At 39.1% G+C, this 60,948-nt stretch overlaps 3 protein-coding genes across 6 annotated transcripts; 2 read left to right on the forward strand and 1 right to left on the reverse strand.

Moving 5' to 3' along the window:
• Window positions 1-4,074: 4,074 nt before the first annotated feature.
• LOC122654087 lies at window positions 4,075-24,736 on the reverse strand. 3 transcript variants are annotated; one of them, XM_043848063.1, is made up of 7 exons: window positions 24,724-24,736; window positions 20,935-20,940; window positions 16,165-17,738; window positions 11,575-11,775; window positions 9,335-10,193; window positions 6,337-9,145; window positions 4,075-4,501 (listed from the first exon to the last, which is right to left on the reverse strand). In XM_043848063.1, the coding sequence occupies exons 3-7, from the start codon at window positions 17,528-17,530 to the stop codon at window positions 4,472-4,474; spliced, it is 5,265 nt and encodes a 1,754-aa protein (XP_043703998.1). In that variant the 5' UTR covers window positions 17,531-17,738; window positions 20,935-20,940; window positions 24,724-24,736; the 3' UTR covers window positions 4,075-4,471. The 3 variants fall into 3 exon arrangements, with proteins under 3 accessions (XP_043703998.1, XP_043703999.1, XP_043703997.1); XM_043848064.1 differs by lacking the exons at window positions 20,935-20,940; window positions 24,724-24,736 and adding an exon at window positions 18,393-18,627 and having other exon boundaries at window positions 11,725-11,775; window positions 16,165-17,776; XM_043848062.1 differs by lacking the exons at window positions 20,935-20,940; window positions 24,724-24,736 and adding an exon at window positions 18,393-18,626 and having other exon boundaries at window positions 16,165-17,776.
• A 1,228-nt stretch (window positions 24,737-25,964) lies between these two features.
• LOC122656380 lies at window positions 25,965-42,311 on the forward strand. 2 transcript variants are annotated; one of them, XR_006332092.1, is made up of 4 exons: window positions 25,965-26,208; window positions 38,297-38,554; window positions 39,497-39,506; window positions 41,443-41,618. XR_006332092.1 is itself a non-coding variant. In XM_043850871.1 (3 exons), exons 1-3 carry the CDS (start codon window positions 26,035-26,037, stop codon window positions 42,159-42,161), a joined length of 468 nt encoding a protein of 155 aa, XP_043706806.1. In that variant the 5' UTR covers window positions 25,965-26,034; the 3' UTR covers window positions 42,162-42,311. The 2 variants fall into 2 exon arrangements, 1 of the variants encoding a protein (XP_043706806.1); XM_043850871.1 differs by lacking the exons at window positions 39,497-39,506; window positions 41,443-41,618 and adding an exon at window positions 42,025-42,311 and having other exon boundaries at window positions 38,297-38,453.
• Window positions 42,312-51,429: 9,118 nt separating this feature from the next.
• On the forward strand, window positions 51,430-59,696 carry LOC122656379 (putative methylesterase 11, chloroplastic). Its single transcript, XM_043850870.1, has 5 exons — window positions 51,430-51,837; window positions 52,735-52,971; window positions 55,525-55,668; window positions 58,414-58,545; window positions 59,167-59,696. The coding sequence occupies exons 1-5, from the start codon at window positions 51,490-51,492 to the stop codon at window positions 59,452-59,454; spliced, it is 1,149 nt and encodes a 382-aa protein (XP_043706805.1). The 5' UTR covers window positions 51,430-51,489; the 3' UTR covers window positions 59,455-59,696.
• The last annotated feature ends 1,252 nt before the right edge of the window (window positions 59,697-60,948 follow it).

Below are 60,948 nucleotides of genomic sequence, written 5' to 3' on the forward strand. Positions count from 1 at the left end.
TAATTAGTGGTGGTGACGACAATGAGCTACTCAAAGGAATGGGTAATGAGGTAGACAATGAGGGAAACACTCCTTTACATGTTGCTGTCAAGTTTAACAATATGGCTGGAGTGGACGTTCTCTTAAGATCTGAAATTGTTGACGAATTGGCTATCAACCCATTCGACTTCATTGAAATGGATCAAAAGAACTGATTTGGATCCTCTGCGGCCTGTGTGAGCGGTCATCAACTCCCAAGTTGCCATCTCAGCGCACAGATGTTTATCCAATGATTGGGCATCAAACTCCTCAAAAATACCACTCAAAATTCAAATTTGAAGGGAGTGGCATATGTGCTGAGGTGACTAACCTGCAGAGTAGCTTATATAGCTATATTTATGATATGATATGATATGATTAAGGGTATCTGACATTAATTAATGGGAATCTCTTTCTTTTTTGGTTAATGTTCCCGGCGTTCAAATAATTAAGGCAATTTTCTGGCGAAGAAATCGAAAGCAGAAGAAGAAGAAGAAAGAAAGAAAGAAAGGATCTGATGATGATGATGATCGATTAGAATAAGACGGCGACAAGGAAAGAAATGAAACCCAGATACTGGTAGCAACACTGGTAGCCACGGTCACATTTGCAGCTGGTTTCACAATGCCAGGGGGTTACAGCAACGATGGAAGTGGGAAAGCAATTTTAACTACAAAACCAGCTTTCCAAGCTTTTATGGTATTAAACAGTTTATCCATGGCGTCGGCCGTTGGTGCTGTTTTTTCACACTTCTGGGCCACTCTCTACCCACACTTTAACAAATATTTTGATAATATTTTTCCTGAATTGAGTGCTCGACTCGTCATGTTCGCTTGCCTAGAAATGGTTGGAGCTTTCATGGCAGGGACGTTCGTGCTGTTACGAACTTCACCCATTCTGGCTGTCTCTGTTAATTGCATCTGCGCCATCTTCTTCCTTTGTGTCCTCATCTGTTTAGTCTTCCCACATCTCACCCTTATTTTCCGGATTCTTATGCGTCGGATGATTTTTTGCATTGATTGGGCGCTCAGGTACGACACCAGCTCAATTAATTTTTGAAACCTCTACCCCCTTGTTTTGAGGAAGAGAGAGATAGACAAATGGAAGTACTGGCGTAAACCAGAATCTCGAACAGAAAATTACTTCTCTAAAATAATAGTTATTCATTAAAAAACAAAGCAAGAGGGTTGGGTATGCCGTCAGCTTTTGGTAAACTAGTGGCATAAACTAATCAAGGGGTGGACATAAGAGGGCAAGGGAGTCTTCTCTGAAAGGGGAGGAGAGAGGATGATACATGTTGGGCACCCTGACGGCAGCATGCCCAGACTTTTCCCAAAACAAATATTCCAATTTTTACTTATTAGAAATAAAAATTAAAAAGTGATGATTTATTTTATCCTATTAAAGAGCCTAATCACAAAATATAGACCCAGGGTTTTATGCAAGTATGTTAAGAATAGAAGAAATGAAAAAAAAAAATTCATGATATTTAGGGATAAATTGATTATAAAATATAGACCTAGGGTTTTATACAAGTATGTTAAGAATAGTATGTTACGAATAGATGTTGTCTTTTCACATGTGTATTTGAAAAATATATGCATAATAATAAGTTACTTTCAAAATTATTGTTTAAAATCACTTTTATCTTTGACATAAAGAACTTTCTGGAATAAGACAAAATGCACTCAAAAGAAGGTATCAAATTCTAAATACACCTATACCTAACTCTACCTATAGAGGTGTCATCCCATTGAATTAATTGTAATAGTCATCTGCCCCAAATTGCAATTGACTCCTTAGTAGATAAAGGAATTATATAGGAGGTACAAGCTTGACAATTATTTATATAAACACAAGATTAGAGAATTATACAAACACATTCACCCTTAAGCTTACAAGTGTCATCATCTATATTTGAACACAATTTTTTTTTTATATAAATTATTATAAGTAATCCTTGACAGCCAAATCTATTGGTTGAGTTGAGTTAAATATTTGTGAGAAAAACTTTCTTGAAAATTCACTACTTCAGTTATATAGATAGTTTGTTAATTGGATATCAAAATTTATTTTTCAATGCTTAACATGCAACCAGAATAGGCTCCTCTGCCGCGCACATCCAACGGTTGGGTTGTCACGATGCACGTCGGGGTGTGTGTTGCCATGCGCATCTTGTCAGCCCAGCTGTTGAATGTGACCTGCACTACACTGTGCCGTGCGCTGCTGCAGAGGAGCCCAATCCCCAAACTAGTTCGTATGTATCATTAAGTGAAAATTTAGGCATCTTGATCAAACAAGGCAAAACCAAACTTTTCTTTGGGAATTGTTTAGTATTTATCATCATATTAATCTTAAATCTCATATTGTTTTGGGTTAATTTGGCTTTGCAAGGTACGTAGGTTGGGTGCCATACAATCATATTAGCTCACCTGGGTTGCTCATGAATTAAAGGAATCTATATTGGCCTGACTTGGAGAGAAATCAGGCAGCTTTGGGTGGAATAAGGTGCCTTAATTATAAGAAATAACAGTTTCTGCTATTAATAAAATTCTTATTGGTGATTGTGTGTTTTTTCTCTGACAATGTTATTATAATTAAAGATCGATATGTATCAGCAGTGGCTGTCATGAATATAGGCAAGTTTTTGTTTTCTTTTTCTGTCCATTTGATTGCAAGCAAAGGAAAGGGCATCACTTCTGAAAAGAAAAAGAAAAATTTTGTCATCGTGATTAATATAACTTATCTAAAACTCTAATTATATTTGGTAAATAGTTTTACTTTTCAATTAAAATAAATTAATTACAAATTGAAATGAAATTTAATAACAATTCGGATATGTTTTAGAATTAGTTTTTTTTTTTTTTGGTAGAAATATGTTTTAGAATTAGTTACTTCATAACGATTTGGTTATACATGTTTTTTCTCACCACTTCTTCCCATAATTAAAATCTTAATTTTTTCTCATTTTTTGTTGATTGAAATAGAACCTTAGGAAATAAATTTCATTTGCTAAATAATGTTTGTTTGCTTGCAGGATAAACAAAGAGAAGTCAAGTGAAACCAAATCGTTATAAAAGTGTCATTTTTTATTTTTTTGGTGATTATTAGGGAAAAGGGGTGGAATTTTTACTTTTCCCATAAACAATAATTTGGATAGGTTAGGGTGGAATTTTCAAGTGCCACATCAGCATACAAACAAGATTTGAATGGGATTTTGAAGTGCCACATCACCATACAAACAAGATTTGAATGGGATTTTGAAGTGCCACATGGTACTTTCCTACCACACTTAAGTCCCCATCAAACAAATGGCCTCTAAGGGTGTCAATCAATTCATTTCTGGTTCTGCTTAATGCTTTGAAAATGCAGCAAGTTCAAACAAAAACCAAGCCAAAAGTTTTTGTAGGATCTTTAAACCAAAATCAAACCAAATTGATTTGGTTTAATTCAATTTTATTCGGTTTATATCCAAAATTTATACTGTTAATATTTTGGTATTTAAAAAAGATATTGAGGGGTAGGAAGGAGGAAGCAGGAGAGGAGCTGAGAGGGGTCAGAGAAATATTAGAACAGAGAGCGTGAGGCAGTGGAGTTGCACTGTTGCAGGGGCATACACACAAAAGAAATGACCATGCTGTTTGGTCACGTCCCCTACCACTTGGAGAACCCTCTCCCATTTGAAATAAAGGGAAAAAGAGGCTACCTGATTGCATGGAGTATGCGTCCAGACACAAGAATGTGCAAAATTACTGCCCCACTACAATGCCCCTGCACGCGCTCATTGGCCAAATGCAGATCACGATCTCTTGCCCTAGAAAATATTACAAAGAGAAACGGGTGAAATGACATCAGGGAGAAATGAAGCTGGAACACACACATCATCAATCGAACTGAGAAAATGTCGCAACTGGGAAAACGAATAATGTCCGACTGCCAAACCCATCCCTCCCTCTCCAAACAAACAAACCCAACACAACACAACCCCCCCCCCCCCCCGGCCCAAATAAAAAAACCCCAATCCCCCCCCCCCCCACGTGGTTCCATCATCCTTCAAGAAATATTATGTTAAAGCTGAAAACTGTGGGGAAATCAAATTTACCCAGAAATAATAGTTAAGAGAATTTACACAAAAATTTAAATTATGATGAAATGAAGATGCCACTAGAAAAGAGAAGCTCACAATCCAAAGTGAACCACATAAACATCTAGAGCTCCTTCAGAGCTATCTTTCCCAAATGTTCATTTCCCTAAAGTGGCCAAATTTTCTTCAATGTATTTGACCATTAATTCTATAATCCACCTGATAAAATGACCTCCAGCTCTCGCCGAAATCCTCTGCAGCCAAGGGGCATCTCTTTATATAGTAAAATAAACTAGAAGCCCGCAGATCTGCTGATCAAATTCCCACTATTGCACAAAGGACCAGCAGGAGAGAATACCTTCATAACTATCATAATTTGACATACTTATCAACATAGCCCTGCAAAAGCCAGTTACAAAAACATTGTTGCTCAAAGAAGGCACTAAATAATCAACATGTACAAGGCATAAAAGGCTTAAATCTGGCTTTACAAAGTCTTTTTCAAAGTAAATTTCCTTTGAGTTTTGGAATTCTGGAACATTCTATACACAAAGCATTTACTAAAAATTGCTTAAAGAAAAAGAAAATTTAAGCATATTCCCTTCCAACCTCATTATTATTAAACATATCATTTGAAAGAAGATCAGGCCACACTCAAGAGTAATTCTTCTACTCGATAAAAGGATTCTTATACCAGCGAACTGGTCTCCAAGACACCAAGGCTAGTGTAGGAAATGGCTGCACCTAGCACCTGCTGAATGACTAGCAACCCTGTATCTTTGAGAATTTGATCCAAATACTGTATACCAATTAAGTCATTATTGTCATTAAGAAAAAAAGGAAGGGGGGGGGGGGGGAAGAGAACCAGAGTGGAGAGATTTTTATCAGCTAACTGGAGGGAGACATTGTTTAAGCACATTACAACCTGATCTTGTGCATGTTGAAGGCCATAATCCATATAATAGCAAGAGTACAGAGACATATGAAGACAATTAGATTTTCTACGTCCCACAATTATTTATCACCAGTCCACTTAATAATCTCCAAGGACTTCTCATGCATTACACTGTGGCAAGGTTTTTCCTGTAGATGTTTATTTAACCAATGCTACAAATTGGGCAGCTGGAAGAACAAATCGTACCAGTTCAGTGGTTGGAAAGGCCAGTTAACTAAATGCAACCAGATTACTATTCCCCATCCCCCACCCCCAAATAAAAAAAAATTAATTCAACAAGGTTGGATCTTGAGCTTTGCATATTCGGTTATATTGAAATGTGGTAGTTCTTCTTCCTTTCATGTTTGTTAAATGTAATAATCTATAACAGTCAACCTGAATCCTATTTCCATAAACCTTCAAAACCTAAATGCTAACTCCAACCCATATCTCCAAAACTCCATACAATACTAGATATCATCCCTCACCTAGCAGTCACCAAAGAATCAGCTTACAGGCCCCTAAGAGAAATAGGCATCACAGAAATCGATACCCTGACAATGACTATCTCGATTTTCAGTGAAAACACACTCCAAACCTACAACCTTAAACCTCAAACTAATTCCAGAGGAATCTTAAAATCAGTAATGAATAACCATAAACGCAGCATAAACTATAGCTTATTGGACTATTCAGTTAAACCCACACAACTGGTCAAGTAACCAAAAGCATACACACTGCCATGCATTCTCTTCTCATGAAGAGTACTACAAAACATATTTATGACGGTGAAGTCATAAGATAATAAAAAGCAAGCACAAATACTACTCAAAGCAACAAACAAGCAATGCCGAAATGGAAGCCCGCTAAGGCAAGCATTAAGGTATGGGTGAATGGTGGCCAAGAGGCCTACCATTAACTGTTTAAAAAAAATGAAATAAAGATGTGGTGCTTGACTGGTAGAGTCACTGTGCGTGCAAGTCAATGTCCAGTGAGAAGTAGGATAGGCTATGTATAAAACCATGATCTATTTTACACTGCCTATACTATACCATGAACACTTGCCTACAGAGTTCTAACATAAACCATAAAGAATATGCCACCAAAGTGCACGTCACCAGGAAGGCATGCTAGGATGATAACTACCATTTTACAGAACTCCATGAAAGCATGTATGCAGTAATGCATGCAACTGAATCAACCCCTTGCATGTGTATTTGTAGTAACAATCCACATTTTGTTGCAAGTCCTAGTTCATAATTTAGTCAGTAAATGAACAGATGAGAAAAAGGTAACTTACCATCACAAGTTTAGTAAGCTTTCGCTGGGAGGACTCAACATATTGATTTATTTTCGCCTGCGACTTAGGTATTTGGTGGCTCTTCATAGCTCCAGATACTTTATCAACAGTTTTCTTGACAATGGTCTTGAAAGCTTCCTTGCTCATGTTACCCTGTCGCCATGATGGCTTCAAAACCTCCTTTACAAAATCTGCAATAGCACTCTTGAAGAGCTTCATAGACCTGGAATCCTTGCTCTTCTTGCTCTTCCCGCTTTTCCCTGGACTCCGAACCTGGTCAATTTCAACATCTCCTGTGGCCACATTTTGACTACCTGGACTCCAGTTCTTCCCATCTCCTGGCTGAGGGCTCCCACTCTCCACTGCATCCACTTCTGCTGTCTCACCAAATTCATCATTTTCTGCAGACTTAGTTACAGCAGCATCTGCAGCTTCTTTCTGCTTATTGTTTTCTGCTATATCCAAAGGCTTATGTGATCCAGTAAGTCTCGATAATAAGTCTGAGCCACCGGCCACAATGGCAGCAACAGGCCTGCTAACATCACTGTCGAGATCTCGTTCTTGAACACGGTCAAACTTCATCAATGTGTTTGAAGAAGGCTCAATACTGTCAAATAATGGATCATACTGGTCAACAGCCATTGACTCCCTCACATACTGAGACAAGGTGCCAGGAAAACTTTCCACAGGAGCATCCCTTGGGTGTGCATGATCAGCAGCCAGCAGAGAATTACCAGACTTAGGTAAAATCTGCCCTCTAGGCCTGCCAGAATCCAGTGGTGAAGCTGTCTGCCTTGACCCAAGCCCGAGAACACCCTGCCCATCCACTCGAACATGGCTCGGACCAAAAGAAGTTTCATAGTTGCTGCTGTAGTTTGTGTCTAATTCACGCCTGAAAAAACTAGAACTGAACTTGGAACCTCCAGGTGGCTGTTCAAATGTAGATGCAAATGGATTATAGTGGGTTGTGTTTAAAATTTTTGATCCTCCAAGATCAGATAATAAAGCTAGCTTATTGCTTTCCAATAAGCTTGATGTGTATCTTGATGAGTCAACCTTCACGGGTGCACCAAAGTGAGAAGAAAAAACATCAGCGCCAGAAGGTTGCAGACCATAGGGTGGCTGTCTAGTAGATATGGCACCAAAATCTTCTTTAGAGAAAGACTGCACTTGCTTTGAAGGTGAATCTCTAGGAAAAGATACAGGCTGAGAAGGCATATTGTCTGAAGTTGCAAATCCCTGAAGTTGGAATTGGGATGTAAACCTTTGGTTAGGGGGTGCTTCGAAGTTCTGGACATCATCTCGGACAGGAAGAGGGAAACGTTGCTCATTTCGAAGCTGCGTCTGAGGATGCAAATAATAATCTTGATGCAATGAAGGCTGAAACAGACTGCGTCCAGGCAACGCAGAATGTGTAAAATGCTCTTCTCTTACAAAATTGGGGCCTCCAAAGTGCTGATCCTTAATTTTGTTCGCTGGCGGAGGCTCCAATCTGAAATCTTCCAACTGCAGAGGAGGATGAGGCTGCTCCATTGGAGGGAAAGGTCGAGTATGAAAATCAACCTGAGAGTGAGCGTGCTCTTCAGGTTGGAAGGGACGCGTTATGGCATGAGGAATGTCATTTCTTGAATGCATGGTATTCTGTGGAAACTGAGCAGGAAGAGAACCATAAGAAGAAGAAGCCTGAAAGGAGGTCCAAGAGGGGTTTTGGCCCAAAAAAAGAGAATGGTGGTCCTGTAATGGAACTGGGGGGGGAGGAAACCTTTCCAAAGGGGTAGAATGAGAACTAAAGTTGTAATCTTTTGGTGGCTGGGAGACATGTGAGGCATTTATACCTCGAGGAAAGGGAGGAGGAGGAGGAGGCGGAGGTAAGTAAGAAGGCTGAATACGATAGTCTACAGATGGATAGCTGGGTGGGTGGAACTCCTCGGAAGTTAGAGATTGAGGTGCAAGACTCTGAGATGAAGGTTCGCTCATAGAAGGTAGGGTCGGATATGGGTCACAGACAGGAGGCTGCCCAGGCAGAGTGGTGGATGTTTGAAGAGGTAAAGGACAGGACACAGAAGAGCTATCCATTTGCTGAGAATGGTGACCAGCATTTTCAAGCATCGGAAGAGCAAGGGTTGCTGAAGCATTGGGCATGGGGAGCTGCACCACTGAATATTCTTCTGATAAAGGTTGACCATGAGAGGCTTCACCTGGCAAATTCTGCTCTTCAATATCGGTTGGTGATTGCTTTGGAGATCTATCTAATGGTAAAGCTGAGATGTTCTCCGTCGGCTGCTGAAGATTCTCAAAATCTGGAGGCTGAATAATAGGTTCCCCATTCACTTTTTCCTGCACTTGAATAATTGCTTCCTGAGAACTCTCTATTTGACCCACCTCACCAGGAAGAGAAACTGTTGATTGACCTGCTTCATTTGAATTAAGGAGTTGCACGTCACCTCTTGGACATAATGGGTCCATTGTTCCATCCAATGTCTCCTCCTTTGGAGCCTCAGTGATACTCAAAGGCATATCTTGGCTCTTGGCTTCCTCAAAATCATACATTTTTGTTGTTACCTTCTTAATCTCCCCACTGACGGCAGGCTTTCTAGAATCAGTTTTATAGTGCCTCGATCCATCATGCATAGAGGAATCATCATGCAGAAACCAACAAGATGCTCCACGGTTGCACCTGCCCCGAAGGAAATTAACGCAATCCGGCATACGGCCCCTCTCTCGTTTAGTTTTATCAATGCCAAACTCACCCTTGCGCCTGAAAGCAGCAGGAGACCTGCTTCTGCTTCTTCGTTTCTTTGGAGACCAGCTGAAACACAACAACTTAAATCTTTAAGCTCCTCAAGTTGCCACGTATGCTTCTGGAAAAAGAATAATAACTACACATTGATGCCACAAGAAAAGTACACTACCTAAAAACAGAGTTCTCTGAATCTCCAATAATGAATAGTGGACCAAAAATATGTACTCCAATCCATAAAGAGGATACAGTTTATACCTGCGAGATCGGCTCCGTCTCTCCTTCCTCCTCCATGGACTGCGACTTCTCTTCCTCCTCCAATCTTGAGGAGATCGGCTCCGGCTCCTGCCTCTCTTACCACGCCTCGCAGAATAGCGTGGCCCATCAGAGTCACTGTCACTAGCACCTTCTCTCACCATTCTCCCAAACTCATCCACTTTCAGAGGGGTATGATCTTGTTTCGCATCTTCCTTCCGTAACTTATTCTGGTGATCAATAGATACAATATCACTGTGCAAACTACCCTTTTGCTCAGAAACCTCAAGTGAAGCAGCTGGGTCATTAGATGTTTGATTCCCATCATTATTAGTTCCAAGTTCATCAGCTTTGGTTCTCAAGTCTAATGCATCAGAAGTTAGGACAGTTACCTCTCCCACTTTATGAGACTCCAGGGAAATATCTGGCATGTTTATAGGATCTATCACACTCGAATCATTGAATAATGTAACTTCCTTTTCAGTCATCCTGGAGTCTACATTTACATCCAAACCAGTCCCTGTATCCTTGCAAAAACTTGTAGCACCATCAGCAGTGCATGCCGAAACCTTTACAGGACTGACATTTTCAAGAGAAGTCCCATCATCCTCTAAACTGTCATCAGAAGCATAATCTTGTATAAGTCTGAATGGACTTCCACCTTGAATAAATGGGCTGGAAACCTCCTTATGGCTGATACCCCCAGCATCTGATGAAGCCTTTAATGGACTTAAACTGTCAAGAACTGGACTTGTCACCTTCTTTACACTGAGATTCACGTTGCATTCAACAGCTCCATCAAAGTGTATGCCAGCACTATGATCTTTAGTTGATGGCATTCCAAATGTGGAATTATCCTGTTCTGGAAAGAATTCTATCCTGTTAGAATATGAAAAAGTAGTACAAAGCTTAAAAGTCCACCACACTACATGCAATTAATTGCACAGAGGTATAGATAGACAACCAAACTGAAAGAGGCACAAACATGGAAAAATGGCACTACAAAATAGTGCAAAGAAATATCTTGATCAGGTAATGATGATTGAGGTGGATAAAAAAGTACTTCAAGTGCAAACCCCACCCACCCCAAAAAGAATAAAAGTGGCCCCTTTCTCTTTAAAAATAATACAATGCACAGTTTTTCACTCAACCCACTCAAGGAAGGTAGGTTCCTATAGGGTCGACCACCAAATTGTGCAACGTGAAAGTGATTTGACAAGTCTGAGCATATGACACATAGGAATATGAGGTCTGGAAATGCCACAAATTATGAGCAAAATTAAATAATTTATCCATCCATACTTTGAAAGTTTGACTATTTAATAAATATTCAAAGTTTTATTCCACCACTCTGTGTACTCCATTTGAGCTAAAATGTGGCACGTGGATAGAGGCCCTGCACTCTACTTGTCCATAAATTTGAAGCTAACTTTAAATATCAAGGATCTAATTAGAAAGTCCAGGATTAATTATGAGAAGGAAGAATCCAGCACAAATTCTTGCAAGCTAATGAACTTCTACCATCTTAAAAGTATAGCCCACAAACAAAGGGAAATAGCAAAGACATGAGTTCAAACTAACGTTTGAAGCACAGATTGGACAGAATGAAAATTTGAGCAAATAGAATAAAGGAACAAATCTTTCCTAATGATAAGGTCAAAGACTCAGACACACAGTTTTATATGGGACATTCTTGTTGGGATATACCTGACATTGTGAATATTCATGTTGAGAAACTATCTCAAAATGACTTCATCAGTAGAGAGGACAAAACTTGAAGTCTTAATTCCTAAGATATTTGTAGCCAATCAAGCCAAGGACTTCAATATTCAAATCTATCAGTTTGATGAGCAGCATCTACAGCATCATAATCACAAGGGTTGTTCAAGAGAATAAGGAGGTGCTGAGCCTGGTTCGACATTTTGGTCGAAATGACCGAAATTCTGCGAACTATTTCGGTTTCGGCCGAAATCAAAACGAAATGCCTCAAAATTCCAGTGTCGAAATGGATCAAAATTTGCGAAATGAAATCAAAATGGAGTCAAATTCCAAAATTTCAAACCTTGGTGCTAAGTACTCTCTCATACTCAAAGGAGCATTTGTCACAAAGAAATCTATTTTGCATATATAACCACTTGATACTTGATAGAGATATATTATAATAATTAATAAATAATACAGGAAAAATGAATAAAATCAAGGGAATCCAAACCAAGAAAACAAGAGAACAATTAAACTTGAACCTTCTTCTTGCTTGGCCACTACTGAGGATAAACATGTCGATCCTCCAGGCAATGTATCACTAGGATGTTCCGTCAGACTCTGCTGTACATGTAATTTCTCTTTGACAACAAGCAACTCATTACGAAAAGAAACAGGTTCCCCACTTATACCTTCCACAGAGAAACCAACCTCTTGATCTTTGGAAGACTGGTTGGCATCATCTGTAAGCCCAAAAACAAAGAAAAAGGTTTCGGTATTCCCAACAGAGCAACTCACAGATCCGCAAAGTTGATAGCATTAATACACAAAAGAGATACAACTAGAGTCATTCAGAAGTACTCAATTTCACAATTGCTTTGTGTGGATCACTACGAGAGGTCTTGTCAGGCCACAGTAGATAACAGTACATAGACCAATTTAATGAAAACTAAAGATCTTATAATGCCATAGCATCTCCTGATTCAACGATTATTCTTGTTTGGAAAGAGCATACACAACTCAAGGAAGGTCTTGTATACATGGGGCCACATGGGCAATATTCTTTTGATCTTCAATCATTATCTGGTCATTTCAATTACTTTCTCTTCCGGGATACTTATGGAAGGCCAGGCCTTGTTTGTCTACAATGATTTGTGTCATTTGAAAGCTTATCCAATTTACCTTCCAAACGAGAAAAGATGTTGCTTTCCATAGCTGTCTGGGGAATTTAACATCAATCTACTAACAGAAGTAAGTCCATGACAGAATTTCTGTTTTCCAATTTTTAATTTGAGTAAAGGAGTTTGGTTTAGAATTAATTTTAAGTACAGGGTCTGTGGTCAGTTGTCATGTTTGAAGACAGATTTTTGGCTGTTGGAAAAAAGATTTGGTGGGCTTCTGTGGGATACATCCACTTCTTGGTTGTGGACAAGTTCCATTGCTGTTCATGCTCTTATATCAATTCCTTGTTGCCCCTGTTACAAATCATGCAGTGTTTCTACTTCTCAAAGGTTTTGGCCAATCCTTCCTGGCCCTTGATAAATTCAAGTTTTCAATTTTTATGGTTAAAAGTCCTTTGGTTTCTCTTATTTCCTAGTTCCCAATCCTGTCAACCTACCATATTTCTCTACTAAGGCCTAGCAAATGATATCCTTCTTCAAAGTTATGTCAAAATTCAAATGTCTCAAAACTACTGTTTAGAATCACACAACTTGGAAAGGAAGAATATGATCGGCATGTCAACAAGCATAATCAAGTATATAATTAAATTAATATAGTCACAATCCAATCAAATTATAAATGAGCTAAGATCTAACCACATTTCCAATGTAAAATCCAATTGCTAAATTTAAGCTTTAGCTACCCTATCTGTCTTCCTGAACATGCCTCCCAGGAAGCACCCTCCTCAATCCTCACCTTGGACCAAGCTTCCATGATATGAGATAAAGGGCTTGAACAAGAAGATGAATGCAAATATAATGAATAAAAGATTCTCATAAAGTTTCAGCTATTATTTGTGGTTCAATTCCATGCTCTTCTCTTGATTTTATATTTCACTAGACCCCTTCTCAAAGACTGGTAAGACACCAATTCTTCGTCAAGTTTATCCTTTTTCTCTCATTGTATATCCTGAATTCACTAATTTCTTGTTTTGTTGAATTTCTAGTCTAGGATTCAGAAAATTTAGCTTCTATATTCTAGCTACTGAGATTAAAATTTCCAAATGTCTTTTGCTTTAATTGATATCTATTATTTTATTTAATTCTAGCCTCTAAATCACCCATAAATCCATTCCCTATATGCCACTTGATCAGGCATTATGACATTGTAATTCCTAATCTTAACATACCCTCAACTCTAAATTTCAACTTTCTTGATCCAAAAATTTTGCTGTATATTTGTTGAAACCAATCATCGTACTTTCTTTCCAGTATTGACCTTATTAAGTTCTTTTTTTAAATTTCAAAAATCCTAAAAAGTATTGAAAATAAAAATTCCAATGGCTTTTGGTACTATGACCTTCCTAATTTAGGGATCATTTTCCCCTTAAAATCTCTTTTTAACCATATTAGCAGGATTTTCTAGGGTTTTAACTGAAATTTCGGATTGGAAATGTGTTACCCCTAATTACTCCATCACCAACCTTAAATGAAAAATCCCAACTCCTCCTACCATAGTTGTCAAGGCGGCAAGGCAACCCAAGACGATGAAGGGGTGCCTAAGTGCTTAGGCGACCAAGGCGCCCCAGTGTTATTTTTTATTTCCCCTCTTTTCTAACATTATTTAGTATGCTACAATGTATACCTTATATCATCAAAAATCAACATTAAGCCACATCAAGTCATCAAATATCAACATATAACTAGAAGACAGAAGAACTCGAGAAGCAAGCTATTGGAAGTAATGTAAGACTAGAGTAATAGTCCCAAAATAACCCACAAAACCAAAATTAGAAACAAACTCAGAATTAGCAGGTTATGGTTATAAGCCAAACCAGCCATCGGAACACCACCAAAGTTGGATCGAAGGATGGGTCTGTGCCAGGGCAGGTTGTGCACCCCGAATAATTCTCCAATCAGGCAGACAGTTGCAGAGATCTGAGCATAAAACAGAGCCGCAGGTGTGTAGCAGACATCCTCTTGGTTGTGTGCAGCAGCAGCAACTCTTGAATGGGATTCTTCCAGTACTTGAAGCAGTCCAGCAGTAGCAGCAACAATAGAGAGGATCGAATGGAACAAGAAAGAAGAAGGTAGAAGAAGATTAAAGGGGGGGGTAAAGAGATTCGGCTCTCTCAGCCCTAGAGGTTTTGGCTCTCACCAGCCAGGCCTCTCAACCCTTCATCCACACAATAGGACAATAAAACTTTGCACAAAAGGCATATTCTCATTCATCATAATCGTTGGTTCGGGGGGCCTCTAATGGCATTACATATTTATGGGCAGCTATGCTTGCCTTACAAGTAAGAGAAAATTAGAAACTTGCAAGAAAAGGAAACAGACTAAAAATAGAAAGTAGAAACTTCTAAATAAAAGTTAAGCCTACTTTCAAAATCTGGAATTAGAAACTAAAGATCTAAGGTTGCTTAATAGACAACCACAAAATATCTAAGAGAATAATTCTAAAATAGAAACTAAACTAACCTCCTAATTCCCCACGCATAGACAAAATTGAGTCTTCTAATAAAGTCTTCACATGATCTGGTCTTGGGCCCCACAAGATCTTCTAGTAGCATTCACACCAAGCCAAAATAAGGGGTTGTGATACTGTTCATGTGAACAGTGACATAAACAGTGTTTTGGCTTCTTTTTCTTCATATTTCGATCTACATCAGAAAGTTTGAAACAATCAAAATATACATTAGGCTTATACTGTTCTTGGAATTGGTCATTGACTCGTTGTCGAGTATAGCTAATCTCACATTTGGTTTATACTGTTCTTAGAAAATTTTGCTCTCGATTTAGAGAAATGTTCTTGTTTTCTAAGAAGTTTGACGAGTCAACTGATTTTATTTTTACATGAGACATTTTGCATTAGGTAGAAAACAAAACCAGCTTTCCAACAAATCCACGATTGCTTAAATCTGAATTATATTGAAGAAGTTATGTTTCGGGCAAACCTTATTAGTGTGGGCGAATGTTGTTAAAGTCGCTCTGAATGAAAATATTTTTTTTAATATCAAAACAAATTAATATTTTATCACTCTTTTGGTTTTTAGCAATGTTTTACCATGTTAAGTATTATGGAATTTTTAGATTTGAGAAAAAACTCAGCACTAGAAAGTTAAAATTTTCACCTATCACCGAAAATCCAATTTATTCTTGAACTAGGGGGTTGACTTTTATCCTTTTGGAATCTTATTTTTTAACTATTTTTATTGGATTCCAATACGGGTTATTTTCTTATTTATGAATAATATCTAAAGCAAATGAAATAACAATTATTTCATTTACTTAAATGATATTTGGCATAAATAAGGCTACAATCACTAGACCCAAAGAAATCCGCCTAGACACCTAGGCAACGCCTTGACAATTATGCCTCCTACTTCATCTTTATGTGGCATTCCAACCAACTTTCCATGCATTACTTAACAGGTTATCTTAGGACAGTCTTACACATTGATTTATCATAAAAAGACCAACATATTTGGTCACCTCCAATCTGTCTCTCTGCAAAAAATTGGCAACCAAAATCTCAATGAAGACCGATCAACCTAAATTAGAATGAATCATTTCAGGTGTTTGAATTAGATGAAACTGAATAAGATGTGTTTTCCAATAGGCAACCATTGGTTTTATTTGATTTTTTTATTTTTTTTCTTTTCTTTCCTTTGGGTCAAAGAACCCATAGCATCTCTTGATTTCAGATTATGACTCAGCTAATTTAGACTTCAGTGTCAAACCCAACAACAAAAAGAAATTCCATATTCTCAGAATGAGGAAGAGACACAAATGAGAACCAGCTGATATTTTAACAAAACACAAAACTACATAAATTAGAAACATCAACACTTCAGCAAGAATTCTTATGACAGTCAAAAAGAATAGAAACAGAAGAGAAGGCACTAATGAACCCAGCATATCAAAAAAAAAGTAAATAAATAAACATGAAAGAAGGGAGTAAGGACCAACCTTCCATGTCCATGTCTGAATTTGCCGGTGAAGTAGCCCCCTCATCCGTCAAATTACATGGTTTTGGTGAAGATATAATTTCCCAAGTCTTTGGTGATGAATTACTTTGCCCAGGGACATTGCATTGTTTAGATCCCAAAAGAGATTTCCTTTTCATCCATTGAAAATAATCATGAGCAATTGCAGCTTCACTTCCAGCCTCACCACCAAACAAGAATGCAAATTCTGGATTTCCCGACTCTTTTTTACAAGCAATATCTTCGAACTCAGGGCCAATTTTAGCAATAAACTGGCACAGGACTCTAATCTTCCGAACAACTTCTTCTGCAGGTGGATCAGGTGGAGGAGGAGATGGAGGAAGATCCAGAGTTGCTTCCCCCTCGGATGAAAATCCATCTTCCCCAAGAGACTCCATCTCCGCCCGTCTACCTTCAATATTTCGAACGTCAACATGTAAAGGCACATCTTCCCTGCTTTGGGCAGGAACAAGTAACCTGTCAACATCATCAATAAGCTTCTCTACAGAAGTGGTGGGATTGTCAGAAACCAGAACAGAGTGGTGGGAGATTGCAGAAACAGCATCTAAAGCCAAATTAGATGAGAGCTCTGAAGGTTTTGGAGGAGATGGAGGTGGTGATGATGGAATGGGTGGGGGAGAAGGTGGAGAGCGAGGAGGTGGGGGTGGCATAGAAGGCGGGTAAGCATCTTCTACTGGAGCATGTGCAAAAGATGAAAAAGGAGCAGGAGTGACAGGAACAAAACAAGAAGGGGGCGGGGGAGGTAGTGGTCCAACATGTTGATGTCCTTGGAACCCACCAGCTAGTGATGGATAAAGTGAAGTTCTATACAATATTTGTCCTTGTGAAGGGAGAGGGGGTAATATTCTAGGAGGAACTGGAGCCCGTATCATCTCTGGGTGGCTTGGTCCAGCAAGAGGTGGAGCAGGAGGATGTAAGGCCGGTGACATATGATGCATGTTCTGAGTTGTTACAGTCAGAGGGTAATGAGAGGTTTGTAGTACATTTGAATAAGGAGATATCACTTGAGAGTTTCCATGTACAGATGTCGGTGGATGCACAAAAGGCTGGCCTGCATTTACCACTCCAGGATTTGGAGCTTGAATTGGCTGACCTTGCTGAACCAGAGGTGGAGGAGGTCCACCTTGCGGAATTGCGGGTGGTGGTGGAGGTGGAACATGGTGATACACCGGAGGGTTTGGGCCAGGCTGAATTGCATGATTTGGTGCAGCCAAAGAACCTTGCTGAATTACCGGAGGTGGTGGAGCTGGAGGGCCTTGTTGGAATGGCGGAGGCGGTATAAGGTGTCCGTGCCTGAACTGAGGAGCATAGTTTCCTCGGCCATACATCTCAAATCATGTAACTTAACATATAAACCAAGAACCTAAAATATACCATGTACAAATTCCACCTCACAGGGCTTGTAGCGTGAGAACTGATCTTCTATAGGAGTGAAGTTTGTCCAGGTCGAATTCATCCAGCTAACTCAAGTCACTAGGAAGTTCCGTTCAGAAACGTGAAGAATGAACTAATCATTCTATTCGTTAAATGAAGTCACTGGTGATGCTCTCAACAACCACAACCCCATTCCAAAACTGAAAAAACAAAAAAAAAAAAAAGAATAAAAATATCGGTAAACAAGAAGCATTGCTAACAGTGAAAACAAGGTAAACAGAAAGAAACATCTATAACACATTTATATGGCATGTGCGAACACTTCATTCCAAGTAAATTACGCACACTCAGAACTCAACAGCGAACCTAATCAAAAGAAACACGTCACAAGATGGTCAGACGTTGGACGAGAAGGGGGTTGGATTGTATAACTACCCATTCAAATACTAAGGGCCATAACTTGGCCATAACCCTATTCCCCTGCCTTGCCTGCTACATTAGAATCCATCAACCACGAACGCTAATCTGTCAAAACATAAAGGCAAATAAACTCTTTCCAACACAAAATCAAAAAGACATGATTATTTCTTTGCAATTTTTCATCAAGAACACTTCTTGTAACCAAATCACAGACGTAAAAGACAATTTAATGTGGTGTTATCCATTGCTGCAGCAACGTACAGACGGTTTAAAATAAATGACTGAAGGAGGAACAATATTGAAAACATAACCCAATAAATATCAGACTAAACTACATCAAATCCAAGCCAGAACTCCAGAGTAACATAAACCAAGAACAAGATTTAGTTTTGGCACCTTTTAGCACGGGAATGCAGTAGAGATCCGATACAGGAGTTGTATAGACGACAGGTTAAACGAATTCACGAACGAACTTTAAATTGAAGATTGCAGAATCAACTAAACTTCAACTCTCTAGTCTCTACAGTTTCGGGCTCGAGGGAAAGAATAGAGATATAAACCCTAAGAAGTTTTGGGGTTTTTTTCTTTTATTTTTTTCCCCCTTCTTCTTTCGCTCTTTTCGTATTTCTGGATTCGAAGTGTTTGTTCTATTCTAATCTAAAGGTGAGACTTGAGATAGCATAAGAATTTTTTTTTTTCTTTTTTTTTTTAAGGCAAATAAATAAAGAATTTCTGCCTTCTGGCGGTGCGTAATACTGTAATAGCGTAAGCGATTTCCTAGTTTCACGATCATCAACTGCCAAGGTGGGGTCCATGAGAGGAGGACGTTAGGATCGCTCTGATTGGAATCTTCAACTCTATCAACTATATATGTAAAAGCTCCCAATTAACCAAAAAAATCTTCTACTCTTTTTCTGCTAATAAAAAATCTTATACATTTGGGCCTGAGATGGCTAGAATCTGAAATCGCATGTACTGATCCAACAACAGATGCGTCCGTACCGTACATAATGGGCTGCAAAACGGACATTTTATGTGTTCCGGAATTGACCCTTGTCCGGTTGGAGTCTAAAAATTTATGGACCAATAGGGCAAAGGTCATCTAAATCAAAACATACAACTCCAGTCCACATAAAATCAGCCATGTGACAAAAAATAAAATTATTTAAAAATCCAATACCATCAAGAAAATATGGGGCCGGGGAGCGTGGACCTTTTGCACACGCAAGGCCAATGAGAGTGTGAGAGGAAGCACCACAGGGGGCAGGGTGGTCATTTTGCTCACATTGTGTTTGGGCGTGGGCTGTACACCTCCACATAGAACTTTTCTTCAAAAAATATATACACTTATGCTATAACTATGGGTGTGTACCAAAACATAGATGCACAACAATACATAAGGTATGAGAGGAAACACCACTCTTGGACTACACACCTGAGTGGGCGATGGGCCTTAACTCTGGTTGTTTTGCTGAGGTGATCCACGATGTCCCTTCGGTCTCCCCAATTCCACCTATCGAAGACACGGCTACTGAGGATTTGCTTTCCAATTTTTTCGCCACCCCTGTAGTAGCACCTGACATTGCGGCATCTCTTGAGGTGGGATCTCCTAACCAAAATTTACTGGAACCTGCTCTACTTGATATTGATCCATCCTTCGGCATCCCTGCACCTGCTTCGTTGCTCTCTTCTTCTTAAGGCCGGACTAAACCCTTTTCGGGGGACCCCGCTGTTGCCCAGCCCTCTAAAAAATGCAAGTTTGCTTACCCAGAATCTCCATCCACCTTGGCATCTGAGTTAGATTTTTTTAAAACTGCTTTCCAACACTGCATATCATCCTCCTTGGATCCAGAATCGTTCATTGCACTTGCTAAGTTTTGGATCAATTACTGCGACTTGGCGCCTTCGAGGAGATCATCGACGACCAGTTCTTCACATGGTAACACATCCTCTTCAGGCCCAGGCGACGGAGTACACCAACCCTCGTCTAATCCGGTATTCTCCCAACACTTTCTATCCCTTATTAAGTTCTCACAATTTTGCCCTGTTTATTCCATTCTGCTGTTAAGCCTCTCGTGGTGCTTTTGGGAACTTACTAGAAGATCTTACCTGCGTATCTATAAAGCTATTCGAATTTTCAGATTCTATATGTTCTTGTTTGTCTATTTCCTTAATATGTTGATACTATCTTGGAATACCCGTGGGTTTAATGGAAAATTTACTCCAAAATGTTTACGTTTCCATGTTGAAAAATTTAAACTTGATGTTGTCTTCCTCTGTGAAACTAAATGCACTGATCATTCTCTGTTTCTACATAAACCCCCGTTACCAAATTACAAATCCCTTTGTTTTTCCAATAGCATGGGCACTCATGGATTAAAAGGTGGCCTTTGGATTTTATCTAAACCCGATTTATCTTGTGTTGAGACATTGATTTTCACAAACCTCTTTACTTTAAAAATTAAGGATGGAGAGGACAATTGTTCGTGGCTGTTGTGTGTGTATGCGCCACCTCATTTACACGAACGGGGAATTTTTTGGAACTTTCTTATAAACTTCGTGGCTAATCTGGACTGTGCATTTTGTATAATCGGTGATTTTAATGAAGTCCTCAGCTGTGAAGAAAAGATGGGGGGGTCTCCTTTCCAGACTACCACATCTACAGCTTTGCTCAAAAGTTTAATCTATCAGCATTCCTTGGATGAGGTACCCTTGGCTGGATCCAAATTCACATGGTCTAACAAACAAAAGCCCCCTCGCCTTATTAAAGAATGCCTGGATCGAGCTTTTGGTCCACCCAACTGGTTCCTGCTCTACCCTACGGCCTTCATTACCAAGTTATCCTCCATTGGCTCTGACCACAACCCAATTTTGTTGTCTACGTCTGGCAATAGACGTAGTTACAAGAAATTGTTCCATTTTCAAGATGCTTGGACACATCACCCTGAATTTAACCAATTCTGTGTTTCTACTTGATCACGTATCCGTGCCGGGTCAATCACTGCCAAGCTGGCCTCTTTCTCGTATTCCTGTCGAGATTGGAACAAAAACACCTTTGGACACATAAACAACCTTAAACAGTCTTTCTTCCAAGAACACCTTCTCCTCTCGGAATCTTCAAACCCCAACACGGACATCATGTTTGGGATTGATAGGAAACTTAAGTGGATATTTGAGGCTGAGGAAGTTTTTTGGCTTCAGAAATCGAGGCATATGTATATTCGTGACGGTGATAGAAACACTAGATACTATCACTCGATGATTAAACAAAATTTGAGATAAAGAAGGATTAAGTTCATCCAGGATCCGAGTGGCAATGTTATTAGTGACCCTCCTCTTATGGCTGCAGTCTTCTCTTACCACCTCAAAGGAATTTTCACCACCTCGAACCCCTTGGATGCAACTTTTGTTGAATGTTTATTCCCACCTATGTTCAGCTCTAGTGATTCTAATATTTTTTGTCATCCCCCATCTATCGATGAAATTCGGAAGGTGGTTTTCTCTCTCGGACCTTGGAAGGCACTTGGTATTGATGGGTTTCAAGCCATTTTTTCCCAAAAATATTGGGATGTTATTCACCAGGACTTGTTTAACTTTGTACTGCAGTTCTTTGGATCTGGCCAATTACACCCGGGTATTAACCATACTCTGATTTGCTTGGTTCCTAAGTCTGATACTACTTCTACTGTGGGAGAATTCAGACCCATTAGTTTGTGTAATGTTGTCTATAAGATCCTTGCGAAGACCCTCGCCAATAGACTCAAAGGTACTCTACAGTCTATTATCTCTCCTTTTCAGGCGGCTTTTGTTCTTGGCAGACAAATCACTGATAACATTATCATTGCTCAGGAAATATTCCACTGCTTTAAAAAATCAGGGGTAAAACGGGTTTTGTGGCAATTAAAATTGATATGTCCAAAGCCTATGATAGGGTGGAATGGAGTTTGATTCGATCTATTTTCAACTTTATGGGATTTGGGGAGAAGTGGGGGGCTTTGGTTTGGGCTTTGATTTCTACATCCTCCTTCTCCATTAAATTAGATGGAAGCCCCTTTAATCACTTTTTACCCACCAGAGGCATAAGACAGGGTTGCCCACTCAGCCCATACCTGTTTCTAATAGTAATGGAGGTACTCTCTAGACTTTCTCTACTTATAGAGAATTGAATCTGTTTCGTGGTGTTAAACTTGCTAGGGGAGCTCCTGAAATCTCACATTTACTGTTTGCAGATGATATCTTCATTCTTTGCCGTGCAACTACAGAAGATATTCTGACTATCAGAGCCATTCTGGATCTTTTTTCTGATTTATCTGGACAGGAAATTAATTTCCAGAAAAGTGGCATTCACTTTAGCAGGAATGTGCTGAAAGAGACCAGGAATTCCCTTTGTGTGACCTTGGGTATTAAGGAGATGCCCAAAGATTCCATATATCTAGGAACTAATTTATTTCACTGCAGATCCAAGGTAAAGGAATTAGGCGGCATTGTCTCACGTGTACAACGGAAATTATCACTTTGGAAAGCCAATCTCCTTTCTTTCGCAGGACGATGTGTCTTGATCCAATCGGTCTTGACATCCACCCCTGCCTACTTAATGCAGTGTTTTCTGTTTCCCAGGAAAATTTGCTCTGACATTGATTCTATTTGTCAACAGTTTTGGTTAGGAAGAGGAACAGATAGCCCCAAGAAAACCGCTTTAATTTCTTGGACCAAATGTTGTTCACCCAAATTGCTAGGAGGTCTCGGCTTCAGAAAAGCAGAAAATTATAACAAGGCTCTCCTAGCTAAGCTGGCCTGGCGGTTACTCACCGAGGAATCATCCCTGTGGGCCCAGCTTCTCAAAGCTAAATATTTCCCTAATATTTCATTCTTTGACCCCAAAACAAGGGAAAAAAAGGGATCTTGGACTTGGAACAGCATCCGCTGTCTAATTCCAACACTTGACAACATGATTATCAGGAAAGCTGGCAATGGTAAATCCACTTTTTTTTGGACTGAAAAATGGCTACCTTCTACCCCACAGGTACTCTCATACACTTCCCTGGCATCCCTAACCCCCGCACATTCTTCTACCAAGGTTGCTGATTTCATTGACAAGTCTAACTGGGACCAAGCTTTATTGGTTCAATGTGTGCCTTAATCAGTGATCTCTGATATTTGCTTGATTCTAATTTCTAACTCAACTGATTGTTGGTGGTGTGTTAAATCCAAAAATGGTAACCTCACCACAAAAATTGCTGCTAGAGAATTTAATTCTAATACTTTCATATCCGACGGTCCGACTCCTTGATTAAATCTTGGTGGACTTTCTTTTGGAAACTCACACTCCACCCAAAGTTTAAAGTTTTTTTCTGGCGTTTGCTAAATGCAGGACTTCCCATCAAGGCTACTCTCTCGAAATGGATCCAGATCGAATCCTCACGTGTTTTCTGTGGCAACTGTGTCGAATCCTTATGGCATCTTTTTTTATCTTGCGATTGGGCCAAACACATATGGGCTGCTGGACCTTTAGGACTTCGAACGAAACACCTGCAGTACCCGAGTCTTATGGATCTGTGTACCGATTTCGTCCACAACCGAGAACTTGATCACCAGACTTTAGTCTGGTTCTTTAGTGTTTTTATTATTACATGTTATTTTATTTGGACTGCCAGAAATCGGTTGGCTATTTCCACAGCTAAACCTGACCCACGCTGGATTCTTAATGTAGTAAATAAGTGGATAGTATATTTGAACTTATCCCCCCTACCACACCAATATATTCCACAAACACCCCCCCTAAATAAATTTCAGTCCCAACATTCTAACTGTTTTCCTGTTTTTAATTTCCCTGTCTTGATATGTGTAGGACACAATAGTGCTTGACTGAAAACAGGGGCCTGGGCATTTATAATTATATTACAAGGGCAAATTTTGTTTTTTGATGCAGGACATTTTACTTCTAACAACGCTTTGGAGCCAGACCTGCTTAGTATAAAAAATGGATTACTGTGTGCTAGACTACAGGGGGTGTTGGTGAAGGAAATTTGGTATGTCAACAACCTAATGACCGAGCTTTTGCCGTTTCCAACCACGAAACCGTGGCCGTTGGACCTACTTAAATACTTTTTGTTTATAGTTGATAATACTACTAATGTTACTTTTCAATGTAAAAGTGCTATGTATATACAATGTGCACAATCACTTGCTGCAACAGTCCTCTGTAAACAAGATGCCAACTCTGTAAATATTTCTACTATTTAATAGTAAGATGTTTTTCTTTCATCAAAAAAAAAAAAAACAATACATACGGTATTGCTAGCATAACTGGCATGAGACTAGTTTAGTAGAGTCTAGTCCCAGGAGGCTTCCAGTTTGAGACCTCTTGTTCTTCATTTAGTCTAGGAAACCCCCCACCTCCCACAAAAAAAAAAAAGGTTGGAAATGCCCCCATCATCCTTTGATGTGGCTCAACTAGATGGTCCATATAGAAAACCTTCCAAGATAAGATGTGCAAAGTGCCTTCTATCGGATCAGGATTGTCTCCAGGGAGTAGGGAACGCCTAGGGCGCTGCCAGCCATCGGGATGTGTCACACACATCCCTAGGCTGCACCGAGATGTGCGGCACAGCTCAACCATTGGATGCCCCTGACAGCACCCTGGGTGCATGTCTCCCTGGAGACGAGCTAAATTGCCTTCTACCCATTTAGTGTTAGCAAAAGATCTCGTACATGCTTTTGTAGGAACTTTCTCTCATACATCCACCCTTCTTTTTTTTTTATTTGAGGGGGTGGGGGACAAGAACAAATGATCCATGTGAGCTATGAAAAGTCATTATATGTGAAGTGTTCAATTTAGCTATAATCAGAGTGAGTTTTCGATAATCTCTTCAACCATGGTGTCTAACCCTTTGATTGAACACAATAATAGTATTCCAGACCTTCGTTAGTGGGGACAGGAGTTAATGATAAGACTCAATGTTTTGAGGAGTCCAATTGTAGAGTCAAATAACTATGGACGACAAGATTCTCTCTTCACTTTGGATAAACGGAATTTTTTGGTCATATAAGAAAAAGAAAAACATTTTGCATGCTGCTGTGTCAAGGCTTAGGAGCCATGCGAACAAGCAACTTTATTTTTTCCTTTAAAAAAGGGTCAATTGAAAAGAAAAAACATCGTGAAATACCTAGACTTCTATTGGCGAAAAAAGATTACTTCTAAATCTGAATTGTTAACAATGGATAAATAAAATCTCCATGAGAAATTGACATTTACTGTACATTTTAAATTAACTCCATTAAAAATCTCGTAGAAGCACCATGCTTATGCGCTTTTCGTGTAGTGTGTGAACCATGGATGAGTCAACTTGATAGAAGACCTCATACCAATCTTATTGGGTAAAAACAAATAGAGAATTGAGTCTTTATTTTTTGTTGTTTTTCTCAAATGGATTTTACACACTAAAACTATTGAATAATCTTCAATAGACTGAAGCTGTCCGGGAGTGGCCTACACCAGCACTCCTATGAGTCTCTCTCTCTCCTCTCCATAGAAAAAGATACCTTTGCCCCCTAGTTTTGAGGAGGAGAGAGATACACACACGGGAGTACTACCGTAGACCACACTCTCAGACAGAAAACTATTTCCCTATTTTCATATACATAGATTGATAGACTTATAGTGTATATAAGGTCGGTTCGGGCTCAGCCCAATGCCTCAGCCTGGGTCCATTATCGGGCTTCGAAATCCCAGCACAAGCCTACTCTGTAGTTTGATGAACAGTTCAGCCCAGGCCTGTCCGGGCTCAAGGCGGGTTTGGCACCCCTAGTTCCAGCCTTTGCAGTTTGCACTCCATTTCGTTCCAAATTCCAAAACTCCCGTCCTCTTAACGGTGACACATGGTCTCAAACTGAAACTGACCCAGAGGGCAGAAGTGCAGAACACTCTCACCGGTGTGTTTCCGGTTTCCACTATGATAGTCTATAACTGAAAGTATGCGCGGAGAAATAGAGAAAGTTCCGCTAAAATCCAATCAAAGGCAGATAAATTCACGCAAAAATGGAGGAAAAGGGCAAAGGAAAAGAGCGATGGAAGGCGTCACTCGTAAATTTGTCGGAGATGGGGGCCAATCTAGATTCTCTGCAGAAGCTGATCATGAAAAAAGCTGTCTATGTGGACGAAGAAACATTCGCCAAAACCTCCCTGAGCTCCGAGCAAGCGCGAATTATCAAGGTATTCGATCTTCTTTTTCCCATTTTTACGTTTATACCATTTATATCTTTTATTTGTACCAAATCTCTTCCCCTGAATTTTCATGGTGGTCGTTTTTCAATTGATTATATTTGTTTAATTTCTATTCTTTAGCTGCTTGTTTTCAGAGAAGTTAATGGAGATCTAACAATGGCCGTGCTTATTGGATGGTATCAATTAAATTTTAGATGCTGAGGAAATTAAGTTATAATTATTGGATTTCTGTATAAGCTTATTTTGACATCCGGGTTTGTTGGGTTCAATTTCATTCTCTCTTCATCGTTTAGTTACTGGGGAAGGGGTGCATGTAATTTTCCGGAAGTTGAAGGGTGTTTTATTGTTTCCATGTTGGTAATATTCATCCAAACCATATGATAACACATGTAACAAGTTGGATAGATTGTTTATCTGAACCATAGACAAACCGAGGTTGATGGCGACAAACACAAACACCGTAAACAATGTCAAAAAGTTGATGGCACAAACACAATTACCATTACAAACCCGGAAAACCATGAAGAAACTTAATGAATTGGTTGGATTGAGTTGTGCCAAATGGTCACTCTCCTTAAGATTGTAGACGCCCCCAATGGTGCAATCGGGTTCTTGCGAATAAGCCTCAAAGTTAAGACAGTCCCTGAGCAACCCTCTAGTTGATGTTGCACTCAAACAACAAGGCCACTTAGGGACACTAAGAGTTGTGCTCAATTGGACATAAACAAAGAAGAGAGAAAGCTAAGAGAAAAACAAATATGGAATTGTCTCCAAATACTGTTAGAGAAATGGGCAAGACCTCCTAACAAAGAAGAGAGAAAGCTAAGAGAAAAACAAAGATGGAATTGTTTCCAAATACTGTTAGAGAAATGGGCAAGACCTCCTCTATATATAAGAGAAGAACAGACACCATCAATGGTTGTCTCCAACAAACTTGTCCAAAAACCATGTCTTTTTCCACAAGACATGTTTGTTGACCATTCAAACATGTCAGCAATAATCACACCTATTGGTCATTTAGGTGTTTATTAGGAAAAGACATAACACTCTAACAAAACTTTTAACAAAATAAAACTAATAGTGGGAATCATCATTTTAAAAGCATTTAAAATTCCAACATTCCATGAATTGGAATTATGGATAATTGCATAAACAAACGCAAAGAAACCTTAGTCATCTTTCACAATTCCTCTGTATGGGCCACATATTCTGTTAATCATAAGTTCGCATCTTTCTTTCTCCATTTCAACCTAGTCTTCCTGGCCTTCTCTTGTCCCTCTAGAGCTTTCGACTTCCACCACATTGCTGCTTCCCCCTTATTCATGAATTTCTCAAGTAAATTTCTTTATAGAAGCTGAAGGCAATTCCAATGTTAGAAAATTTTCTTCTAAAAGATATTTGGATGTATAGATTATGAATCTAAGATAATTTTCTTGGAGTTTTGAGTGAGAACAGACAAATGTTGTATTATGGAAATCATACTTTTGTTAGACTGCATTTTATTTCACACTATATTATAAAGTAAAGGTAATTAGGGTTTCAATATGGGAAAAGTGTCTTTGAGCTACCAGCATACCCCACGCCCCCTCACATAGAATTTTAAATCCATTTTTCTCTCTCCTAAAAAAAAGAATAAATTTTTTTTTTGTGAGGGGGCATAGTGTACCTGGCAGCGCAGAGAACCCATGCCCTTCCAATATTTACTGTTGACACTTCTGTTTATAAAAATATGTATCCATTATTTGATGGTTTTCTGATGGGATCCCAAGTTGAAACTCAAAGGTAGATCGAATCTGGTAAGAGAAGAGTATACAGCAAGAAGAAGAAGAAGGAGAGAAGAGATGAGAAGAAGAGAAGAGAATGGGAGAATCGATTGTGTGTGTTGAGAGTGATTCTCAACACACATATTAGCTTCATTCATTAAGTCTTCCAAATTACACAAGCCTCCCTAGGGAGGTAAGGAGAAATAAGACAATAAAGTAAAAATACAACTTAGTCATGTCTTATAACTAGACAATGATGTAACTACCCCTATACAAGATATTCTAACAACTCTAACACTCCCCCTCAAGTGGAGAATAAATGTCATACATTCCCGACTTGCACAATAGAGTACTAAATAGACTAGAAGAGAGACCCTTGGTGAAGATATCTCGCTACTTGATCACTGTTTTCACAAAGGAGTACAAATGCACCAATCCAACTTCTCTTTGATGAAGTGACGATCGACCTCAATATGCTTGGTTCGATCATGTTGAACCGGATTATGGGCAATGCTTATGGCACTTTGTTGTCACAATAAAGTCTCATGCCCTTCGCAAAGCTCAAATCGTGAAGAAGTCGTTTTAGCCATATAAGCTCACATACTCCATGGGCCATGGCCCTAAACTCGCCTCAAGACTAGATCGAGCAACAATCGGTTGTTTCTTGCTCCTCCAGGTAACTAGATTACCACCCAGAAGGTACAATACCCGTAGTAGATCTCCGTCGAGATCGAACCGCCCAATCAAGATCTGTAGCCTTCAATCTGTAAATGGTCATGCCTGGCAAATAAAAGGCCCTTTGCGGACAGGATTTCAAGTATTTGATGATGCGATATCTGCATCCGGATGTCCACCCGGAGCATGCATGAACCGACTCACCACTCCAACCGCATAAGAGATGCGGTCGAGTTAGGGAGAGATAGATTAGTTTCCCAACTAACCTCTGGTACTTGCTTGCATCTATAAGAGAAGAACCACATTCATCACCAAGTTTATGATTCGGATCAATGGGGAAGTAGTGGTTTGCACCCCATCATCCCCTGTCTCTTTCGAAGATCCAAGACAAATTTCCTTTGGCAAATGTTGATCCCTTTCCTTGATCTAGATACCTCAATACCCAAGAAGTATTTTAAGATTCCAAGGTCTTTGATCTCAAACTGTTTAGCCGGATAAGACTTCAATCTATCTATCTCAAGAACATCATTCCCAATACCATAATGTCATCAACATAGACAATGAGAGTCAGTAATCGTACCATTACCTCTCCCGATAAACAAGGTGTGGTCGCTTGACTGGGAATACCCATTCTTCGAATGGCTTGTCTAAATCTCTCAAACCAGGCCTTAGGAGACCGCTTTAGGCCATAAAGAGCTTTCTTCAACAAACACACTTTCCCTTGTGAGGGACACTTAAAACCAGTGGAGGCTGCATGTACACAACTTCGCTAAATCTCTATGAAGAAATGCATTCTTCACATCTAATTGGTACATAGGCCAATCTTTATTGGTCGCTCATGAAAGAAGAACCCGATGGAGTTATGCTTGGCTACAGGGGCAAAAGTCTCCTGGTAGTCAATGCCATACACCTGACTATACCCTTTAGCAACCAGCCGAGCTTTGTACCTTTCCACTGTACCATCGGATCTATACTTGATTGTATAAACCCATCTACATCCAACTGGAGTTCTCCCCCTGGGAAGATCAACAAGAGTCCAAGTATTGTTCTTCTCTAGAGCCACCATTTCCTCAGTCATTGCTTGCATCCATTTTGGATTGGATAAGGCCTCTGTGACATTTTTGGGAATAGAAGAAGACTCAAGAGCAGTGGAAAAAGCAACACCTGTAGGAGAAATGGAGTTATAGGAAACAAACTGGGCTATGGGATTAGTACAGGTTCTCTTCCCCTTTCTAATAGTAATGGGAAGATCTAATTCAGAAGGAGAGGAATTACCTGACTGAAGAGGATGAGACTGAGGATGTGGATCCAAAGAGGGGTTTTGGCAGGGTCGCTTGTACCATGGTTGCTTCCCTTTTTCCTTCAACAAGCATTCACCTCTTGTGAATACACCATCTTCTTTAAATCTTATCCCCTTGTATTCCTTTTGTCTGCTAGCATCACCATCACCAATACCATCAACATCAGCATCATCCACAGCATTCACTTCTTTATACTTTCCAATATCAAATAGAAATGGGGAAGTAGAGGTAGGTAAAGGAGATAGGAAGGGAATGACATCCGCATTCTGTTCACTGCTAATACTCTCCCCCTGAACAGAATGGCGAGGGGAAGAAGAAAAAAAAAGGAATAGACTCAAAGAAGGTGACACCTTTGGAGAGAAATCGCCTTGGGAAGAAGGATGGTAGCACTTATACCCTTTAGTGGAATCGAGTAGCCTAAGAAGATGCACTTGAGAGCTTTGGGATCAAGCTTGGTGCGGGCTGATTTGTTGACATGTACATAACAAACACAACCAAAGACGCGTGGAGACAAGGAAAAACTCGAGGATTGAGGAGAAAGAAGAGCGGGGGATTTGGAGCCAAGGAGTGGACTTGGCATCCGGTTAATAAGAAAGGCGTAAGAAGGGCATCGACTGAAGGTCTTGGCACGTGCATACCAAAGAGAAGGCCCCTAGTGATTTCCAAGCAAATGGCGGTTTTGTCTTCAGCCACCCCATTTTGCTGTGGGGTGTCAACACAAGCCAGTTGATGGATGATGCCCTTATCAGAAAAGAATTGTTGGAGCCCCCCATACATGTACTCACCCCCCTTATCAGATCTAACAATTTTGATGTGAGTACCAAACTGAGTACTGATAAAGTGATAAAACTCCTTAAAAGCATCACAAACATCACTCTTTTGTTTTAACAAAATAGTCCAAGTAGACCGAGAATAGTCATCCACAAATGAAACAAAATAACGAAAACCAGATAAGGAAGTAGTAGGAGAAGGCCCCCAAACATCAGTATGAACAAGGGAAAAAGGTGCAGTAGATCTATTACCACGATAAGGATAAGATGTGCGACAATGTTTAGCAAAAATACAAGATTCACACTGAAAAACATAAGATGCAGGAAAGGAAGTAAACAAGTGGGGTAAGTGTCTCCTCATAACAACAAAAGAGGGATGACCCAAACGTTGATGCCAAAGCATAACAGACTCCAAAGCACTCCGGTCGTGCCGACCACAAACATAAGCTGCAGCAGTAGATTGAGCAGGTGACTGTGGCTCAAGAAGATAGAGTCCTCCTTTCTCAGTCCCACTGCCAATAACCCTCTTTGTCTCCAAATCCTGAAAGACACAATAAGAAGGAAAGAAAGTGACACAACAATGTAAGGATTTGGTTAGGTGACTCACTGATAATAGGTTAGTAGCAAAGTCGGGAACATGAAGGACAGACTCAAGGGAAATAGAAGGAGTAACCCGCACATTACCCTTACCAGAGACAGAGGAAAGGGAACCATCAGCAACCCTTACCTTGTCCCGGCCAGAACAAATGGAATAGGAATCATAGAACTGGGACATACCAGTCATGTGATCGGAAGCTCCAGAGTCAATGATCCAAGTGGATGCAGTAGGGGTAGCAGATGAGACCTGCAGAGCTGAGGCAGAAGTAGTCAACCCTCCAGAGCTAGAACCAGTAGCTGACCCTCCAAGGTGAGACATCAACCGACGTAGGGCTGCAATATCATCCTGTGAGAGGGAATTAGGAGCAGGCTGCGGTCCAGGTGGCTTGGACTCAGATGTCACAGAATGAGCCTTAGCTCCCCCTCGCTTGCCTCCACGGGCATGAGATGAACTACCACGCATACCAGGGGGCTGCCCATGAAGATCCCAAGCACCGGTCCTTGGTATGTCCAAGCTTGCCACAATGGTCACATTTGTATCTCTCACGGCCTTTCCCCCCACTTTTCCAGTCTTTTTGGGAACTGGAAACAAGAGCAGACCTCTCTATTGATGGTACAATATCCATAGTGGTCCTCCGGGTTTCCTCACTTTTGCAAATAACTGCACACATCATCCAGAGATGGAAATGGAGACCTCCCTAAGATTTGCTGGCGAAGGGGCTCATATTCAGAGTTAAGACCACCAAGCAAAATAAGGATCCTTTCCTTTTCTTGGCTCCTGTAGACTTTGCACGATCCTCGGCATTGGACAACGGAGATTGGTATAATGATCATACTCCTCCCACAAGCTAATAATGAGTTGTAGTACTCTGATATACTCCTATCACCCTGTTTCATATGAATGATTTTTTGGAGAATTTGATACACTTTCGTGGAATCTCCAACTCTATCAAAAATTCTGGATACACCATCCCAAATATCTTTAGCAGTCTCGTTACTCAAAAATCTCCGACCTATCTCAGGTTTCATGGAAAAGATCAGCCAAGTCATGACAGTGGAGTTTTCAGTCTCCCACTTGAGATAACCTGCATCAGTAGTAGCAGGAGCTGTGATAGACCCAGTAATGTACCCCAACTTCCCCCTACTACGTAGAGACAACTTCACGGAACGGGACCAATCCAAATAGTTGGTATTGTCCAACTTCACAACTGAGATCTGGGTGTTGGGGTTATCAAAGGAAGCCATGGTTGGGAAACCACCACTTGGGCTGCCGGCTGTAATTGGTCCACTGACCTCAGAATCTTGTCCAGACACAGTGGACATAATAGGCAAATACTTCAACAATCAATATAAATTGTTTGCGCAAGTGGGGAGTATACTCAACCCAAAACAAGGAGACAGACCAATACAAAATATGGTCCCAAATCAACCAAACCACAAGGCTGAGGCCAAGCCTAAAAAACAGCAAGCATATGAAGAGCAAAAACTTGTATAACTCAAACCAAATTCTGCTAGTAGCCAAGAACCTTTAGTCCATAATACCCAATAAGTGTATCAAGATGTAATACTATCACATTCAGCCATCCAATACAGCAGACCTCAGAGAAGACAAAAAACAGAGCAGCCGATACCTGTGTAGCAGTAGAAAAAAAACAGTAGCAGTCCTCTGACCCTCCACCTTCAAGGGCAGGCTCTTAGGGCTTCAAAAAAGCACTCCCATACGACACAAATGGGACAAGTTCCAAGGTCATCCAAGCTGCCAAAGGCAGAATCGAAACTGAGACACTCCTAGGCTGGCGGAAAAACAGAGCCTGGTTTCAAGTCTTCAAAAACATCTAGCAGCAAGGCAGCATTTCTTTTTCAACAACCAAGAGCTTTGGGGTCTGAAACAACACCCCTAGGCGATGCAACTCCAATAGGTCTCATGCCAAGATGTGGAGAAGAGAAGGAGAACCAAGAAGAAGCTTCACAAGCTGGCGGTAACTTGCCAGTCTTCCTCCATTGCTTCAAGTCACCTTCAGCAGCTCTGAAACTCTCTCCAACTTAGGGAATACCACTCCCAAGACTGTAAGGAGTATAGGTTTCACATATACAGCCTCCAATGGAACCCCCTTTACATTTATAGGGTTCCAAAGAGAGGAGAAGATGAGGACTGAGCTCAGCCGACTCTCAAACCAGAGATGTTGGCTTTGATACCAAGTTGAAACTCAAAGGTAGATCGAATCTGGTAAGAGAAGAGTATACAGCAAGAAGAAGAAGAAGGAGAGAAGAGATGAGAAGAAGAGAAGAGAATGGGAGAATCGATTGTGTGTGTTGAGAGTGATTCTCAACACACATATTAGCTTCATTCATTAAGTCTTCCAAATTACACAAGCCTCCCTAGGGAGGTAAGGAGAAATAAGACAATAAAGTAAAAATACAACTTAGTCATGTCTTATAACTAGACAATGACAGAACTACCCCTATACAAGATATTCTAACAACTCTAACATCCCAATCACCAAACCATTAGTGACCAGGAAACCAAAGATAACCAGAATCACAGGGCAGGATAATAAACAATAAATAAGAGAATTTCTGTAACTCAAAGCAGGTCAGTCAGATTAAGGTAGAATTCTGGTTGAGTGTACCTAATTGGATGGAGAACACATCCTATCCCATCTTTTGAAGAGTTCCTATTCTCTACATCTATGATTGATTCCTAGAGTTTAGCTTTCATCTGAGAGAGTTGAATTTTCTGTGAACTATTGGGTTGCTTATCTGAGTTGGGTTAACTTGGATTCCTGTCCAGGTGGTTATCCTTTGAACCCCCCCATCATTGATCATTCCGTACTTTATCTTTCCTATTTTTGCCACACATCCTCATCTCCGATACACTGAGATGAGCTCAAATCTTTTCTAGGCAGTTTGAAAGCCCAAATCTTCTAGAAGGTACTCCACACAACAGAAATTCTGATCTCCTAACACATCTCCATGCAAGGACCTTATGGGCCCTACAAATTTGACAAAAATATCTCTTTGAAGAAATGCTAATCAATGGCTTGATATATGGGCCTAAGTATATCAGAATATGGTCCCAAATATGCTGGTTTGATTGGGGGGGGGGGGGGAAGAATCTGGACAGGCTGTTGCTGGTTTCCCTTCAACCTCCATCAATCTACAACACTCTCCCCCACTTTAAAAGAAACTCGACCTCGAGTTTTATTGAGTTTAGGGATAAGCTTGGCATGGTGCACATCCAACTTCAGACCAACCAGTTTTCTGGCCACTCACGAACATGGAGAATGAAGTCTTTGAGACATGGCTCTTTCTCTTGGAAAAACTTAGGTGGAATCACAAACTCTACATACTCAACATCTGGGTTGATCTTAGTTGTGAATGGTCCTCCGTAGCTATTTCTTCAAACACCACTTCAATTGTAGTGCCAATTTCCTTAATCATGACCTCATTGTCCACTGTTTCAACCTTGTTTACTTCAAACCCTTCAATGTAAGCCGCATCACCAGTTAACCTTGACTTCAGGTTCTTTTTCTTTGAAAGGCAATCTCTTCTCTTCCCACGGAGGTGCTATATATGATTCTTGGACGCACAAACGTTGCTGCATTTGGGCCGTTCGTTTATCCAGTTGCCTCAACTCCCCAAGAAGATAATTAAGAACCTTTTGGGTGTCAGACATATCAGAGGGACTTAAGCCACTGTTGGCCATGGCTCTGATACCGAATTGATGGGATCCTAGTCACCAAACCATTAATGACCACGAAACCTAAGACAACCAGAATTGCAGGGCAGGATACTAAACCAAAATTAAGAGAATTTCTGTAACTCAAAGCAGGTCAGTCAGATTAAGGTAGAATTCTGGTTGAGTATACCTAATTGGGTGGAGAACACATCCTCAAAACTTTATCAAAATCTTTCGGTTAGATATAAATTTATGGGACTGTTACAGAATTAGCAAGTTTGTAAAGACCAGAATTAGAAAGTTAGAGCACAGCATATAAACAGAGTTTATTGATCTCAATCCATAGCAGTACCAGAAATCCCAATAGATATTCTGCTGAACCAGGTTAGAAAATTAGGAATTAGAAGTTACTAAATTAGGAACGTGGCTGGAAAATAGCAACTGAGTTCTGTGTGTTGGAGTTATTAGCAAGGGGAGTACTGTTTCTCTTCCCCAACTCCGGCGGTCCCGAAATTTTTGTATAGTATATTTGGGGCATTTTTGCCTTTTAGCATGTATTAGGGCTTCCATTTATGAATGTATAAATAGGAGGCGTGTGGATCAATTTTGACCTAATCACAAATCTCCCTTTCTCTCCATCTCTTTCAATCTTTCTCTCTCTCTCTCTTGTTCTCTCTACTCTTACAGGTTTGAGAGTCTCTCTCTCATTCTTTCATCATTATTGTCTTGTATCAGCATGCGCAGGTCAGTAGCTTGAAGACAATGAAAAACAGAGAACAGAAAACTCAGAGGGGAATTGACAGAATGCAGAGATGATAAACTGAAGTCTGAAATAGAAACAAACAGAAATCAACAATAGACTTAGGCCTGATTTGGTATGATTTCTATTTCAATTTCAGGGGGTGATTTCTATTTCTGAAATTGTTTGGTTTCATTTTTGCATATTATTTCAGTGAAATAGAAATTCTGAAATAGCTGAGGAGCTGTTTCAGAATTTCTATTTCATTTGATTTAGCACTCTTGCTCTTGAATGAACACATGATTAATTTTAAGGGCAAAGTAGTAATTTCATGTTAAAAATAAAACACCACCCTTCTTCTCCTAATGGTCTCACCATCACCACCCCACTCCCACCATTGCCACCGCCACCACCACCACTACCACCACTACTACCCTGTTACCATCACCACCACTACCCCGCTACCACCACCACCACCACTACCCTGCCATCACCACCAACGCCACCACTGCCGCTGCCACCGTTACTGCCGCCACCACCACTCCCCCCCCCCCCCACTACTTCCATGTCATCACTACCTCGCCGCCACCACCACCATCCTTCCCAAAGAAATATAAAGAATCTATTCTTAGAATTTGAACTCTCAAATGGATTTATTTATTCTTGAAATATTTCATATTGATACAACCAAAACAGTTTCAATTTTTTGACCAAAAATCTATTTGTTGACTATTTCAAGAAATCAATCCAAAATTGAAATAGAAATCATACCAAATCAGGCCTAAGTAATCAGTAGCAGGAAACAGAATCAAAGATGGATCAATCTCAACAGTTGAAGAAAGGACTCAACAATAGGATAGGTTGGTCCCTCACCAACTTGAAGAAGGTCTCCCACCTATCTTCACAAGCGCATCTCACCCTGGCTGTCTCTCACAGTAATGGTTGTCTGTCACAAGCACACACAAGCACAAAGCACCCAAAGTTTACTGTCAAAATCGTGGGGGACTAGGAATGCCTCCACCTTTATTAATAATACTGCCTTGTTACAAAAATAACAACTCTCCTAGGCTAATGGAGAGATTCATCAAAATAGAAACTAAATAACGCTTACATAGAAATATAAACTCCAAGGTACAAACTGAATAAAATCTAACTTTGTCATTGATGAAGTAACACAATTTAGTGACTAAGTAACTAAGGAAAATAGTGACTAAATAAAATCTTCTCAAGGTAGTTTGACAGCTCAAATCTTCTAGAAGGTACTCCACGCAACAGCAATTCTGATCTCCTAACACATCTCCACGCAAGGACTGTCTGGGCCCCACAAATCTGACAAATCATCTCTTTGAAGAACTGCTAATCGATGGCTTGCTATATGGGCCTAAGTAATATCAGAATATGGACCCAAATATGCTGGTTCAACGGGTGAAGAATCTGGACAGGCTGTTGCTGGATTTCCTTTCAACCTCCATCGATCTATATGATTTTCCCTACTTCACTCCATTAGATTTAGGTTAGTTTGCCTTGGAAAGTAAACCAGACTAATTTTCTGAGATCTGGTCTGCTAAATAGTTTAAGTTAGCTAGCCTGTTTGAAGGCTAAAGAGTAGTTCAAATTGGATGGAGTTTTTGAGTTTTGTTCGCAATTTAGTTCTCAACCGTTCCACCAATTTCCAGCTTAATTGAAGTTCAATTAGTCTCATTGAAAACCATGTTTACACAAGTTGTTCAATTCAGGAAATTTCAGAAGTGGTATATTTATCCTGTCCTACCATTGCAAGGTGTTTGAAGTTTCTTTTGCTAATTGCTAGTGTCATTTGTGTTGTTTGGGCCCATAATATATGGTTTTGAGTTGGATTTGCCGCTGTCCTGCATCACTTATCTATTGATAGACTGGTACACTTCAGTTACGACACCAAACCAAATAAAAATCAGACTATTGGCACCTAACCTGACGTGACCCAAATGTGAAACAAAACAGGAGATCATATCTGGATCCCATCCCAAGACCAATTTCTTCAAACTATGAAAGTATTCATTTCTCGAATAACTAATCGAATATATAGTAAGACAGAACAGCAGCTAATATCTCACACATTCCTGTATAAATGATGCCATACAAATTTCATGCAGGCTACTTGTGAACTACTCTAGCCTCCAAGCTCTCTAGTGGTCCCAACATCATTATAATGGCCAAATGATCTGTTTAACTTTTTAGGGAAAAAAGAGACTATTATAGTCTTTTTAAAGAGCTGTACATGATTCTTATCAGGTCTCCAACTCAAAATCACATTTGCAGAATTGAAATACAAGACGAGGGATTTCATGATAGTTACTTGTTGGCTGTTGCAATTGTGTAGCATTGGCCATATTAATTGGGTAGTAATGATAGATCCATGACTGCTGATTGGTGGTAAACATGCAGCTGAAGCATTCACTTTTTCCAACCAATCACTTTAGCACTTCTATGCTTTTTCTAACTAATCACTGTAGCACTTCTATCCAGTACCATACAACCCTTTTATATGTAAAAGATAATCTTTTCATGTGCAGGCACTTGAGCAAAGGATTGAGACATTAGAAAGGGAGCTTGATGCTGCAATTACAGCTGCAGCTCATGCTCGTGCAGAGAAACGACAGGCTGAGGTAGCCCAACGAGCTTCTGAGTTACGTGCACACGAGATTACAAGAGAGCTTGAGAACACCACAAGTATGTGTTTCTCAACTATATTTGATTTCTATCTTATAGAACTTATGAATCTTGTCTAGCATCAGGATTCAGGACCCCTATAATTCTCAGTAACTGATAAAAATGTCATGCCAGAGATATATGGTTTTACTTGTTCCAGTTGATGATCATGAACAGACCAGTGTATTTTATGTGTTTATGTTAAATCTAACTCTTGGTCTATTTATTTTGTTTTGTTTTCTATCGTTACTTCCATTAATAAGTGCATCAATTAATTACATTTTGTCATGTGCATTACAAAGAACATTGGTGTTACTGTGTTAGGAAATCCTTACTACAGAGTATTTTAAAGTCCTTAAGGTGTGAAGTGAGGTGTCCCACTTGGCTAAAACGAGAGGTATAAGCCTCGTCAGCATTGTATTATAATAAATAAATTAAAATACATGAAATATTTGTATGTGTAAGAGAATCAAAGATAGGGCTGGCAACTGGTATCTGTTTACCCAATACCCACCTTACCCTACCCTAGTTTGGAGGCTAAGGTTAAGGATAGAAATATATGAGAAAGCAGGAAGATTAGGGGTAAGTGGCTTTTACCCACCTAGCTAAATGGGGAGGGTAAGGGAAAGGGGGTCTTACCCTATCAGTTTAACCATTTAGATAGAAACAATTAGATAACGTTACATACTTTATATAATTTAATAAAAATATTGACCTAGAGCCCAGCCCATATGCCCATTATCTAATTACTCATAACCCATAAGCCACTAAAACTCAATTGAAACTTTTATACGACAGGCTATAAGACGAGCAGTGATGTATGGAGTTGAATGTTGGGTGGTTAAGAAACAACATATAAATAACATTAGTGACACTGAGATGAGGATGTTGACATGGATTAGTGGTAAAAGTAGAAAAAAGAAATTAAGGAATGAACACATCAGAGGTAATTTAGGTGCAACTTTGATGCTTGTTAAATTGAGAGAAATTGTTCGAGGTGGTACGGTCATGTTACGAAGATTTTGGAATGAACTATCAAGGAAGAGTGATATGATTCAGATTAGATGAGATAAAAAATAAAAGCAAGGGGGAGGCCTAAAATGACTTTGGAGAAAGTAATGTAGTCCTAGGTAGGTAGGAGACCTACTAGGAGCCAAACAACAGGATCAAATAACAAAAGGGGCTGCTGGTTCGAATGGACAGCACTAGAATTTAGGTCAATTCCTAGGGTTTGAGTTGGATATTGGGAAAGGGAGGGTATTAATGGGCAGGTCTAGGTGGTCAATATGGTATAAAAAGGTTAGGGTTTGGATGAGTTTTGAAATTCTGCAATTTAGAGCAGAATTGGATTTAGGGTTTTGGGTTTGGGTTTTAATGACGTGGAGGAATGGAGGGAATATAGTGGGAGTTATGAGCTGGATTTTGGATCGAGTGTAGGGAGAGGTGTGGGGGATATAGGCTAGAAGTTTGGTTTGGAATTGATGGACAGATTCAAAATTATGGAGGTTTCCTGGTAGAAGTAGGAGAGAAGGGTAAAACTGTAATTTTAGACAATCGGTTGGGTGGATGGTGCTGAAATTTGAATCGAGTCTCTCTTAGGGTTTGAGGAAGACTTGATCAAATTTTTAGCAGGTTCTAATGGTTAGATTTGGCTGGGTAGAATTCTCACGAAAATCACCTTGTATGTGACCTTCTAGAAGGAAGAAGAATAGTTGCAGAATTTCTTACTTGTTGCAGGTCTTCAATGGCAGCAGCTTTGAAGAACTAGAAGAAGGACCTCCCGATCTACAAGATGCAAGGAGTCGATCGGAGTCCACCAATCCCTCACTTTGATATTACTCACAAGGCAACCTTGATATTACTCACAAGGCACACTCACGATGGAGCAAAGGCAACAACAAAGGCAGCAAGCATAAAGCTGAGTTTTTATTAATCAAATTCGTCTTCAATACATGGCCCCCTTAGAACCTTATATAAAAGACTCAAAATTAGACTTAGACACTAAAAAAGAATGGCCTAACCCAATCCTTAACCTATTAGCTAACTTAAACTGACTAGGAAACTGAAATGGACTCAAAATAGAGTCCTAATGACTTAAAAACAACTTAAACTACTTAAAATAAAAGAATATTCCCTACTAGCCAATAGGATATAAGAACCTCTTAGCCAATAGGATCACTTCACTTAAATTAGACCAATTGAACCAATTGGATGCAACCAATTTAAACCGGTTCAATTACAAACACAAAAATAAGACTAAATATTGGGCTAATCCCGTATGCAACCTATATACCCCTAGTTTAGGCTCATTAAAGTGGCTTATTACATAGAAAACCCTTGGGATCAAAGGCCCAACATGTATGTAACCCAACCCTAGACTTATTCCCAATGAAACAAGCCCTATTTGATGATGAATCTGCATCAGAAAGTGGTGAAAAAATACATGCATTGATTAGGGTTTGACAACCACTATGGCTTTTTGATTGGAGTTGAATGGAGAAATAGGACTATGGTGGTAGAGCCCATTTGGTTGAGATAAGGTTTCATTGACTGAGTTGAGTTGTACTTGTAACCCATAGGTCATAAGCCCATAATTTATGGCCCATTTGTAATTGTCATTCACTAGGCCCGAAATCTAAAATACTACCCCATTCTAACCAAAATCCTTGATGAGGTTTTACTCATCGTATCCATTTAGCCTATATGGTAAAAGATTTTTTTACTTCTACAATATAGGGTGACGATAAAGGCCCAATAACGTAAGGTTAAAGGACCCCCAAACCCCTTTGAGGGTAAGACATTACCTGACCCTATCCTGCTCGTTGCCACCCTAAATTCAGAGACAAAAAAGAAATACATAAACTTGACAATGATGGGGAACAAGTTTCCTGGAAAGAAATACATGGTAATTCAAGTTTTATTTTTGGCTATTTTAGATATTAATAAATAAGGGAATTATTTTATGAAAACATTAGTGTTGTGATAAGAACACAATTCTTTATTAACGTGTGGAGCTCATGGTCCCTAACTTTCATGGTGACTTAAGAGTGGTGAGAGTTTAAAATTTAGCCTCAAGTTCTTGTGCTTAGTGCTCACCTCAAGGTGAGCTTCATGTTATAAGCATCACATGGCTTATAAAGTATTGGTTTAAATATGGATGTGTATAGAGTTGTTATCCTGTGGTTATGAAATTTTGTTATTAATGATTTTGGGATTTGTTTATACTATGAAATGGAAACTCATGTCATGTGCCTGTGCATGTGTGTTCCCCTTCCCCTTCCTTGATCTGTAGGATACCTCTTGACAAAATGGTAGTAAATGCTGGACTCTTAGAACTTGGAGGCTTGAAGCCTCGAGAGAAGTTTGTTCAATCAAATAGAATAGGTATTATTTGTTCTGTACAATGTTTTAACTTTTAACCCCAAATGAAAAATGAAGTACTAACCCTGTAATTGGTCAATGTCGGTGAGCAAAAGGCTTTTTGCACAGCTATGGATGTTAGAAGTTCTGTATTTATATTCCATGGGCAAAACACATGTATCTTCCAAAAGAAAAGCAGCTTACGCTGAAGTTTCTCCTTTTATCACTGTAGATGTATTCAAGCTACACACGGAGGAGTTGCGTGCAAAGCAAGAAGAGATCTCTAGGAAAGATGATGAGATTAGAGTTTTGGAGTCTATAATCAAGACACTGGCTGGGAAAAAAGATTCATCTACTGCAAATGGGTGAGATCCATGTTGTGAAAGTGCTCTTTCCTGTAATATTGTAGATGCAGCTTTCTGGTGTTTTGGGAGTATTCTTTGTTTGTATAACCCAGAGAATCATAAGACAGAAATAGATGTGCTTGCTACATGAATCAATGGTTTTCAGCTCTTGTCATGGGATTTCTCATTGCTTTATATTGTTTCTGGAAGCCTGCAATACCTTCTTGAGATATTCCTTTTCCTAAACTCTAGTTAGTTCCATCTGTAGATAGATATATCTTCCCTTCTAAATTCAGGTCAAAATCATATATTGGGGGCCATACCAGCTGTGTAAATCTGAATCTCTGATATTTTCGAGGATTTATTCCAGAAGGAAAGCACAAGATTCATTGTTCTTGTGAAAATGAAAACTCGACTCAGATAAACCTGCCAGAATCCGAAGACGAGTTCTCCACCCCGCCCCTCCTCCTCCCCAAAAAAAAAATGACAGGAGAATTAACCAGATTCAGGCAGAATACAGTACCGAGCAGATGTCTTGTAAAACCAAGATGATACTAATGCCATCTGCTATAGAACTACCTGAAATGTGCTGCTCAGTAGTCAGATGAATCAACCCAAAGGTCCAAAGCTTTTTTTAAATGAAGCAGGCCCAAATTATATATATGAACTATGTTCCTGTTCCCACCATTTAATCATGATTAAGATGATCCATTGCCCTAGGTTATGTTCGGTAAATCTTCAATTGCTGAATCCTGCATTTCTTTCGAGGAATTAAAAGTGGTAATCCTCTTATATATTCACATACCCCATTTCTTCTTCCCTTTTTTTTTGGGTTGGGTGGGGGGGGGGGGGTGTTGGAGTGTGGGCCGTGGGGAGGAAAAGGAAAAACCTTTCCTGTTTGAGGGGTAGGGCGATTGGGAATCAGGGAAGAGACTTAATTGAATAAATAAAAGGACAATAGCCAGCCCAGGTCCGGCTCCTCTCCAACTCCTTGACCGCCCAACTCCCTCCCAACCAGATGGTCGGGCAGGGGCCGAAGTGGGGTCCACCTCTGTTTGTGTCTGGTTGGGAGAGAGTTGGGCGGTCAGGGAGTTGGAGAGGAGCTAGAAATTTAATGGCAATAACTTAGCAATATTGTAGCTAACTTGTTCGTATCCCTCTTCACACAGTTGAACATCAACTAGTTGAAACTTGAACAATTCTCCTAACTATCCCATTAATGCACTTGTTCTTCGCTTATTGATGGTCCCATGTCTCACAACTGTGTTTGTAAACACAATATCTTGAATTTCTGTGCAAGCTGTTAAGCCTGATCTCAATTTAATCTAGGAAGTATTGTTGATTCTTTTCCAATAACAGTGGTCCCGTTTGCTGGCGAGCGGGCCATGGGGTTCCAAGGGGGGGCGCGTAGGTAGTTCCCTGCTCAAGGGATGTAGAGGGGAGGATCCTCCCCAACCGAAATTTTTGGAAGTCATTTATATTGAGTGTAATTTTGTACTTTTGAGGATTAGGGTTTCTCTATATTGTAACATGTCAAAACACTATATATAGGGTGTTATCTCATGAGGAGGGGTTGGTTAGGGTTTTATAATTTCCTTATCATAATAGTGGAAGCTTTGATTATCGCTCAGCCGTGGACGTAGCCCATCTTGGCTGATCCACGTAAACCCTTATATTTTATGTGTGATTATATTTTGTTTTTCTTTTCTAATCGTTGTTCTGTCGTGTTGTTAATTCTTAACAGAGACTCCTATCAATAGAAGGAAAAATCTTAATCAATATTGTTCCATCATCTTTCTCTTCCATTTTCACATCCCATATTTCCTTAACAACCCTTCCCTCCTTACCCCACTCACCCCACTCCCCCCCCCCTTCTTCCCCACAAAAAGAGAATGATGAAATGATAAATCCTCTTTTATCTTTAAATGCCATGTTCTTAAGAGAGAGAGAGGATTGTTTTGTGTTACAAATCTTTCCCTCTTTTATTTCTCTTTGTAACCTTTCTTTCAGAGATTTTTCCTTTGACAAGATTCCCTAATAAAACTTTAGGTCGATGTTCTCTGTGCCACATCGCAGACTGCGCCCAGACAAATGGGGACAGTATTTCCACCATTCAGGGGGGTGAGGTGATCATTTTACCCACCCCATGTGTCTGGGCGCAGCCTGCACCCTCAGCACAGAGAACATTTTCTCTAAAACTTAAGTGTTGTTGACCGAGAAAATAAAAGATAGAAGCAGAATCAAAGTTGGCAGCTTATCTCTTGATTGGTGAGGATATTTTTGGTATCATAAAACATAGGTAGGTTTTTTTTTTTGGGGGGGGGGAATTGGAGAGCTTTAATGGGGGGGGGGTAGGGGATGGGAAAATTATCTCCTCTAGTTCCCTGCCCGGCCTAGTTCCCCAATTCCTCTAATAGGGGGTGGTGGACCCCACCGGGGCAGGGGTAGGGTGGTCATTCCAGCCCCCTCCCCTTGTTAGAGGAACTGAGGAACTGGGCCGGACAGAGAACTGGAGGTGATAAAGATCCGTAAGGGATGGGGATAGCCCAAAGGTGATTTGAACTCATGACATCTTATTTGAAACACAGGTAGTTACATCTCCCTTGAATAAGCCTAGATAACCATATCAAATCAAAATGACCAGAAAAAAGTAGGGTATCCTGGGCAATTTATCTGAATACACAACACGATGGGCAAGTCTAATTCCATACCACATTGTCTTCTGAATACTTTTTTTTTTGGAATTCATGGAATTGCTGTGGGTCCATTCCTTGCTGTAGCTTTGCTCTTTTCTTTTTTTTATATGCAAATTTGCACGGCCGTTCATAAAATCTTTGCCCATATTTTAAAAATTATTTGAAAGGGCGAAGTGGGTACTTTAAAAGAACACAGACCTTTGCAAAGGCAAAGGGTAGAAAAGTCCCACAAAGTGGGCCATATAGTTGACGTGTCCTCATTTAAACATTGAGAATGATCAAATCATTGATCAATTTGGCCCAAAAGAAAAAGTAGTGATAAAATTGGTTTTTAGAATACAATGTATCAGGATTCAGGACCCTTTTTCCTCGTTGTATTAGACCAGGAGAAATTTTAAACAAGTAATTGTTCTTTCATAGACCATAATTTTATATTTTTTGGTAAGATTTCATAGATCATAATGATTTCTTTACCAAAAAAAATAAAATTAGACCATAATGATTTCTATTAAATAAATAGGAGAGCGATAGGCACACCGCCGCTCATGTGTGATAAACTAATGAGTGGTGAATAGAAGGGTCAAACAAATTAAGACCCACCACTACTATCTACAATTGCAACACAGATCTTCTACGATGCGCTGCCATGTCCTGTCTATGCTGTGCAGACATAAGGTGACATGCATTGACTGCCTTACCCTTACTCGGGCAAGGCACTTGGGTAGGGGTAAGGCGGTCAATGCATGCCGCCTTGTGTTTGCGCAGCACGATAGGACGGGCAGCTACGCCGTAGAAGATCTGGATCCAATTGCAATTGTTACTTAGAGAGGGTGGAGAATAGGAGGGCCAAGACATGGCCTCTTCTTGGACTTATGCTAGACTTCCAATGGCTAGTTGCCGCCACTGAGCTGGAAGCTCATCCCCAAGACATGGCCTCTTCATCTTAGTTCTAAGCTGAGTTGATTCAATTACTTTATTCCTTTTTATGCTGATTTTACATGAAACTAACAACATATTTATTTAGCAAAAGTTTTCATGCACGTCTTACATGTGCATGGTTGCGTTACACGCAGTCATATTGGCATAAAATGTCCATTGAAATGACATAAACTCCTTATTTGATGGAGTTGATAGGAGAATCTCCCATCTTCATGTCCAAATACCTTCCCCTATTTATTTTTAGATTTAACTTCAAGAAAAAAAAAAAGAAGCATAAAAGGCAAAGTGGCCCTAGTGCCCAGACACAATGGATGACATGATCACCCTACCCCTCATGAAAGGTGAAATTCCACATTTGTTGATGTTTCTACACGTGCTCCCATTGGAAAAATATTGGCACAGGAGCCATGCTGCCATCCAGGGAACCTTCTCCCTTTAAACAAAAGTTAGTGCTTAGAAATTATCATTAACAAAAAACCACAAAACGGAGAAAATGATCTTTAAGATAAAATTCCCAAGCAGGATAGTGGGGTTTGATTGTCCAATCTCTACATTTGGACTAGGTAAATATTTCTATAAAATAAATAGGGAGAAAGAACGCCATCCGGCCGTGTATTGTGGCTTGTACATGTGCCCAGACACAGCCAAACATGAAATGACCGCCCCGCCTTCATGAAAAGACAAGAGTGTATGTGTATATGTCATTTCGCATCTGGTTATGTCTGGGCGTAGGTACACGCCACAGCACACGACCAAGTCGCATTCCTTTTCCCCATATAAATATTGTGGTCAAAGAAGACAGTTTATTACTTTTATCATTAGATGAGGAAACAAAAAATTAAATCAATCTTTTATTTTTTTTGGATAGGTTGGCAAAACTAAGTTAGTTTAATAAAAGATCACATCACTTCCAATGATTTTGACCAATTCCTCAAACAAGAAGAGGAAATTGAATATTTTGATGGAATGCCTCTCACATAATTTGCCAAAATTGCACAGGCCCTTTGTGTTATGTTTGTCCAAAATCACAAATAAAGGGATTTTTAAAATGTACTTCTCAATGTACTTTTAAAATGCATCAGATGGTATACCACACTTGAGATGAAGATTTTTATCTTCCCAAGTGCAATGGTCACTGAAACCATTTACTTAATGGTTTTGATTTCAGTAACTGAAACCGTTAATAAACGGATCGATCTGATTTCAACTAAAATCTTGCATCGAACCAAATCGATTATACCGAAATCAAACCGTTTAAGACCTTAGTTGGGAACCCTCACCCAAGCAAAATTTAGTATTTATGGGGCATTTCAAAGTTTCAATAGTGTGACTAGACAGACCCACGGGTGATATAACCAATGTTTGTAATGTATACGTTAGTTCGAAGATGCTGACCGCCAGTATTTGTTTTGAACGGGTCACCCGCGAGGTGATGTTTAATTGCTGACTTAATTTCATAATTTTTTCCAGATTTCAGAAGACGAAAGGGCTCATAAATTCCCCTCGTTGCTCTCCCTCGCAGAACTCATCGTCCTCCATTAGAAGTCAGTTTCATCTTTTCTCCTGACTCTGTATCTAAAATCTTATTCTCTGCAACTTTTGTGCCTCGAAACATATCTCTCTCTTTCTCTTCAACTCTTATACATTAAAAATATGGGCAATCATTTCGCCTGTTTCTCTCACGAGGAAGTTGATGATCAGAAGGAACCTTCGAAACCTTACTCGATTCCAAATCCGGAACCTTCGAAACCTTACTCGAATTCAAGTCCGCCTTTTGCTGCAGCAGGCTCAAGAAAGTGGAACAGAGTCAGATCTTCCAGGAAAGAAAAACGTGAAGATTCTGATCTAACTCGAGATCAACAAGCTCTTGCTGCGGCTCTCCTCTTTCATCAGCATCAGAAGAGCGTTTCTCTTCCATTAAAACGTTCCGCTTCTGTTGGATTTCCTGCTACGGGGTTGAGTTCCAGCTCTAGGCCTAGTTCGGTAACTGATCATCTTGTCCAGGTTTGGATTTTGTTGCAGTAAAACACTTTATCGTCTAAATGTCTTATACTCTATTCTCATCAGATTTAATTGTTATGCTCCCCCTTTATTGAGCAGCTAAAACCCTTTGTAAAATTTAAAAAAAATGGTAAGAGAACGCTACCTGGTGGCATCTGGCTCCTATTCTGTAGTGACGGGAGCTGGAGCGTCCAGCCCATGAAACCACCAAAAAACAGGAGGTGGGGTGGTCATTTCACATGTGGGGCCCAGGTGGGACCCACTTGTGAAATGACTATCCAACCCCTGTTTTTGCAATCGTTTCCATGGGTTGGACGCTCCAGCTCCCACCACTACAGGACATGAGCCAAATCGTACCTGGTGGCATGTGTGTGCGTTGTGTGGTTCCTATGCCCAAGACACAGGACTATGTGAAATGCCCACTACGTCCTTAAAAATTTTCAATCTTTTCATAGGGGCATGACGGTCATTTTGCACAACCCTACGTCTGGGCACAAGGCAACACCATGCACGTGGCCAAGTAGAGAGTACTGTTCCAATTCCCAAGTGACCTTCAATCCTTATTTTTTTCTAAAAATTCTGTATTTTGTGTTGTCCGTGCAACTAAGTATTTGTAGAGTTAAATTGAAGAAATTTAGGAAAGGACTATCCTAGGGTTCATAAACCCCTCTTAGGATTTTAATATGTTCCAAAATACCTTACAAATTCACCTGGGGTGAGGGAAACTCGGTCCTAGAGGAAATGGAATCTTTTAAGACAATTTTTTTTTCGTTAGGGCAACTTTTTTTTCTGGTAAATCTCTAGGATAAATAACCCAAGTAAGATAGTGGGGCTTGATTGTCTAGTCTCCATATATACTTGGACTATGTAAGCAATTAATAAAATAAAAAGATTACAGTCAATTAAGGAAGGTAGTTTATTTACTTTTAAATTAGAAAATGAAAAAAAAAAAACTAGGTCAATTTAGTAATAATTTTATAAGATCACATCACTTTTGATGACTTGACCAGTTCCACAACACATAAAAAAAAAAAAGTTAATTTGGGTGCGATACCTCCTACATTTGCTAAAATTGGCCGTTATATAATATGCTCGCGTAAAATTACACCCAGGTCCACCTATGACATTAGGTTCTTGCTGTGTAACCATGGTTGGTTGCATTGAGCGTAGTTAATTTTCACTATAACATATTGGAAGTAGTTTTTTATCTGGGAGTGTGGCCTAAACTAGTAGTCTCATGTGCCAGTCTCTCTCTTCCTCAAAATAAGAGGGTAAATGTTTCTTTCTTTATATGAGAAGAAGAGAGATATACTCATGGGAGTACTGGTTATAGTGAAAAGTGTAAGAACAAGTAATGGTATTATTTATCGTAATTAAAAATTTCTTTACCACTTAACACAGTTAGATTACATATTAGCCCATTTCTCTTATTTGATCCATGTGACATTGTCTAGAGCGCAAAAAAGTTGGTACAAACTCCATATAACCATGCTTGTTTACATAGAGAATATCTTCTATTATACAAAAAAAGATAACATGTGAAATAAAATAAATAAATGGGAGAGGGTTAGGTACATCACCAGCTTTTGGTAAACTAACAGCATACACCAATTACAGAGCTAGACACAGGAGTGTAGAAGGGATTTTTTCCATACGGGGAGGAAAGAGAGGATGACACCTACTGGGTACTCGTGCCCAACCTTTTTCTTAAATAAATTCATTAATATTTTATAGAAAAACCATCGTGTAACTTGTGGTTGACTAACTTGACCATTTCCATGAAAGAAAAAGGATAAATTGTATAATAGATCTTTGAGTTTGCCAAAGTTGCACCCAAGGGTGACTGTTTAGTTGCATGAAGAAAAATGTATTGTGAATTGGACCAACACTTTATATAAAAATATTTGCCTTTTACTCAAATTCTTTCTATTTTATTTTTGGTTACTATTTTTATTTTATTTTATTGAGGAAGTTGATTGAATTGTTTGGATCGTTAATGATCTCACATAAAGATTTAGGAAAAAGAATGCTATCAAATTGTGTGGCGCCTACAGCTAGACACAGGAATGGCAAAATGACCACCGCTTCTGAAAAATCCCAAGTCCATTGGATGCTCCTATATATGTTTTTATTAGCCCCACATTAATATAAAGCCTACCCAGCCTGGCAGCAATCCCCTCCTTAAAGATTATAGGACAACAGTTGTCTGGCCCATGACATGTTTTGGCATATTGAAGACGATAACCATTCCTCAACTAGAATACGGTCCATGGCATGTTTTGGCACATTAGAGACGTTAACGATTCCTCAACTAGAAATGGGGACTTTGAATAGAGGCAAAAGCATTAAGGTTTGTCATGGTCGACTTTAATGCCAAGTAGACGAATTAGGGTTGTGTCTCGTGGTCATTTAAAAAAAAAAATAAAAAAATTAAAATAAAGCAAAGGAGAAATTTTTGTGTGGATTTTAAAAATAATTAATTGTGAGGAAACGGTTGTCTAGTAAAAAAAATTTCAAAAATTTAAAATAAAGTAAGAAATTTTATCTTATGAAGTCCTCTAGATTTTAGGCAAACGTTAGATTTGATGGTACACTTTCAGTAGAAAATAATATGGAATGCGTATTCAAAGTTTGGTTTAACTACTTGTGATCATCATACTATTTATATTTGATTTTTGCAATCATGTATCATTATTGTTATGTGGCAATTTAAATGTGACTTGAATTTTATAAGCATGTAGATCTAATGGTTTTCTATTCACATGTCAAGTTTCAGTCTAATTGTAATGGTCACGTGAAAAAACAAATTATAAAAAAAAAAAGCTGTTAGGTTGCATGGTGTCTGTGGCGAAATGATCCTTCCACCACTCATTAAATGAAAAATCTCACCCTTATTGGATGCGGTCGCATGTTCTCTGATTGACCTCCAAGCTGGTGCATGGGCCACACAACCTGGCAGTGATCCTCCTCCCTAAAAAAATATAGGACTACAAAAAAAATATGTACATGATAATACATCGAGGATATATTATTACATAGATGATAAAATATTGAATTTGAGACTGAAATTTGACATGTGACTAATTGTATTTGCCATATAACCATTTTTAAGTGATAAGTTAAAATTAGGGTTTTAGGAATTGGTATCCAGATCGATCGTATTAGTAAGTAGATTCGTAACAATATTTTGGTATCAATCGATACCGATACCGATCCAATCTATGTTATCATGATTTAGGGGGTGAAATAGTTAAAAAAGGTACCAAAATCTAGGGGCAAAATCGTCCAATCAGAAGGATGGTTACAATGCATTTGTCACAACTGTGGTGACAATAACATCTTGCCTTGAAATCTACACATGGGTGTGGGTGATATAACCAATGTGCTAGGCCCTGCCAGCATTTGTTTTGACTTTTGGATTTGGGGTCGGCCACCGTCACCGGGGTTATGTAATGTAATGGCAGACTTATTTCATATTTTCACATTGGGTTTCAATATTGGAAGGGTGGTCATTTTCATCCAATCTGTTCCTTTCGCACAACTCAGAGTCCACTCTTGTCTCCTTTCCTTAAAAAACGAATACAAACCAGAAAGTCCAGTTTCTTCGGTGGGTCCGTACACCTTCCGATTTGCTCTAACTCTATTTAAATTGTTCTTCTCTGCAATTCTTGTGCCTCGAAATTTCTCCTCCTCTTCAACTCTCATGTATAAGAAGAAATGGGCAATCACTTCGCCTGTTTCTCCTACAAGGAAGTTAAGAAGGAACATTTGAAAGGTTACTCCAATACTAATCCATCCGCTGCAGCAGGCTCCAGCAATAGATGGAACAAGGTTCGATCTTCCAGCAAAGAAAAGCGTGAAGATTCTCTAACTCAAGAACAAGCTCTCGCTGCGGCTCTCCTCTTTCATCAGCATCAGCAGAATGGTACACTTCCATTCGACCGTTCTGCTTCTCTTAGATGTCCTGTTCCAGGGTCAAAGAAGCAGTCTTTGCCCAGGAGTACGAGTTCCAGACCTCGTTCGGTTACTGATCCTCTTATTCAACCCAATCAGCTTGTTTACCAGGTCTGAGAGTCAACTGTGAACTTTTTGATTTCGTATCTTTTACGGTAATGAGGGGAAGACATTTACTTTGCTGTCTCTTTTGATTTAATTGATATTCTCCTTCTTTATTAAGCAGGTAAAACCTTTTTGTTAATTTTGAAAACTTAACAATTCCATTCGAGAACTTTGGGTCTCTGGTGTGCTTGCTAACCAAAAATCAACATTTGATTTTATCCAAAACTTCCCTAGAAAATGTTCTCCCACAACTCGCGACAGTGGGATCAGTGTTCCTACCATATTTTATCCCTCAGCAGACCTGTGCTGAATGATCCATTTGAGTTTCACAAATTCATTGTTCCTACTTATTCACCGGGATCCTGATACTCATTGGGAGTAAATGGAAGCCGGGAGCTCAACCTATGGGGTCTAATCATGTGATGTACAATGGAGGTGTTACAAGTAGTGAGGTCTATATCTATAGAACTTGGGCATTATCTTGGCTCTGAAGAAAATAGTCATAACTATAATTGCTTGTCTAATCTCTAGTGGTCTTCTATGCTAGACTGATTATACCTTTATTCTATTATGTTCACCCTTGCATTTTACAGAAACCTGGCAACATAATTCTGGATTCTGATTAATGTTCTGTGGTTGATCAATTGGGCCAAGTTTAGAGATTCATGGTCTAACTTGACTACTTAGCTTTTTTGATATTTTGTTACTCATCTACATATACTTGTCTTAAATATTTTTTTAATTATGACCCACCTTATTGTCTCACTCTTGGCGTGCCGTTCTTTGTTTTACTTCTGTTGTCTCTGTTTAATAAAACTGAATGTAGATATTTTCTGAACATTCAAATTTTCTCCGGTATTTCACTATTTGCCATTGTTGAATTTATTTATTTATAACTCACAGGATCTGAAGCTTGATGATCTGGAGACAAAACATTTTGTTCTTGTACATGGAGGTGGATTTGGTGCTTGGTGTTGGTATAAAACCATTGCACTCTTAGAAGAAAGTGGATTCAAAGTTGATGCGGTAGATTTAAGTGGTTCTGGAATTCATTCATCCGATACAAACAGCATTACAAGTCTTTCCCAATATGTAAAGCCACTTACTAGTTTCCTTGAAAAGCTGGGAAATGGAGAGAAGGTTGGTTGAATTTCATTTTGTTTCCACTATCTTGCAACATGCATATCTTTTTGAGCAATGTCAGTTCAAGTTTCTTCACCATAGCAAAAATTGTCATGACTAATTATTTAATTAATTATCTAATAGATTTTATGTAGAGTTATGTGGATCAAATTATTGTTTTAAATATAAATTGAAGTTGTCCTCAAAATTGGACTCATTCTTAATTGAGTAATTATCTATTCTTCTATGTTCTATATTATAAAATCCTCTTCCTGAGGGGAGGTTTCAATCTTGTATATTAATTTCCTTGTTGCATGTCCTGAGTGAGTTACAAAATGGTACTTTTAATAAAAAAAATTATTTGTTTCATTAATTTACGTGAAAACAAATTTGAGATCATAGTTTTTGCAACTTGAATTACCTGTGGTACCATGCCTTCTCTCTCTCAACTGATGATGCTTAAACCTATCAACTCTTAGCCAGGTGTATCATTAATTTCATAGGCCTCTCATGTTCAGGCTTCATTTGTCATCATGGTAACCATCCTGTAGATCATTTTTCTGAGAGTGGGGGGGGGGGGGGGGAAGCTGGCATTGAAGCTAAGTTTTTTGTGAACTGATCTAGTTCATTGAACAAGCTGTTTCTCTACTTTATTTTGACACGGAGTCAGCTAATTGTCAGTATTATAGCTTCTACAGATCTTGCTTGGGCTGCCTGGTGTAAGTTCCATGCATTACCCATGATGTATGCTTTTTTTTTTTGTGTGTGTGTGTGGGGGGGGGTGTTTAAGGGTAGGACTTAGGTTTCATATAAGTCATGTCATAAATGGAATATACATTTTCACCCCTATTTATGTTATTAAAAACTTTGGTTTGAAGTTAATTTCCGATGAAATCTTAAAATTGTGTTATATTTATCAATTTCGTTTATTGACAACCTAATGAGTCAAAATAATATCCTGAAAAAAAAAACACGTGTAAGAAAATATAGGCAGCTGAATGCACTCTGCTGAGAAGGGCCAAATGACATTTGCACAGAATGGCTCTTTCAGCCTCTATCTGGGTGTCAGAGTCTGGAAGCTGGCTTACTATCGACCATTGGCCTTACGGAAAGCACACTGGACCGAAACCATAGGGGTAGACCCACAACACATTCAATGGGCCATCATTAGGTACATGATCCATCCCAGGAGGCCCATGGACCTTGACTAGTCCACCATGGGTCCCATATGAGTTGTTATAAAAAAGTTTAGTTTGTAAAGAATAGTTGTTTGGTCTTTATTTTCTATTTTTATGTTTCTAGCAAGGTCTTATTTAATTCATTGTTGACTTCAAAAAGTCAAAGTTGCCTCTAGTTAGTGGTCTTTAGTTTTGTTTTTTTGATACAAGCAACATCATCTTCTCATTCCTCTCAATATTCAACCTCTAGTCAGTGGTCTTTAGTTGAGTTTGTATATTTGAATAAAATTTTTAAAAGAATCTGTTGCTCTCTTTTGGGTCTGCTGACTATGGGTGGTTGGTTCTTCTACAAATTGGTGCTTTATTGGAGCAGTTTGGCCTCAATTGGAAGCAATTTAGACTGTTAAGTCTTCTCCAGTTAGGTTACTTCTCAGAGGTTGACACCATGAAATTTGTCATGATTCCAGATGTTATTAGTACAAATTCAAAATGGTCTAGCAATTCAGCATGTGGGAAATGTTTTTGTATGGTTAGATCTCGATGAGTAAAAATACTCAAAAAATTTGGCCTAATATACATGAAAAGTTCAGCGTAAAATATTGATAGATTTATATTTGATATATGTTGTCAAAAAAATTTAGTGAAAATTTGTCTAAAAATATGCTGCTATGTATTGTAAAGAACTGATGTATTAAGATGAATAGTATCTTTTGCAAAATAATACATGAAATCCACATTTTAAATGCAAATTAGCAAAATAGTATGTCAGGCACACATGATTATGATATGTTTTACTTTTAGAGGACCAGGAACCTTTTAACTGGTCCTGCCTTAAGGATTGTATGGGCCAAATATCAGATTGGTTGGGTTTTCTTTTGAAACTACTTATTTGTAGATTGTTCTTCGAGTTATAAATTTTCTTTGTTTGTTTGTTTTTTTTTCTGTACAGGATCAGTCACATTTTTTTGCCAAGATAATGTTTTGTATGACCTTTACAATGATGGTTCCCAGTTCTCTACATGAGGGCACGCTTTTCATGAAGGGTGCCCCAGACCATTCTGTAGGTCATATGGCACTGGAATCAAGATTTTGCTTCTGCTAAAATACAATAGATCTTGGAAGTGATTAAAATGTCTCAGCAATCTGTTTTAAATATCTTGGTGAATCAACATAGCATAATTCATTAAAAAAAATGGAATTTACAGAAAGAGAAATATAATGGTTAACATAAGATGTCCCATCAGGTACATGGATATTTTTTGGTGTGCTCTTCTAATGCTAATGCTGAAGCTGAATTTTCTGAATACTAACTGAGCTAATTGACTTCCAATTCTATCTTGAGGGACAGTTCACAATCTGTTGAACATTTATTCATGTATAAACATTTATGCAGGTGATTTTGGTAGGACATGATTTTGGTGGGGCTTGTATATCGCATGCAATGGAGTTGTTTCCATTGAAGGTTGCAAAAGCTGTTTTTATTGCAGCAGCAATGTTAACTAGTGGACAGAGTGCTCTTGATATGGTCTCCCAACAGGTTTGCCCTCCATTTCTTTTAGCTTCTTATATTTTATAATCAGCTGTTTGTTCTCTTTGACTTGTATGTATTTGACAATCTTAAGAGGTGTCTGTCATGTTTATATCATCTTGGTTGATGTTGTTGTATTGGTTTTTCTACTAAAATTTTCATTGGGAAGGTGCACAGCTCAGGTGTGTTGCCTTCATTTTCTGCCTCTTGGTTGGGGCCCAAATTTCAGTGGTAGGTAGGGTCCACCCTCTCCTGCTCATCTGTCAATGTTAGGCCCAAATGAAGCCTTCTATGTGTCAGAATCAGGTGTGGTCAACAGAGGAAAAATGAAGCTGATTCTGGAAAGTTGAAAAAACTATTGAAATTGTGCAATACATGGTGGGCCATCCAATTGAGTTAGGACCTGAAATTTTACACTTGACCAATATAGGGTGCAAGATTTTCAAATTGCCAAGGTGATAGACCTTCTGGTTGCCTTGGCATTGCCCAAGAATTGGACTGGTCAAACTTTGGTCCATTCTTCTCAGTTGCTTCACAGCTTCAGTACTAAGTCTATAGCACAGTATGGAACTCATAAGAGAAAAAAAGACAGGAAGCCTGATCTCAAAATAAATCTGGAAAAAATGAACTAGATGTCAATCTTCATATGTAGTGAACTCTAACTCTGTCTAATAGTTTTACAATATAATTGCTTATAATATAAATGCTGAAGTTTGATCGTTGAAGCTTTTAATCACTAATTTGCTGATATATTTGGCCAAAAGTTTTGTTTCCCTTTGAAGAGTAGAAAAAAGGTTTGTGATAGTGTAGAACCAGGGTTTACCACCAACCCCTGTGGACCTGGTGCAAAACCACTATTTTAGAGTTGTTATTTCTTTCCAAACTGTTCTTTGAGGAGGGAGGAGGAACGTTTCCTTGTGCATATTAACCTCGCTGTAGATCCTCATTCAATTGTGTCATTGTCATTCCTGGAAAAAAGGATTTTAAACTACCAGATTTTCCACAGGACCTACAGCTTTAGCTGTGGATCCCAGGTATGTTCCATCAGGACCCATATGGAAAGCCTCCAACCAGGTCTCAAGGAAACTTTATATATCTCCTGGTGTTTGGATGAGAGCTACCCCAGTGAAGATCATTCCTTGTTCATCTTGATGACGTCTGCAATTGCTTTTTAGTTAGGAATTGTACTTCAACCCTTTGAGTGGAAAATGTGATGCCTTCGAGACCTGTATGGCTTCTATGGTTCCCAAAATTAGGATCCGTAACACTGTTTGACACAAGGGTCAATGCTTTGTACAAAGGTAAATCTCAGGCTTGCTAGTGTGAAGACGCTGCTTTTGAGTCTGAGGGTGGCCACTTCGTGAAAAAATACTGAAGGCTAGTACTGACCCCAATCTACCCTCCGGGAAATCCAATGGCCCTTTTTAGTTTCAACACTGTTCTGCCACCATCTTAGACCTCGGATTTAGCATCAATCTGTTCAGTTTCTTTAAGGATATGGGACATGGAATTCCATTTAAATCTTGCTGCTTGTTTTTCATCACCTTTTAACACTGTTTGAGTGTGGTTGTTTTTCAAAAGGAACCTAATCTTTAGTTAGGTTACCTGATCAATGTTCAAGCAAATGTGTCTCCGAATTTTGGGAGCTCTGACCACCCAAAAAAAAAATGTTCAAGCAAACGCTAGTTCATGTCGGAACATCAGTCTTGAACTCTATTCTTTTGTTTTTCGACTCCTAGGCCTAGAAAAATATTTAAATGGTAGTTCATGTCAGAACATTAGTATTGAACTCTTTTTTTTTTTTTTTTGGGGGTGGGGGGGGACTCCTAGGCAGTAGAAAAATATTTAAGTCTTGCGAGAAAGAGAGGAATTAGAAGCAAGGTACTAAAACTCGGGTCTTGGTACCAACTCGACTCTTAGAAAAACCGAGACGAGTCGAGATCTCGCCGAGTTGGTGCATTTTTTTTTTTTCAACTCGAAGCCTCAACTTTGGGTCAACCCGAGATTTGGACCTGAGATCTCGCCAAGATATGTTGAGTTTTGTCCAATTAGGTAAGGTATTTAAGTGGTAGGTGGGTTAAAATAATGGGTTGAAACCGAGATCCGAGATCTCGCTGAGATATTGCATTTTTGAGACTCGTAGGCAGTCTCGTCTCGGCTTTTCCAAAAACCGAGAAACTCGGCGAGATCTCGCGAGTTCTCGAACTATGATTAGAAGAATAAGTGAACTTATCGGTTGTGTACATATTCATCCTTTTCATGTTGCCAAACAGTGGTGTCTGTATTTGACACCTCCAACTGTAGTTTTCTTTTCATTTGTGGGACAAAGGTCCTTAAAGAAGTAAATAAGCTTGAGACATGATCCACCTTTTCTGCTTGAATTTTTAGGTCCTGCATATAACTTGGCATTCAGGATCCCAATGCTCATTTTAATGCCCAAAAACATCTAATGGAGACTTTATCCTTTTCTCATCCCTCTTTGCTTCCCTTTAATCCTTTTAGATGAGAGGCTGAACCCTGGCCCCTGGTTTGTAATTGTAATTCTACCTGAGCTATATGAGGCATTAAAAGACCTAAATAATCCCGGGTCAAAACTACAATTAATTTGCTTGGAAGTTGAGGTCTCACTGTTAGTTGTCATTTTCAACTTGTAAATTTTGGGTTATTTAGGATCATTTTTTATTTTTTTCATCTAATGGTTTTGTGTTAAAAATATATGTTTTTTCTGTTGCCACTGATACTGGACTACTACAGACAGATTCAAAGGATTTGATGCGATCTGCCCAAATATTTCTGTATGCAAATGGGACTGACTGCCCTCCAACTGCTATTGATCTTGAAAAAACATTATTGAGGGACTTGCTATTTAATCAAAGTCCTGCTAAGGTATGTTTTTGTGTTAATCTGCCTTCACATAATATTGTTTCTTTGTACTATGAATAGTTCACGAGATGTATTTCTGCATAGCCACTTGTACAAAAAAAATGTTGATTACCCAATCAGAGGAGAAATATTGCTTGGTTGAGCTTTAGATGCTTCATGATGAGTTTTCATCATCTTTGTGATGCAGACAAGAGTAAAATTTTTATTGTCAGAGGAGCATGAGGCCTCTGGCATTGCCTCTTAAAAATTTTGTTATGTTGACTTCCTGTTGAGTACTGGTACTCAAAAAATTCTGCCAACCATGGAACATGCCAAAATTTTGCCAATAATCTGGAAAGGATGTTGTAAGACCTTATCTCTGATAAGGTGCTGATGTTTTCTTTAATGGGAAATTTGGATACTTCTTTTCTACTGTAACCACCTCCCAATCATTTTGTTGCACAAGGAATAAACAGTTTTTTTTTTTTTTTTTTTGTTTTTTTGTTGTTGAGGGGGGGGGGGGGTGAGCGGAGCGGGAAAAAAGAAATAAGCTACCTGAAGTCGCAGTTTTGTCAAATGATTATAGTTATGTATTCTTTTTCAGTTGATCTTATGGCATTTTAACTAATTCTGGTTCTGATCCAGGATGTTGCTTTGGCATCAGTTTCCATGAGGCCAATTCCTTTTGCACCTGCTCTGGAGAAGCTCTCCCTTTCTGACATTAACTATGGCTCTGTCAGACGGTTCTATATAGAGACTCCTGAAGATAATGCACTACCACTATCTCTACAACAGAGCATGATAAATTCAAACCCCCCAGAAAAAGTCTTTCGGCTAAAAGGTTCTGATCACTCACCTTTCTTTTCAAAGCCTCAAGCCTTACATAAGTTATTGGTGGAGATCTCGAAGATTCCTTCAACCAAAGTCCCGTAACTCAAGCTGGAAAATGCAGTTGCGTTACTCTGGAGCTTCACCCCCATTGCTAAGATAATTGGCACTATGCATGTATACTCAAGACATGATGGATATGTATATACATGCAACACTGTATATAGAATATTCATATGTAATCACAACGCGAACATGCTGTTGGTTATCTACAGCATTATTTTCTTAGTGTTGAGCATGCAGAAGTGGCCAGTCCTTTATGAGCTATATATGTATTGTGCCCTTTTTTTTGTATTCTACATTTCTACATTCGAAGGTAATTGAGGTAATTTGTCTCTGATATCTTTACATCCTTTTACTTGTTATCTTTTCTTTTTTTCATGTCTTTTTTAAGGTGAAATATACTGGGGAGTGGTTGTGTTTGATTTCTGGTCCTGTGGGAATTGGAACCTATGGTTGTGTAGTCAGGCACTCAGGCTTGATGTTTAAAATTAGCCAATATCTTGCATACAGGTTAGTTAGATGACTGTGACTATGGAATTTTTTTTTTCTTTTTTCTGGCAGTTTTGTTGGAAGCCTGAGAGGTGGGGTGGGGTTGGGTTGGGCTTTTTTCTTTCTCCCAATGACATCAACCGTTATAAATTAATAATATGTAACTGAAATGATAATGACTTCTCAGGTCTGGGGACCAATAATAAACTAATAAAGAGAACCTTGTTCTTTAACAATTGACAGTTTTTCATTCAAGATTTCTAATAAGTGATCCAATCTGATGTACACAAATATAAACACTCGTGTCCAGAATCATCGTTCATGATAACACACACTGTGACATCCATGTGAATAGAATGTCCGATTCTATCCCTAGTTGCGAACAACTAACAATATATATAAACCTTGTGACAATCAAGTGTTCAATTATGTAAATGCATCTTATTATTATTTAACTGTTCAAATTTGTGTTTAATAGACACAGAATTCCAACACCAAAGTCATGGTTCATAGCAATCAAATGTTCAATTATGTAAATGCATCTTATTATGTAAAGTAATCACATGGTTTATAACAATCAAATGTGTCAATTCTTGGAATGTATTCTAGATCGATATCGCATTCTTAGATGATAAAAATAATTGTTTTTATCATTAGGAATGCGAAATTAACCTAAAATGCATACCAAAAGAGCTTAAAAAGTGTAAATAAGGTGAAGAGATGCACTTACCAAAACCAGAAAGAACAAAAACCAATATTGAAAGTTGCAAGACAGCAAAAAAGGCTAAAAGCCTTGAAATATGGGTGGGAGCGGCAACCATGAGAGTCTATTCTAATTTCTAATACAGAAGAACCGACCAATCATTTTCAATCTATTCAATATATCAAAGAGACGTGTTGAAAAAGCGAGGCTGCTCACTGCTCCATTGATTAAAAAGAAGAAAAAGGGGGAGCACCCAAGTCTATATTGATTGGATTAATTACTAAGAAAAAAAATTCTCAAAAACACTTCAAAAAATTAATTTTTTTGGGTAACGATAAACAATT

This window comes from Telopea speciosissima, chromosome 3, assembly GCF_018873765.1.
Source record: "Telopea speciosissima isolate NSW1024214 ecotype Mountain lineage chromosome 3, Tspe_v1, whole genome shotgun sequence".
In the NCBI taxonomy this organism is placed as follows: Eukaryota; Viridiplantae; Streptophyta; class Magnoliopsida; order Proteales; family Proteaceae; genus Telopea; species Telopea speciosissima.

Excerpts from the sequence above, each read along its gene's own strand:
- LOC122654087 (XM_043848063.1), bottom strand. The coding sequence starts at position 17,530 with ATGTATGGCCGAGGAAACTATGCTCCTCAGTTCAGGCACGGACACCTT. Across the intron at positions 10,194-11,574 it reads AGTGGCCAAGCAAGAAGAAG|AACAGGATAATTCCACATTT; the intron begins GTTCAAGTTTAA and ends AATTCTTTCCAG. Across the intron at positions 9,146-9,334 it reads AGACGGAGCCGATCTCGCAG|CTGGTCTCCAAAGAAACGAA; the intron begins GTATAAACTGTA and ends GTTGTGTTTCAG.
- LOC122656380 (XM_043850871.1), top strand. The coding sequence starts at position 26,035 with ATGGAGGAAAAGGGCAAAGGAAAAGAGCGATGGAAGGCGTCACTCGTA. Across the intron at positions 26,209-38,296 it reads AGCAAGCGCGAATTATCAAG|GCACTTGAGCAAAGGATTGA; the intron begins GTATTCGATCTT and ends TTTCATGTGCAG. Across the intron at positions 38,454-42,024 it reads AGAGCTTGAGAACACCACAA|ATGTATTCAAGCTACACACG; the intron begins GTATGTGTTTCT and ends TTATCACTGTAG.
- LOC122656379 (XM_043850870.1), top strand. The coding sequence starts at position 51,490 with ATGGGCAATCACTTCGCCTGTTTCTCCTACAAGGAAGTTAAGAAGGAA. Across the intron at positions 51,838-52,734 it reads CCAATCAGCTTGTTTACCAG|GATCTGAAGCTTGATGATCT; the intron begins GTCTGAGAGTCA and ends TATAACTCACAG. Across the intron at positions 52,972-55,524 it reads AGCTGGGAAATGGAGAGAAG|GTGATTTTGGTAGGACATGA; the intron begins GTTGGTTGAATT and ends ACATTTATGCAG.